The sequence below is a fragment of the Manacus vitellinus genome, unplaced genomic scaffold, assembly GCF_001715985.3.
Source record: "Manacus vitellinus isolate BGI_N305 unplaced genomic scaffold, ASM171598v3 scaffold_17_pilon, whole genome shotgun sequence".
In the NCBI taxonomy this organism is placed as follows: Eukaryota; Metazoa; Chordata; class Aves; order Passeriformes; family Pipridae; genus Manacus; species Manacus vitellinus.
Window position 1 is genome coordinate 2,763,941 of NW_021939256.1, and position 72,089 is coordinate 2,836,029.

The following is a 72,089-nucleotide window of genomic DNA, read 5'->3' on the forward strand; positions in this document are numbered from 1 at the left end:
CAGAGGATTCTATGAGGCCCTGAAAACAGCATACGGGCCTACATACCAGGTCCAAAGCCCTCTACTCAGCACAGATGGTCAAACGCTTCTGACAGATAAAACCTCCATTCTGAATCGTTGGTCTGAACACTTTCACACTCTCTTCAGTACCAACCGTGTAGTCCAAGACTCAGCAATTCAGTCCATCTCACAACAACCGGTGAAGAATGAATTGGATACTGCCCCCACTTTGGGAGAAATTCTTAAAGCCATATAGCAGGTGAAAATTGGCAAGGCAGCTGGGGTTGATGGAATTCCACCTGAAATATGGAAACATGGGGGCCAAGCACTCCATGCTAAATTTCACGAGTTTGTGGTGCGCTGTTGGGAACTAGGTGAACTACCATCAGACCTTCACGATGCAGTCATCATCACTTTGTATAAGAAGAAAGGATTTTGATACTATAATCACCCATCAAACCAATGTATGGCAGGTAACAAACCAGGTCATGGTCTTCTGTATGATTTTACATTGAATTTCAATCATTTCCATCTTTTTATACCCAGGAACAAAGCATTCCTTTTCTCAGCTGTTCCATGCACACACCACATACTGTGAACAAGATGCTTCCTCCACTCACTACAGGCCACACTGCAGAGCATCACACCAGCTACCCCTTATGTCAGGGCTCAGAACATACAGCACATTCCTCTCAACAGGCTGTAATTTCACTTACTGCCATCCCTGACAGTGGCCAATACTGACTAGTTTGGGAAAAGCATAGCACCATCTCTCTTTAGTCAGGGTCAGTTCAAGGTCTTTCTGAACCAGAAGTGACACTACTACCTTTTTGGGTTTGTGTTTGTTTTTTTTTTCCTTTAGAAGTACCTTCTCTTGCTTGTTTTTAAGCTTGCAGCCTGAAGACTTAATTTTCCTTTATTATTTATTAGTAAGATATGAATTTTTGCTCTGTATCTTCCCATCCACTATTTATCTCTCTGCAAAGAGCTATCATATGCAATCCCTCTTCCTTGAAACCTATTATTTAAGGGGAAAAACTTTTCTGTCCTTATGTGAAAGCTATTCCAATGATCCTTGTTCCTTTGCTGAGTTTTTTCCAAATTGTACTTTGCTTTCTTTTTGACAAGGTGGTCCAAAATGCATGCAGTTTTCAAGATCTCCATTAATTCAGATACCACTATGATGGGGTTTTCTTTTTTTTTTTTTTTTTAATCTTTTGCTCTTTCTACCCCTTCCTAACATTGTTCTACTTGCCTTTTTGACCCTATTGAGTACCGAGTTGACATTTTCACAGGACTATTCAAAATGAGTCCAAGATCCTTCCTGAGTGATAACAGGTAATATAGAGCACATCGTTGTGCATGTATGATTAGTGCATGTGCATTATTTTGCATTTATCAATTCTGAATTCCCTCTGCCATTTTCTCTCACTAAGTCATGCTGAACTGCAAGATCTTCTGCATTGCTTTACAGCCAGCTTTAGATGCGATGTCTCCATAAGCTTTGTCGTTCCTCTCATTCTCCTCAGACTGCTTTTAAACATAAAAACACAGACAGCTTCACTGTGTCAGGTCAGTGATCCCCCTAATCAAGCATTCTGTGCAATATTGACCAAATAAAAAGATGCTCAGGCAACAGCATCAGAACACAACCCTTGAATACCTTCCACTCTCAACCACTCCCGAGTTTGCATGCTGTCTTTATAGCATTGGCTTGCTTTTCTGCCCTGCTGCCTCCTTGGACACAGGCAAACCCCTAGTATTTGTCATGTCCTGTGCGGAATTTCAGAGCTTAGTGACACAATGTGCAAAGAACCACCTCCTCTTGTTCTGAACCTGACACCCACCAGCTTCCTTTGGCACCACAGACACTTGGGCTCTAGTCACCCTCATAGACACCCATGATTTGGTGGACTTCTGTTTTTGAAGACTGAGCCATTTGTTAGCTATTTCAGAACAAATTCACAGTTTCTTTAGGCTCAGGCTCAAAACTGAACTATTGAGCAAAAGGACTACAACATCAACATTGTTCAATGCTTTTCTGCAGAAAATTGTAGTGGGTATTTTGTCCCTGATATTTGATCTCCTTACTCTCATTCAAATGCAACTTACAACAGATCAGTGACTTTCTTGTCCCAAGGGCAGTTGCGACAATCCTGCGTCAGTTAATAAATTTGACTTTGCATTTCAACAATCAATAACACATCTGTAAATTAAAAGTATAGTAAGAATAATTGTGCAAAGTGGGAAACTGAAAAAATTAAACTAAAATTTTTAGAAACGGTCTTCTGTGTTGCTTTTCCACTTGGCTTTCTATTGTCTTCTCTTTGATTGGGAATTTTCCTCACCCAAAAAAACAAGCCTAAGTAACATTTTTACTGCTGGCCAGCAAAGTGAAAGTATCAAGAGCAGGAGTCATGAGGTAGACTACCAAAAACTGCACAGGAAGAGTGGATAAAACTTACACTATTTTTTCTATACTTTTGTATACATCATTATTTGGACCTTTGAAAAAGAAACCGAGATCATCCTTGTCTACACCCTAGAGATTACTTTTTTCCTGGTCATTGTGGAAAGTCGTGGTTGAAGCAAGTGAATTTTACGCTTAATTCCGAGGACAGGGAGGTTTATAGTCACTCTGATGTGTTCCAGGAATCAATCTCTCAGTTGTGGGCTAGCTGCAGAAGCAGTTTGTCTCTCCCATTCATTGCCCATTTCGCCAACAATGCCATTGTTCCAGTGGAATGCAGCTGTCATGAGCGGCCGTGACTGCAGAAGGTGCTCCCTCGGGCAGCCTGGGCCACTGCCATCAAGCATTGTAAAGTCTAAGACCAATACCAAAACCTTGAACTTGCCTTGGTACTCAGCAGGGTTACAGTGAAATGAGCAGAGCTTCAGGGAGATATGCTTTCAGCAGCCTGTATTAGGGAGGAGATGAATTGCTCCATTTTGCGTCAGCTTTGTAAATCTATACCATATGACTGGCTACTAAAAGTCAGTAGCCAACCAGAGCACAAGGATTTGTAGCTTCAAAAGTTATTGTGAAATTATGGGGGGAGGGAGTGGTTCAGTATTTATACAAGTGAGAGGTACAATCTGAATTCAGGAAATTGTTTAAATATAAATAAATCTGTACAATTATGCATCTATGACTCTACTGAATCCCACACACTGTTCAGCCAAGAATTTACTTTAGCTTAGTGCTTAACTCCTTTCTTCAGTTTAAAAAACCAATTAGGACAGTTTTCAAAAGGAAAACATCTACTGTTCATGTGAAAGTATACATCCAAGCACAAATCTTTACATCTATACAATTATTATACCAGGATGCACAAACTGATTTTAGGAGGGCAATTCAAGCATCATTCAGAAGTAATGGTTAACCATCAGGTTTTGTAAAATTTCACAAAAAACAAGCCTTAAATCAAACAAAGTCTTTATTCAAGTTGTAGAACTTCGGCATGATGTTTCCCATATTTTTCTCCTGGTTCTTAGAAAAAAAAATAATCTCCCAATGCACTTACTCCAGCCTTTACAACCTGTAAGATATCTTACTCAATATTACCAAGAGATCTTACCTGCTATTCCTCTTGTTTTATCACTCCTACCAAGTTCTAAAAACAATGATTTCCAAATAATTTCTGTTGTTCATCCACCCTTCCCCTACCCAACCATCTCTACCAGTAATCAGCAGAATGTCTGAATGATCACAGCCAAGAACAATCACTTAAATCATCAATCACCCATTTTCTAGCTTTTCCCCCACCGCTGGTTGAAGAAATTCAAGTGAAACTAAAACATACTGCAGGCGGTTCACTGGTTATTTCTACCTTCCTTTATTTTTGTAGAACTTCTTCCATAACTAAGAGTAAGCAGCTAATTAAGCACATCATGCACTTTTGCCATATCAAATTAACTGTAAGAGACCAACAAACTTACCCAAGAACATTTCTGTAAACAAATTACTGAGAATACATACAATATCAAAGCACTTTGACACACAGAAATAAAAAGGCCAGCGTGATAGTAACCAGTGCCCCTCACACAAAGAAAGACCACATTGCTTCTCCTCACATAGAGGGGATTAGTCTTTCTCCAAATCAGCCTGGGGGAATGGGAAACGGAATGCAGTCACCAGTCCTCCATGACTACTTGCTGCTCTATGGCTCTAACAATACTAAAGAGAAGAAACACAGAGATCACATCTCACACTTGCATCTTCTTCCCAGTGCAAAAGTCTTTGCTTTGCTATGGAAGACTGAGCAAGTTGCAGACCAAATAAGTGGAGGAGAGAAGATCTAGTCAGTAGTAGGAAAGGCGATCATAAGTACAGACACACACAAATCTGACGATATATACGCAGTTCTGTCTCCATTACATGCCAGATCCCAGAGCAGAACTCCTTTCTAGTTTTGATTCATGACTGAATTCAGTTCTCAAGAACCAAGTCAGTAGAAGAGTATGTAACGAAGGTCAAATGTAAAAAAAAGTTTAGAAAAAGGCCAAATGTAGAAAATAAAAAGCCACACATGCTTTAGACATTAACAGGTTTCATTAGCATTTCTCCCACAAGGAGACCAGTTTAGAAAAAAAAGGTAAATATCAGTGTTATTAAACCCCTAGAAAGCTAACATGAAACCACTTCTTAATTTTAATACATAAATGAACAACATCAGTCAGTTAGGGATATGCGAGCAGGAAAGTCCAGAACTGGCCTACTGTGGAAGGAAGGAGACCCAAAAAAGAGACTGGAAACTCTAGAGGTAGAAGGCAGAAGAGAGATTAGACTGAAAAGAAGAACAGAAAGCAGAGAAACTGAGAAGGGCATTTTAAAGTGTGACCACAGACATAAGCTGAAGGCTGACATTAATAAACCACATTATCTTGTGCTCGTCTGCTTACAACATCCCACTCTATCCCACTTTTACTTCTCATTAAATGAAAAAACAAGGGAACAAGGAAAACAATGTCAATTAAAGCTTTTTTAGAACATGGAACCCTTGCACACTGTATTGTTACAATCATACTCAAGAACCGTACCAAGCCACACTTTTTAGTAATTCAAACACTAAACTGGATTTTAACACAATCATGCGTATTGTTCTATTCCATCCCAACATGTTTTTCTAACTTAATTTTCTTCACTTCATGAAATGAAACATTTCTGGAAAGGGAGCAACAAGCACTTGCTCAAGATAAAAGTCAGCAAATCTGCTCCTAGACATATATCACAGAAGGAATAAAATGCTTTTCTTTTTCATTTTAAAAAATGTATCTGACACATTGAATTCTGTAAAACAGACTGGAGTGACTTCACTGACAGAAGTATCCCAGTCTACCTGAAGTTAGAGAGCGAACCTTTGGAAAGAACAGATATTTAAAAAGAAAACAACAAACCATACTTCTTTTGAAGAACTCAAAGAATGTTGTCACACTAATACCCATTTTTCTTGTGACCAAGTGTTGCCGCAAATATATTTTTATTCTTTACCATTTGCAATGACAGAAACACTATCAATTAGCCTGATCACAGACAGCATCACTGTAGAGGACATTTACCCTCACCACTGAAAATTAAGAGGAATACAAGCCAGAGGAGACAGCTATAGAGGAGACTAGTTTTTTTGCTTTATTACCATACTCTACAAAGCCATCATGACTTTGTGTCATACTCATCTTTCTCTGCTTTCACCCGAGCTCTGCCTTCGTTCTGGTTTAATTTGTCTTCTATTCAAACAAGTCACCACACCAATAGAATTACTGTCTATGAACGTGAACTGAAAGAGTCGCTACTTTTATGGTTTGGGTTGAGGCCCATCAAGATCACCTCTAACTTCTCACCTCTTTCACACTCCTTAATTCAAGGCCTGGGACCCAGCATCTAGAAATGGCATGGTTTTAGAGTCAGCTTTTCTTGGCCCACTGTCAAGTGTTCCAACTCTAGACTTTCTGCAGGAAGAGAGTTCACTGCACACCGAAGTGCTTTTGCTACCAAGAACCTTAAAAATGGTCAACTAGTAAAACACTTGAACCTCGCAGGAGACCTTAAGGCATCAAACGGCCCAAAGCCCATTAACAAAAAGCTTAAGATGAGTTTAATGGAAGCTTGCTAACTGTTTTTAGTCAAATACGTCTAAAAATCTCATTTCGCCCACCAGTGGCGCTGTACGACAGTTTTCACCAAAGTTCTCTTTGAAATATCCCAGAACAGAGATACCAAGTCAGCTTCTCCTGGAAAGACAGTGCTGTGACTCAACTCCACCATTTTCAGAAAGGTAGGTTAGTTTGTGGGCTTGTTCATAACTAGATCCTTTCATCCTTTTCACTTGCTTCTAGACAGCTGCCAATGGCTTGGAATTTATACTCTGGGGATGACTAGGTACAGGGAAAGACATCATCTATCCCACTGATGATGTCACAGGGAACATATATTGCAACACCAGAGGAAATCTGTCACAGATAACTGAGCTGTTCCTAGTTCTAGCTAACCTGCACAGCCATGTGTCCAGTCTAGGAAAATTCTCCTCCTTACAAATTAAGCAACTGCAGAACCACCAAGTTTCTCTCAATGAATGCAATTACTGAAGTAAACCATTTTATTTGAGAACTGAAGCTGACATTACCATCAAAGATGATGGCAGAAGGTTGACATAGTCTCTGCACGATGTTCCAACAGCCCATGTGCCTCAGGGAAGGGTATACATCTAAAAAAATGTGAGATTTGAAAATGTTCCAACTTCTCCAAGAAATGACTATGTCCAATATGCCCTAGAAAGCTGACTAGCAATTAGAAATTACAAGTATCATTATTCAACACACTGCTAGTTGTAAAATTTTGACTTTATCTACAGACAGAAATTAATTTGTTTACTCTATTAGGGTTAGAAAACACATACAAAACTCCCCAGGTGAACAGAACTCAGTGGCTGAAGTGGTTAATCACTGAAGTGGCTAATTCTCCTAGTAGAAGTCGCTTTTCTAAACTCCATTGATATAAAAGCATAAGACAAGAAAAATGTAACATCAAGTACTTTGTAATGTATAATTTCAGCAAACCAATCAAGTTTTAGATGTTGACCTACAAAATGAAGAACAAAAAGACTATGCAATAGAAAACTATTAAAATGGTTTGATTTCCTGAAGCCCCAAGCACCAGAAGAGTCATATAAAGTAAATCTACTATTTACATTTTCTTTGTTAGCACTTTGCAAAGACTCTCTGGAAGAAACACACACTGTGGTGCAAGCAATAAGGGGCGTGAGATAATCGCTGTGATGCTTGGTACCCAGAAAACTTACAGTCAAAACTAGGTAATGATTTAATTATCATGCTATATAGTAACAGTTTGGGTATTAGAATTGGATTTTTTTTCCAGAATTGTTTTTCAATAGGTTGCTCAGACATGCTTGTCTTTGAACCTAGCCCTACAGACTTAGGACGCAAGTGAGATGCCCAGACAGGAAAGCCAAACATGCTGCCCATGCCCACGTTCTCACCCAAAGAGGTTCCCTGGTATATAGCCCTGCTGTGAACAGACACAGAGGTGCTACCAACCAAACCGACCTCAGGATTTGTCTGCCCACCCTGAATCCCAGGCATCCTACATACTCACAGGTAAGTTGTCCCAATGCCTAAAGCAACAGGCAGGTATCTTCTTTCAGATATCACTGCAATAGGTGAATGTATCATTGCCATATAATGCTGCCACAACAGACAGCCATAGACAACCAAGTCCAAACCTCTGCCAGCAAAAGAAAGTGCAGAAATCCTCCCTAGGGTGCCTCATGCAATATTAGTACAGTTCATCCAGCTGCTTGCTTATCCAACATCAGCTCAAGAGCTGTGGGGGCGGTAACTCTGGCAAAGGAAAGGCAGCAAATCGCTGAGGAAAAGTTGCATCTTCAGCCAACACAGCTGCTTGCAAAATGAGCTAGCTATCTTGCTACACTCCTAGCCCCGAGGGGCCCAGTGCACGCTGACACACAGAGACCAGGCACCACAGCCACTTCTGTACAGCAGACCACCAGCTAGAGCACTTGCCTAGGCTGTGGGAAGACAACATCCAGTTCCCTCCTCAACCAAAAGGGATCCAAAAAAACACATTGCCTACCTCCTGGGAGACAGCCAGAGCTAAGCCTATGAGACACCCATTGTATGGCAGGGAATATATTACCTACCTTTATAACAACTAGCTAAAATATACATGGATTCCGTGTAACCCTACCTGGGATCTGAGACTAGAGGGAGTGCAGCAACATCATCAAAGTTACCACTTCTGCTACACACTCCCATCTCCGCTGCACGTGGACTTGGGCCTACTGCAGAGCAACTGCTGAATTCCTAATTCACAGCAAACACTTGAACTCACAATGATTTGTGTGTCTACAAAGACATGCTGAGAAAATTGGGGCTGTTCAGCCTGGAGAAAATATTGCATGGAGATCTCATAGCAGCCTTCCAGTATCCAAAAGGGGCCTACAGAGAAGCCGGAGAGGAGCTCATCGAGAGCTGTAGCAATAAGACAAGGAGTAATGAGTACAAACTGGAAAAGAGGAAATCTAGGTCAGATATAGGAAAGAAGTTCTTTACTGTGAGGGTAGTGAGGCACTGGAGCAGGTTGCCCAGCAAAGCTGTGGATGCCCCATCCCTGGCAGTGTTCAAAGCCGGGTTGGATGGGGCTTTGATCATCCTGGTCTGGTGGGAGATGTCCCTTCCCACGGCAGGCGTTTTGGGACTAGTGGATCTTTAAGGTCCCTTCCAACCCGTTAACATTCCATGAATCTGTGATTCAGAACACATGGTTGCAAGCTGCCGCCGCTCAGGACCAGCTGTGCCACCGGGCAAAGGCAGGGACAGCATCACCTGCTGCCCGAAAGCAGATCGCCCCTCCTAAGAGGGGTGAACTGCCTGGGGGAGGGAGGGGGGCTGCTCTGCACCGAGCCCGGAGCGCCCCGAGGGAGCGAGGTCGCCAGCACCGGTTGTTCCCGATGGAAGAGACCCCACGATCAGTAACGTCCACACGCACCCGCGGCTGGCACAGGCCTCCGGAAGGTTATTTATAGCTTGGCCCGGATACGCGCTGACGTCACGGAGCGCACCGCCCCCGTGCGTCAGCGTAAGGCGTACGTAATGGGAACGTGACACACGCACGGCGCGCGGGAGCTATTTATAGCCGGGAGAGGGCGGAGAAGGGAAAGGAAAAAAAACTTTAAAAAAAGAGAAAAAAAAAAACTTTAAAAAAAAAAAAAAAGGAAAAGGAAAGGGCCGTTTGTTCGCCATCCGCACGCGCTGAGGGAGGCGGGAGGCGCGGGGGGAGCCGCGAGTGAACGGGGGCGGGGAAGCGGCGGTCGCTAGCTGGCGGCGCCCGCGGGGGGATTCCCCCTCCTCCTCCTCCCTCCTCCCTCTACCCTGACCCCCGGGAAACCCCACCCCACCCCCCGCGAAAATAAACGGCGTAAAAGAGCCGGTCCCGGGTTTCGGGAAGCGGAGCTGCTCCCGCCCGGCTCTGGCGGGGCCGCTCCGCCGCCGAGCCGCCGTGCTCCGCCGCCTGCGTGGGACGAGCGGCGGGGCCCGGCAGTCCCACAGCAGCTCCAGAACGCCTCCCACCGCCACATCCCGGCGTGGGGGGAGCGGGACTCCGCCGCGGGGCCGGTGAGCCCCCCGTGGGAACGGTGCCGAGGAGGTGCCGTGCTGGGGGCGCGCCGTGCCCCGGAGCGGGGGCTTCTCCATCCCCGTCTCCTTCCCAGCTTCCCAAAGTTGCAAAGAGGCTTCTCGGAGTTTTTCCCCGCTCCGAGAACAGACACGAGGGCTCTGGAATATCTCTCTTATGAGGAGAAATTGAGGGAGCTGGGCCTGCTTAGTCTGGAGAAGGGTAGACTTAGAGGGGATCTCAATGCATTTAAGTATCTCCGAGGCGAGTGCCAGGCTTTTTCCGGTGGTGCCCTGCAACATGACGAGAAGCAATGGCCATAAACTAAAACACAGAAAGCTCCACCTCAACATGAAGAAGGACTTCTTTATGCTGAGGGTGGTAGAGCACTCGAACAGGCTGCCCAGGGAGGTCATGGAGTCTCCGAGCTCTCTGGAGATATTCCAAGCCCACCTGGGCGCCTCCCTGTGCGACCTCCCCGAGGTGACCCTGCCTTGGCAGGGATCTCCAGCGGTCCCTTCCAAGCCGGGAGGGCCCCGGTGTCCCGGGAAGCGGCGCGGGGACACCTGTTGGCGCCGCCGCCGCCCGTCACGGCGCTCAGCCGGGCCGCCGCGTCACGGGACCGGGCGCGCGTGCCGCCGCCGCCGCCGTCACCTGCCGCGCCCGCGGGGGACACGGCGGGGCAAGGGGGAGAGCCCCTGGGAAAGAAAGTGGGAAACGTTCCTCCCCGAGGCGGCCCCCGGTGAACGGTGGGAAGAAGGGGTGAAAGCAAACAGTCCCAGCTGGCGCGCCCTGCGGCTGCTCTGCCTGGGAACCACCGCTTAACTTAGCCCAGACGGGGCTGCACCGCTCGCCACGCACGGCACGGATTTCGCCGGGTAGGTGGGGAAGCGGCGGCGGCTCCGCCGGTGAAGTTTAAAAACAGAAAAAATAAATCCGAAAGCAGCGCGTGAGCAGAAATGAGAGAGAAACGGAGCTTAATGGGGTGTGCTGGGGCGACAGTGACCCTGCAGGTAACGTGGAGCCCTCGAGAAAAGTTTGTACCACGGCGAAGCGATTGAAGAGCCAACCGGACAGCTAAAAAAGGAATGGATCGTGAAATGTCACCATTTTTAATAAAAGCCTATTTATGATAGTGTTTCAGGTTCTTGGCATTATTAAATACCGTGCTAGGAACAAGTATAATGAACGATAAGAAGGAGAAGCTCAGTGGTGTTACCTGTCTGTTGAAACACAATAGTACAGCTTAATTTGAGGGCAGCAGCGTGGAAAATAAAGGGAATTGCCTAAACTCTTAAGGGTAGAAATACTGAAAACTTAGCTTTCACTACTTCATCAGCAACAAAAAACAATAAAGCAGGGAAATATAATAAGAAAATATATTTAATTTAGAACAGATGGAAGGAAGCTTTTTTTTCCCCCTAGCATGGAACCACAACTGTGCAGAATGATCAGTGGGGAATTTTGGTAGGGTGAAAACACCAGAGTTATTCTAGGACTCAGCACATGAAAGATTTGGTGAAGGAAAGAGAAAATTAGAATGAAATTTGCTTTTTAAATTGCCCAGAACTTCTAAATAGTTTCTCTTGCTAATTTTAACTGCAACGTGACAAAGCTTTTGCCTCATCATCCCCAACAAATTTATTACAAAAATACAAAACATATCCTAGTAGAAAATAGGGAACTGTTCAAACATTAATTCTCTTGCTGTGCGACGTTCCATTCCCTTCACGTAAGGCAGAGAATTGAGACTGGCCAAAACTATACAGGATGATGATGACTTTAAGTAGTCTTTGCAAAGACCTTTGCTGGTGTTCTTTGTCAGAATCACAGGAATTAAAGAGAATCTATTACAACTTTGTTCCTTTGAAAACAGGGAGGTCCTTTTACTAGATAAACACATAGAATCGTAAAACCATAGAGTGGTTTGAGTTGAAAGGGACCTTAAAGATTATCCAGTTCCAACCCCCTTGCCATGGGCAGGGAGAGCTTCCACTAGACGAGGTTGCTCAGAGCCCCTCCAAGCTGGCCTTGGACACTGCCAGAGTTGGGGCATCTGTGCAGTGGTGAGCAACTCCAATGATTTTCAGTTCCACTGTAGTGCTTCCTGTTTGCCTTTGCGATGCTCAAGCACTCAGAGGGTAACTTAAACAAGCAGAAGAGGAGGCATGGAATCTCTCTTCTCTGCCATTCTCCCCCTTATGTCCATCATTGAGACACATATCCTTTCAGTAATTTTGGATCTCTGCTCCAGGTGCCCCAGAAGCAGTGATGGTTGTTTTCTAAAACTGCATTTAGAGGGGTTTGACTTTCACTGCTTGGTATTTCAAACTTTTTGCTATTCAAAGCACATCACTGTCTCATACAGTACTCCACCTGTAAGTTTTTGCGTAGCGTGCAATTATAATGTGAGACTGTCAAGTTCCTTGCCTCCTTGAAATGGGAGGGAACAGTCAATTTTCAAGATTGACTTTCCAAGACATTTCCAAGCTCAAATGCTTTCCTGAAGAGTCTGAGGCAATAGCATCCCCTTATGCCTTCCTCACAGCTTTTTCTGCAGAAATGGCAGCAGGCTCCTGCTCTTTGGTAGAAGAGTTAAGCTTCCCTAATGACCTGGTTTTGGCTGGCAAGAAGTTAATTTTCTTCCCAGTATCTGTAATAGTGCTGTGTTTTGGATTTAGGGTGAGAATAATGTTGATAACACACTGATGTTTTGGTTGTTGCTGAGCAGTGCATACACTAAGTTAAGGACTTTTCAGTTTCTCGCACAAACCCACCAGTGAGTGGACTGAGGGTGCACAAGAAGTTGGGAGGAGACACAGCATGTACAGCTGACCCTAACTGACCAAAGAGACATTCCATACCATATGGCGTCATGCTCAGCATATAGAGCTGGGGGAAAGCTGGCTGGGGTGCGCTGCTCGGGAACGGGCTGAGCATCGGTCAGCAGGTGGTGAGCAATTGCACTGTGCATTGCTTGGTTTGTATATTCTAATTAGTGGTGGTGGTAGTAGTAGTAGTAGTAGTAGTAGTAGTAGTAGTAGTAGTAGTACTTTCCCTTCCGTTTCTCTCATATTAAACTGTCTTTATCTCAACCCATTAATTTTACTTTTTTCCCCCCAGTTCTCTCCCCCATCCTGCTGGGGGAGGGGAGGGCGATGGGAAGTGTGAGCCAGCGGCTGTGTGGTGTTTAGCTACCTGCCAGGTTAAACCACAACACCTAAGCAGCACACCTGTGCTCAGTGCACTTTGCTCCTTGTGTTTGTAAGTTTGTTTTGGCACTCCTCACTCCCACCATCTCCAGAGGGCTGCACAGAGCAGCCTGTGTAACACAGCTCCAGGGATGACATTTCCAGCCCGCAATGGGCTGCGGCAGCCATGACTTGCCAGTTTCATTCAAGTTTGGATTTCAAAATGATTTTCACAACCCCAAATACTAGACTCTGAGCTCATCACCCTGTTCCTGGAGCCAGGGCTGTAAGTTCAGGCCTAGAGTGCATACACCACGATTTGTTCTTTTGTATAAGGGCAGGGGGGAGGAAATGGAACTGATTTCATCAGCTCACTCTAACAGCGTATCTCAGCTGATTCAGAGACGCCAGAAGGTTTAGACATGATTGAAGAAAGCTGATGCTTAAACTCTCTTAACCTGTGACGTGATACTAGTGCCCACTTCTGATCTTTAAGATATGATAAGCCTGAAAGAAATAGTCCAGATCCTCTCAGGTAAATGATTCATTTCTTTATATAAGAGGAAAAAAAAGGAATCATTGCTATTGAGGGGTCTGAGGCCTGTGCATTAGTAAGACATAAACAATAATAATAATTAGCTTTCATTTCTATACGTTTATTTCCTAAATTCCCTGTTGTAATTTTACAGATGGGGAAACAGAGCAGAGGTAAATGGAGTTCTACAAAGGCACAAGCCAGGACAGAGACAAAGCAAAACCCAAACCCGGACAGTCAGTTGCTTTGGCAGCTGAGATTTCCCACTCCTCTCCTCAAACCCCTCATCCTACCACAGCTGAAGAAGTGCTACCCCTTGGTTCTTGGAAATGGGCAGTTCGGATAGCACAGGAGTGAGAAGGCAAAGAACAAACAGGGAAATAGTAGGAAAGAGAGAAAATGTAGTCCAAGAAGAGGTGAGAGAGACAGTAAATGAAACGCAATGCTTGGTGACATAGGTAAATGATTTGGAGATCATTAGGAGCAAAACAAACAGGGTAACCAGAAAGACAAAGTAATAAAAAGAAGATGAAATTGAAAAGGTTCTGCTCACAGAAAGATATTAGGAAAAGTAAATAAATAACAAGTTGATGTTTTTGAGGAGCTGTCCTTTGTCAACACAAACAGAAAGTCTGCCAAAAAGGCAGTGCCTGCAGAACAAGCCTAAATTATTATCTGATGTAACTTGTTATTTTCTTTACAGTTGTGTTTGTGTAGTACTCCATGTGGTAAGTAAAGAGACTCCTTCTTAGGAATAAAGATTCTCAATCCAGTCAAGAATTAAATTTAGAAATGAAGGGCTCAAAAGGAAGCCATAAAAATAATAATGATAATTGCTATTATTTTATTAATTGCCATTATTTTACTACTTACAAGATGGAGGAGGAAATGTTAGTTTTTATTAAAAATATTAACTAATTATTAACTTATATAATTTTATGATATTTTTAAAATATTATAAACCATCCCCATGGCCTTGATCCTTTTTTAAAATCCATCTCTCTGTAATAAACGTTACAGTCTTTGAGATATTTGCCTAGGGTAAGATGAGCTTGAGCTTTTTTTATTTTCTTCCCCTCTCTAATTTTTCTTTAAGTGAGCACAATCAAGTAGGATTGTCCCTTTGAAAGTATCAAGGCCAATGCAAAATGCAGTTCTTTTGTATCCATTATAAATCCAGTTTAAAGATGCTTCATTATTACATAATTAATGTACTTAATTTAAGATCCCTCTGAATGCTCCTTCATCTCCTTGTTTAATAATCTGCTATGCTTGCATGTCTGACCCTTGTCTGGTCCTGGCTTCTCCCATTCCTAATCAGCTCTTACGTGGTCAGCAGGAATTATGCTCTCAACAGCTCCTCTTGCTTAATATGATCACAGTTCAGTCTATGGGTTTCTCTAACAGGCGATTGTTCTATTTGTTCATATGTGACCTCCTTTACTTTTAATTTTGGATCTCCACGAGCAAGAAAGAATCGTCTATTGTCTTACAAGCCAGGCAAAGTGAACAGGCTGAGTCAGTCCAGGAATATTCAAGCCTCCCCATCTGTGGTATTGCAGAATTCCAGGGCAATTCCACCAGTTGGTGGAGCTTCTGTCTGGGAAAACAGAGCTATTGTGAACAAAGCATACTGTGCATATTTCTAACATTCATAAAAGACTGGGTTTGAATCATTTGAATCTTTCTCAAAATTTCTTCCTTTGGGGCAAAAATTTCCAATGCATGGCCTCAATCCAGTTATAGTCATTTGGAAAATCTGAGCATAAACCACACGACCATTTCTTCAACTAGTTGTGAAAAGAAAAGATAAACTTTTTGACTGTAAAAGTGTGACAGCAGGCTAGATTAGATTGAGACTTAATTTAGTCAAGACTATGACTCAGTTTTGGCAGGGGGTAGGCTAAGATATACCTTCTCCTCTTCCCCATCATGACCTCTATTTGACAAGGACAACTTTCAAGCAAAGGAGGTGGAATAAGTTCCTCTTTCAGTTTGGAAATACAGCAGTGATAAACTGGGTGTCCTGACAACCTGTTGTAGCACGCTACCTCACATCTAGAAACTTGTTGGCCTAACCATGTAAGGCAGCTGAGGCAGAGCTGCTGTTCTGGGCTATCAAACTCAGCTAAGTGTCATTTTGACCAGGATCACATCCTGTTTTCAAGACTTTAATTGCCCTGATCAGCACCAGAAACTGTTACGTTTATTTTCTGAATTTTCCTCTGAAGGGCAGGATTCTGACTCAGACCTAAATCCAATGATGTTTTAGGATGATCAGCTTAAAAACTGCAGTGTCCCATCCCCACAAATTCAGAAATCCAAATTAATCATCTAACTCTTCACATGCTTCCAGGGTGAGAAAAGGATACGAAACAGACTTACTGCAACAAGTTGGTATGGGCTATATCTCAAATCCCACCCCTCTGGAGCAAGGATACATAGGTTAGGACTGCAGGAAATCTCAGGGTATTAGAACCCTACCTTGAAGATGCTCACCTGTGAGCTTTTTCAAAGACAGACCTGGAAGGAGGTGGGTACTATCTTCTGTTGGCTCTGTAGCTTTTTCAGTTACACCACTTCCTAGAAAACAGAAGAACTGTGATTCAGCTCCTTTCTCCCCTTTAGGAGACTCATATCCACGTTGACCTTTATGTGAGAGAATGGCCTTATCACCAGGTTATTGGTTGCCTAGGAAGGTATGGAGGGGAAAAGGAGCTTTTACATAGAAATTGTGCTCAGTCAGGCAAGAAAGTTCGCTTAAGGCCCATGATAGTATTTTTATACTATAGCTGTGTAATATAAAATAACACAAGCCAAACTTGGAGCAGGAATGGATAGGCAGATCTCCTCCATCCCAGCAGACAGCCTGAAGCACTAGACTACAGCGCTTGCACACAAACCTGAAAGTGGCTTCACCACTTCAAACAGGTGGGTGAGATACCACCCAGAACGATGCAGGGATTACAGCAATCTCCTGGGAGGTGGGGAATGTAGGTTGAGTTTCCCCATCCCCACCCTCGCCCCCTGCCCCAGACAAACTATGTGAATGGATGTTCTGTTTTCTGTGCAAGTGCTGAAACTACTGAGCTATTGTGTAATTTGGATGCACCAACTGACTCCTCTTTTGGGTTTTTCCTAGAAGGTGGCATTTAGGCAGAGGAACAGTTGGTTTCTACACCCTGGAGGAAGATAGGAAATTTTATAAAGAAAACCCCCAGGGGATACTCTTTGCATAGGAGGTTAGACTAGGTGTCATTTTTGTGGCACTACTGAATCTATCATAGAATGATTTGAGTTGGAAGGGACCCTAAAGATCATCTAGTTCCAACTCCTGTGTCATAGGCAAGGAAACCTTCCACTACACCAGGTTGCTCAAAGCCCCATCCAGCCTAGTCTCAAATATCTTCAGGGATGGGGAGTTCACAACCTCTCTGGGCAACCTATTCCAGTGCCTTGGCATCTTCACAGTAAAGAATTTCTTCTAATCTCAACCCGCCCTTCTGCAGCTTAAGGCCATTCCCCCATGTCCTATCACTCTCCAATTTAGGTGCCTTCAGATAGATGGCAGCTGATCAGGATTTCTGGATTGCGTTTTTGACTTGGGTATCCTGTGGTAAAAGCCTAAAACCAGTGATATTTTCATTGCCTTGACCCCAGAAATTTGCAGCCTAACGACTGGCCTGGACTGTACAAGTTCTGGTCTTGGGGAAGCCAACTGCAAATTCTGATAAGGAGTTGTCATCAAGTTAGTTGGCCATAAATGCAAATGCATGGGTGGGCACTGAAACCCCTCAGCCTCTCCACACTGTCTGCTCCCAGTGCCCCTGTGTAACCATCAGTCTCCCCAACTCTGGCAGCACCCACCAAATGTCACTTGACAATCTTCCACACTTCCCGGAGCTTTATTTCTCCCAAGGCCTCCTTCACACTGCAGCAGGCTTCCCCCCCCCCCCTTGTTGCAGTGCTCGGTTTTATTATCCTGAGTTAAGCAGTAAGCCCCGGGAGCGACATCCGCTGGCCCTCACTCCTGCACCATCGCCTCCAGCGAATCAGCGAATCAAGCTGCGTACGCATCAGTTAGACAATTTGCCTTGTGTTGTTCCTGGCCCCTTATCTCTCCCTCCGCTTCGGTGTTTATGCTTAATAATTGGGAGTTCCTTGCATGAAGAACTTCCTTTTCGCCGCTTGGGAAGCACACGGCATATAGTGAGTGACCTCTTGCGTCACAAACAACTGCAGGACAGCAGACCGTGCTCTCCCCAGAGGGAACTGCTGCCTGGCTGAGCGCCGCTGCCGCTGAGCGCCCGGCTCCCTGCGCAACACCCGCATCTCCCCGAAGCGCGTAGCGCTCTCAACGCCACTTTCTAATCATTTTCTCCAAATATCCCGTTTCCTGTGTAGCAGTTCTTTAAATAGCGCCTCGAAGATTATTTTAAAGGCTTTCAAAACACTCTTGCCACCGGTTTTGGGTTTGGAGTGGGTTTTGTTGGCTGGGGTTTTTTTTTTTAGCCTTCTCGCATGACGATATTTTCACGTCGTGGGAGACAGGAACAGCTCGAGGAAGCTGCGAAGTTGAACGGAGTACTCGGGGGAGGAAAAGCAGGAGGGGGGAGGCAATACTGTTTCTAGGACCGTCGACCTGGCACCGACGTTTTGTTCTCGCACGCGCTCTCAGTGAGGAGCTGCGAGTTTCAGGATGACGGTGGGGCTTTAATCCCCCTGGGGGTAGCCCGCTTGGAGGGGGGGGTGAGTGGCCCCGGAGGGCAGAGGCGCTCCGCGGAGTCCCTTTCCCAGCAGAGAGGCCGAGATGCAAAGGAGAAATGACAGCATGGAAAGCGGAGTATTTTTATCAGGGCCGGTGCCCGGGGTGAGCGGTGGGCGGAAAGTGCCACCCTCTCTCTCTCCCTTCCCTTGCCCTCAGCCGCCCACGCCGGCAGCGGCATCAAAGGGAATCTCCCTTGTCGCGGCATGTCAGCACCGAGGATGAGCGCACCGGCCCGTCATGGCATTTTCGCTTCTCCCGGCGCTTACTCAACAAGCGGGAGGGGAGGGAGGGCTGGTTTGGCAGGGGGGGGCGGGGGGAGGACTCCCAACCAGCGCCGCTCCTTGCCATGAGGTCACCGCGGCGCTTATGCGCCGTGCCCGCCGCCGCCCCTGCTCCGCTCGTTGCGTCAGGAGGGGGTATCCCGCCACGGCCGCGGAGCGGGGCATCCCGCGCGGAAACAACCGCGCGTCCACTCGCCGCCGGGGCAGGGGGGTGATCCAGCCTCCAGCTCCTCCGCCACCCTCCACCCCTCACTCCCCAGCCTCCCGCTGCTTCACCGCAGCAGGCCCTTGGCCGCGGGTCGGGAATGTCAACAGTGGTTCGCCGGGTGGGGCAGGCAGGGATGGGATGGGGATGGGATGCGATGGGATAACAGCACGCTGCACCGAGGTAATCGTCCCGAGCAGGCCATGCGGAGGGGAAGCCCCGCCGCCAAACGCGGTCCGACACGCCTTTTTTAGGGGGGAGGGGGGAGAGTGGGAGAAGAGAGTCGGGTCAGACGGCCTCCGACAGCGTCCAACAGCGGCTTTTCCTCTCTGGAAGGGTTGCCAGAGAGGTGTTCGGGTGATTGTCGGGATCCCCCCCGTCCTCTGCCCGGCACTCCACCCCCTGCGCAGAGGAAGCCGGGCGGGGGCGTGGCCCCACGACAATGGGACTCGCCGGCGCTATAAATACCCGCCCGCATCTATATTTGGTTTGGCCGGATCACAACCCGGAAGGAGGGGGGGAGTTGGGGGGGGGGGATGTGCCAAAAATAGCCCGCGCGCGCCCGCCCGCCGCCGCCACGCAATGGGCCGCGGCCCGCCCCTCCCCGCGCCGATCCACGAGCGCCCCGCGCGGGGCCCGCGGCGCTAAATTTAGCAGCGCGCTTGCGTCAATGACGCGGCCGCCGTGCGTCAGTCCCGCCGCGCCCCGCCCCCGCCGTGCGGGGCCCGTCGGTCCTGTGCGTGGATTGGCCGCGGCGGCGGCACGAGGTGGTGACGTGGGCGCGCGGGCCGGGGCCCCGCCGGGGGCCGGCGGCGGCTGCAGGGGGAGCGCGGCCGCGCGGGGAGCCGGCGGGATCCCCCGCGGGGGGAGCGGGGCTGGCAGCGCCGCCGGCATAGGCCGGCAGGCAGGGAGGGAAGGGAGGGAGGGAGGGACGCCCCGGCACCCGCGAGGGGGACGGCGAGCACCGCCTCGGGAAGAGGATCCCGGTCTCGGACGCGACCGCGGGTCCGCGGCGTCCGCCGAGTGCTGTGCCAGCCCCAGCTTCGCCTCCCGGGTTCCGCGGCTGTGCCGGTGGCGGGCTGGTGCATCGAGAGGCAAAGCGAAAGTGCCCGCCACCGCCGCCGGTCGCTCCTCCTCGGGCGGCGGGCGCCCTCGCCCGCCCCGGTCCCCGTCCGTCGAGACAGCTCGCCTGGCGGAGCCCCTCCGTGCGAGGCACAGCCGCGGCACTGGCCGGCACGGCCGCGGCCATCCCGGCTGCCGGCAGCGGATGTAAACACGGCACCGGGCAAGGCGGCGGGGGGCCCATCCGCCCCAAGCCCGGTGCCCCGGACAGGCACACGGACACAGGCAGACACCCACAGACACAGGTACACAGACTGACAGACACAGGCACACACGGGCGGGAGCCAGGACGCTCTCACGGCCGCTCGCACGAGTGCCCGCTCTGTGAGCGGCGCCTCCCCGCAACCTGCTCCTTGCTCCTGCGCACTGGAAAGTTTCGAAAGAAAAGAAAAGAAGGGGGGAGAAAAGAAAAAAAGATGGTAGAAGAGGGAAAAATAGGCGGAAAGAAAGTAAGGAAAAAAAAGTAAAAATGAAAAAAAAAACAAACGGAAAAAGGTAAAAAGTGAAAAAAAGTGAAAGAAACCTTTAATAATTCATACTGAAACTGCAACTAAGTAACTAAGCCAAGCTCTTCTCATTTGAGCCACTTCAGTAAAGATATATTAACGTTGTTATAATAATAACTAATAATATAATAATAATAATAATAATAATTAATATAAATTTGACTTGGGAGCGACTCGCCAGGCTGTGGCAGGCTGCCGGCCCGAGGCGGCCGGCCGGCCGGCACCCGTCCGCTGCCGCAGCTCTGCGGCGGCTCCGCACCTCGGCGCGGCTCGTGCGCGGCTGTGCAGGCTCGGCGCGGGTGCGGCGGGGAGCGCGGCGCACACTGGGGCGGGGGGGTCAGTAGCGTCAGGCTCCCATGGCGTCACTATTGACGTTTCGCATTCCAGCCGCTCTATGGAGAGGCCGCTAGGGCTCCTCTCACATAAATGACGTTCAGAGAGAGGGAGCGGGAGAGCAGCGCAGAGAGGCGCCTCCGTCCCCTCTCTCCGGCGCAGGCACACGCGCACCTCGGGGCACTCGCACCGGGACACGGGCACAGGTCCCGGCCCGGCTCCCGCCGCACACACACACAAAGGCACATCGCGGTGGCGGCGGCGGCGGCCGCTCGGCATCCCTCGCCCGCCCGCCTGTTCACTCCCTCCCTCCGCCCGGGGACGGGCTCCTGGCTCCTCAGGCTTTTGCAATCCTTTTCCATGCCTCGGGATAACGCACCCTCCGGACCTGCAGCTACCGGGAGTCTGAGGGATTTTGTGTCTCGGGTCCTGCCGCTGGACAGCGCCTACACGCGCCTTTAAGGAAGCGGGCACCTACAAACTAGATGTAAAGACGGAACCTCCACAGCAACCGAGTACGTATGCGAGTGAGCGGGAGCGGCTACGGGAGAGGGACAACGCGGCGTGTCCCCACTCCGTGAAAGTTGTGCCGCCGGGGTAGATAGATGCTGGGGAGATGCCGGCGGCGGCGATGTGGCTCAAGCCGACGCGCTGCCGTGCCGGGCTCTCGCTGAAACTTTTCCCTCACCTTCCCCCCCCACCTCCCCCATCCTCCCCGTGGATGCTCATTTGTCGCTCGACTTCCGAGACTCCCTGCCGGCTCGGCAACTCCCGTCGTGCCCGGGGCACCGCTGCCCCTCGCAAACGGGAGGGCTGTGGTTGAGAGGAGCGGGAGCCGGAGCCGGTGATACTAAGGTATTTCTGCTAGTTGTTGTCATGGAAATGATGCTGCCGGCGGCGGCGGGGAGTTTACAGCGCCGGTGATGAATGGCAGCAATTTGTCTCTTTCCTTTAGCCGCGCTTGGGAAATAGGTGGTTCTGTTTGCACAAGTTCAACTGTCTAATGGGGACGGCGGGGCAGGTTGAGCATATCTCACTTTGGGAGTCAGCAGCCCCCCTCGGCAGCCCGAAGAGCTCGCCCAAGAGGTAATTGCTGGAATGTGACATATTTTATTGAAATGAGTTGGGATGTTTGCTCGGCACGTCTGCCGGGCATCTGCTCCTAGGAAATGTACATTTTTCCCTTCGGAGGTCAGGAGCGTTAACGAGGGGCCGCGGTGCCCCAGCACGGGCGGTACCGTGCGGAGAGGCTGGGCTCCGCCGCCGCTGCCCCGCTCCCTGCCCCGGCGGCGCTTCTCGCCTTTGCCTTCTCGCCTTAATAGCTGCGAAAGAAGTTTCAATCTTGGAAAGAGGCGACAAAGCGCGGGCGCTGGGTTGTGATATTATGTCGGGGGACGGTTATCAGGGCAGCATTATCGCGATACTCTGTCCCGGGCGGAGATGCGGCTCACCTTAGCGCGGCTACTTAAAAACGCTGTTACTTAACTCTCAATTTTTGGATACGATGGATTCCGTGCGAGGATATTTCCCAGGGAAAGGGCGGAAAACGCTGTTTTATATAGGGAGGCTGGTGTGTTGGGATAGGATTTTTTTCTCCAGGAAAAAAAGTTTGGGAATGAATCGCTAACTTTTATCCAAGCCGCTTCACTCGATTACATTCTTCGTCCTATTTTTCTCTCCTCCGTGGAGACCGTTGTATGCTGGAGTCAAGCCCCGATAAAAAACAATGGACTAAACCAGACCAGACGGTTTCTTCGGAGGTGAATCTCACCCGATCTCGTGGATATTTGCTGGAGTGACCGTGCGGCTCGGGGCGATCCCTCCCCCCTCCAAAAAAAAAAAAAAAAATCGCCAGCTTACCGGCGGTGGAAATCGAGCTCGAAACTTTTTAATTGAATGGAGCTTCCCCCTCCGCAGTCCCTCCCGGGTAAATGAAGGTTTCGAAACTCGCCTGAAGAAGTCACAATCACAATGGAGTATTTCACGGTTTCCTCCTCGTATTACAGGGTGGGGAGGGGTGTCACTCGGGGCTGAATGTAAAGTGCATGGAGGAAGAAAAGAGCTTTGACAAGGGTAGTTATTTCCTCGTAATTTACAGCCCTTACGGCCCTGCGCTCCTGGCTCGAGCGGCGGCAGCCCGGAGGGGTGCTGCGTGGTTAAAAGCGCAGCGAGTGTCTCTAGGTAACCGGCGGCTCAGGGGGGGCAGAGGAGCCCTAGGGCGCTCCGCGCCGAGCGGGAAGCCGCCTCGCAGGAGCTCGGGAGGGAACAAAACCCTCGGGAGAAAAAGGGATGAGCTGACAGGCACTTAACATCCCGGGAGCTGGCGGGGGTTCAAAGGCGAGGGGCGCGGGGAAGGCAAGAGAAAGACAAGGAGAGAGAGTCGCCGGGGAGCGGCTCCCATAGGCAGGGGCCGGCGCGGCCGCGCATCTCTCGTGGCTGCCGCGGAGCCCCGGCCGAGCTCGCAGGATCCAGAGGGTCGGGGGTAGGCGGCGGGGCTGCGCTCCCAGCCCCGCGCCCGCGATGGAGGAGCGGAGCCCGGAGACACCGCGGGCTAGCCGGGATGTCAGGGTAACCACGTCTGGCCGGTACCTTGAATAGAAACTTCCAGCCTGCTTCCACACCCGGTCCCTGCCCCCCAACAAGAGAAAGTTCTCGCGGGAAAGTGGACGCTCGGGGATGATGCCCCGCTTGTTGTAGTCACTCCGCCCCGGGTTGTCCTCTTGCCTTCCCCAGGCTCCTCGCTCGGAGAACAAACTGTCGACTCCGTTGTCCCAGCCCGGTGCTCTCTGCCTTTTGTGTGATGAGGGAGCGGGAGCCGGCAGGAATGCGCTCACCGTCCAGCTCCCCCTTCCCACCCGCGGGGCGAGGTGGGGGGTTGCCGTGCGAGCGCGGGGGAAGTCCCCCCATGTCCCCCCGGAGCGCCTCGCCGGGGGGGAGGTGGGGGGGCGCCCCTCTAACCCCCTGGGCTCCGCCACCCTCTGACTGTGCCTTGTCTCCCCGCCACCGGCGGACAGAGCCCGGGTCGGAAGAGCGCCCCCCCGCCCAGGCCAGGCCCGGGCCCGCCCCCGCAGAGAGGTCCCAGCCGGCACCCACCCCCGGCCGCCGCCGCCGCCGCCCGCCGCCGCCCTCCGTCCGCACCTCCAGCCCCACCATTCAGCGCGCAAGATACCCGCCAGGTAAGCTGCCGCCCCGGGGAAGGAGAGGGAGGATGGGGAGAAGGGAGGGGTTGCGAGAGCTCCTGCCGCGGCCCCTACCCTTCCCGCGTCCCTCTGGCATCATAGGACCCCGACGTCGCGGGGCGTTTAAATCCCGAAAGGATGAAGGAAGAGGCTGCCTTTTGGCGCAGCGCTTTTGGCGATGCCGTGCCTGGGCACGCGGGGGTTGCGAGCCCCCCGCCAAAGACGTGCCAGATTTAAGGAGAAGATGGGTGGGAGTGTCCTTTTGAGGAGCCCAGCTTGCCTGGCGTTAAACTGGGCACCCCTTACCTCAAGTTCTCGAAAAGATAGCAGAATAGTATGTTAATAGCTCTCAGTGTCCCTATCCCGATTCTTTTACCCTTTCATTGGGCTTTGATGACAGGTTGCTGTTCAGTGCACCTCTCGTGGGGCTTTTTTTCTCTTTTTTTAATATTATTGGATAAAGAAGATAAAAACCCCAGGTTATTTGCTTTGCAGGGGAATTAATACTGCTGCCCTAAGTGGAAAAGTAAGGGTTAGAATTAGTCAAGTGCACTGGCAAAGAGCGAGGTAGGAGGAGTCCCACAGAGCCAGGAGAGACCAGACCTTTAGGTTAGGAATATTTTTTCAGTCTTCAGATCAGACTTATTTTAGACTTCTGTTTTTTCACTCCACTTTGCACAGAATTCAGTGACATAACCCTGTTATGCTCAGAAAAATGCAGGGAAAAAAGGCATAATAATCTGTTTCCCTGAACTCCTGCTCACTTTGTGAGCTAGCAAAAAACCCTTATTCCTTCATAAAGCCATGAATCCACATGTCCACTTGTCACATTATCTGTCCACTCACTCAGTTGTGTTCCTCAGTCAGTTTTTAGTGGAGAGGTGTGGAAAGAATTTCTTTCCCTTTTTATTTGATTAAACACTAATCGCTATGTTTTAACAGACGGTCCTTAAACTAACAAATGATAGTGATAGGACTTGCCAGGAAATGTGTGTGCGTGGAATGGCATGGACAGAAATTGATAGGGAAAAAAAGAGAACAGTAGAATAATATATAAATAACGTTGGGAGGCAAGGCTTGGGAAAGGGTTGTCCGGCTTTTTTCTTCAAGCTTTTGGATTTATGAGCAGGAAGGTCTTAATTCAGGAAACAGCAACATTTTTTTTCTCATTTTTTAATGTTTTCTTGAGAAGAAGAAAGATCTAAATGGTTTGTGACAGCATGATAATTGAAATCTGGTACTTAGTTTAAATATGTTTATCTGCAAAGTGGGCAGGAAAGAATTAAAAGTTGATTTAACACAAATTATTTGGATTCCTGCATGCCAGACTCAAATGAATATTTTAAAATTGTAAGTGAAAGGAGTTCTTAAAATAATGAGGAAAACCTCATTATTTTCGAGGCAGGTTTGTTGTTTTTTTTTTAGCATGAATTACTTCTCAAGTACTTTTGGAATATAAATTACCATGATTAAGAAGAGATGAACTGCACTTAATTTTGATATACATTTTATCCATATTTACTTTTCTCTTTGTGAGAAAATTTATACTAATTGATGCATTTCATTCCTCTGTTTTGGAACCAAAATACACAACACACTTTTAATTTGGGTTGAAAATATTGAATCTCACAGTGTTTAGTCAGGCAAACCTCAATGAATTGCAGAACTGGGTCCATTATTTCCTGTGACCAGCAAATGAAATAGCAGACCAGTAGGAAATGTAAAAGAAAAAAACAATCAGATCTTTATAGCCAGGCACTGTGCTGCTTCAACCATCCCAGCTATCAGTGAACCACATTAACTTTTATGACTAATGGATAAAAACAACTCTATTAGTGGCCTCAACCTTGCTTTCCCATAAAAACAGAAATACCACATTCTTTTTATTTTTGCAAATTTAAGGATATGGTGTACCTCCCGCTTTTTTAAGGATAACATTCTACTACAGATAAGCCTTAAAACTACTAATTAGACAGCAACCTTCAATTATTAACTGATCAGAAATATTCTTCAAAGGCCCAGAGTTGAGTAAGCAAAATTGATCCTTGCAAGTCGGGAGTAGCAAACCCTGTGATTTGAGTAATTCCTCTGATATGCGATACAGATGCTTCTTCTTTTAAAATAAATATATTTTTTAATATTATGCATTTGATAATCTCATTTACCCTTCATGAAAATTTTACAGCATGATTGCACACATACTGAGATAGATTTAGAGTCATAAACTCTTCATTCTGCTTATCTAATTCTCATTGACACCTATGTATATTAAGCAGCAGATGTAGGGCAGCTTGAGATGGATTCTTCTCTCACTGACTCTGGTATAAAATTGAGTTTCTCCTGTGACTGGATGAGAGCAGGCTCCCTAATACCTAATGCTTAGTCGATCCCTGATACATATTTCTTGTTGAAATGCAAAGGCTCGAGGCTAATTTAAATGCCCTCTGTCCAGGTGAAAACGGGAGCTGGATGTCTTAACTGAGCTCTGAATTGTGGGAGAACTTCTAGGAAAGAAGTTTGTGAGGGCCCAGGCCATGGCTTTGGTGCACTGGGCTTGTTGTTAACGTCCCCCTTTGCCCTTGCAGATATGCCCTGTGTGCAAGCGCAGTATAGTCCTTCACCACCCGGTTCAAATTATGCATCTCAGACCTACGCGTATGGCTCGGAGTACAGCTCAGACATCATGAACCCTGACTATGCCAAGCTGACCATGGACCTGAGCAGTACCGAAATCACTGCCACTGCCACCACCTCCCTTCCCAGCTTCAGCACCTTTATGGAGGGTTATTCTGGCAGCTATGAGCTCAAGCCTTCCTGCCTCTACCAAATGCAATCTGCCTCCTCTGGCCAGAGGCCCCTCATAAAGATGGAAGACACCCGGCTGTCCCCATACCAGCCCTCACTGCCCCCATCCACAGATGAGGGGATGCCCAGCACTTCCATGTACTTCAAGCAATCTCCACCCTCCACTCCCACCACACCCGGCTTCCCCGCTCACCAGAGCCTGTGGGACGAACCTCCGCTGCAGCCCACGCAGACCTGCCTGCCTCCTGGCCACCTGATGGACGCCACTCCCATGAAGACCGTGCCTCCACGCTTCCCTCTGTTCCACTTCAAGCACTCGCCTCCGCACACTCCGTCCGCGGCAGCCCACATGTGCTATGACCCTGCCTCCCTGAGCCTGCCCCTGGGCTCTGACAGACCCACCGCCAGCCAGGCTCCCATGGAGGGCCATTCCTACGGGCTCCACCTGGCCAAAAGACCAGCCTCCTTAGCCTTCTCACCGCTCGGCCTCAACGCAGCCACCTCCAGCCTGATGGGTGAGAGCAGCGGAAGTGGCAGCAGTGGCCTCCCGTCTCCACCCAGCAGGAGCTCTTCGTCTGGGGAAGGCACCTGCGCCGTCTGTGGAGATAATGCCGCCTGCCAGCACTACGGGGTGCGGACATGCGAGGGCTGCAAGGGCTTTTTCAAGGTGAGAGCTCTGCCGTTCCCTCCCCTCCCACTTCCTCCCAACTCACTTCCCTCCCCACCTGCCCCTGCATGCTCCTGGTCCTGACCTGGGGGTTCAGGGGCACTGTGTGTTAAAACTCAGGCCCCCCAGCAGGGTGGAATGGTCACCCACCCAAAGTTTTTGAAAAAGGCCAAAGCAAGCCCTCCGTAGGATAAAAGGATCAGCCAGTTTTAGCCGAGAAAAGGACATGGCAGTGAGCTGGGCAAACCATATCTCTGGTCTGCCAGCATCCTTCAACAGAGCACGGGTTACCCCTGTCTGAGCTATAAACTGCTTATATTCTGTAATGAAACCACCTGGAGTACATTCAACGTGGGTTTTACTCACTCACCCAGTCCAATTAAACATTGTTTTTCAGTGAGAAAAGAAACCCTGAAAGCGCAGAGTCCACTGGATGTTTTAGGCGATGGCAGCAGTGCCGTTTGTTGCCCTGGGGCAGTTGGGGTGAGGAGGGCTGCAGGGTGGGTCAGCACCAGGAAAAAACTGGTTTTACATATGGGACAAACCCAAGCACTTCTAGTTGCATTTGGTTGCTGCCTCGTTGTTACCCTTCAGTTCAGGAGCCCAGTGAGCCCTCACCAGTGGAAAGCTGATTGCAGAGCAGTGACTAAGCACCATGCAGAGTCCTGGTGCCTGCTCTGCAACGAAGGCAGCTTTGCAGCTGAATAGCAACACAAATAACTTAAAGCAGTTTCTCAGTGGAAACTTTGTGCTTACATTTTTAGGAGTTGAATACGCCCTTTTGCTCCTAGATTTGGGTACTTTGTAATTTCCATTCAGCAGTCTGAGCTCAGATTCCACCATTATTTTCAAAAATGGCTTAAGTGAAGAGCTTGGGATAGACTTTTGGTAGAATGGTTCTGGGCAGCAGGTTTAAGATTTGATACATTTGGGTTTGATTTGGTACATTCCTTACTGCTAAGATATCAGTCATGCCCCTGTTGTGGTAAAAGATACAACGGGGAAAAAAACCAGTCCCAAAATATTTGTGGGGAGGGTTTACAATATTTGTTTTATTATTGTAGGTGGAGCTGGCCATGTTACTTAATAATAATCCTTTGACAACATGGTAACATACACATCTGCTATAAAACTGATTTGTTATTTAAATATAACTAGAAGAGGGAACACAAATAACCTGGAAATAGCAACTCTTATGAGCCCAAACCTGCCACTGTGGCAATTAATAGCATATCCTTGATTTGTAACAGTATCTAGAGCTTATTCTGCAAAATTAAACTGTTTTCAGCTCCAAATCACAATGAACAATATTTGCTGGGTCTCTTATATTTAGTACATTGAAGCTGTTATTTGATAATGAACACAAATTATGAAATTTATGTATTATGCATTAATTTAATATTGAATGAAAATTTAATATTGAACATTGAGTTGATAAATTTGTTCCTGTTGTCTTTCTTGTTAATGTCTTTTTTGATGTTATTTATTGATTATTGTTATTTATTATATCTGATTTTAAGTGTGGAAACACAATACATTTTTACATCAACATTTGTTATATTCTTCCAAAGCTTACCAGGTTTTTACATATTTTAAATTTATTCTATATTTTTCAAGATCATTTTAGAGTTAATTAAATGTACATAACTACACTATAATTCTGTCTGGTTTTTTTTCCCCCAGGTCAGGCTAGCTTTCCCAGAATATTTAGCTAAACATATTTTGTAGGGGTTTCTGGTATTTTTATTTTTCTCCCTGATGATTTTAATGGCTAACCAAACCAGTTATTGTGGTATTTGACTAACAATAGTGATAGCAAGAGAAGTACATTGCAGATCATTTTGATTTTATTTTAATAAGGTCAGCAATAATCAAGGGAATGAACCAAGTAGAAAATTGTTCCCAAAGGGATATTAAAAGCGGAGATAATCTAATCCCCAAAGGTAGATGTGATGACCTGGTAATTTCAGATATGATTTTATCATTCAAAGTTGCCTGTCTCCAGAGACTTGCTTCAGAACAATCCTAGATGATTTTCATTGTCAGCAGCTAACACTAATAAAATTGTTTTTCCTGCAGGCTAGTGTGTTAGGAAATTAATTTTATCTAATTATATGAATTGCACTGTCACTTTTCATGTTGTAATTAAAACACATTTTGTCAGGTTCTAAGTTGCTCAAGAAACAATCAGTTTACTATACTTGTGTTGCATTTTCACAGAGAACAGTTCAGAAAAATGCAAAATATGTTTGTCTGGCAAATAAAAACTGTCCAGTGGACAAGAGACGTCGTAACAGATGCCAATACTGCCGATTTCAGAAGTGTCTCAGTGTCGGCATGGTTAAAGAAGGTAAGGACTATGGCTAGTATCATCCCAGAAACTGAAATATTATGTTTAATGAATCTGTGTGTGTGTGTGTGTGCGCACACATGCCAACATGGATGTCTTTACAATGAATTCAACAGTACTGGGATTCATAACTTACCCCAAATATGCCTATATGTAATAATGTATTGATTTTCTGCTTTTCACCCTTATTATCATATTTAGACTATAGACCCCAGAGTTCAAGAACAACAAGGTCACAAGAGGATAATTTGACACTGGTCAAAATGTCTCCTTTATTAACTTTGGATGGTGCTCGATAATGCTATTGGCTTCCCCCTGTTATCTCACCGGGGGCTGCACTGGATTGTGTGCATTTTGACATAGGATCTTGTTTCATTCTCATAAGCTGATTGTAAATTTGCAATTAATTTAAATGGAAACAGGATCAACTCATTAGTCCAAATTCTGCAAATATTTAAGTATGTGAGTAATATTGTGTGAGCAGTCCCATTGCAAATACTGACATGGATAATATGAGCTGTATAGCGTGACTGTATTCAAATGCTTCAAGAAAACTAAAATTACTTTGAATGAACGACTCTGCCATTTAAAAAGGACACTGGTAGTAGGAACACTAAAATTTATGTTTCACATTCAGGTTTCTTTCAGCAGTGGAATGTCATGGGCACACATATACGGGCACACAGACGTGCTGCAAGCAAAGCACGGACACCAGGAACACAGCTGGGCTTTCAGTAAGCAGCTACATTGCTGCTTATGGTCATAGGTCTGACACAGTTTTGGTGTCATTTGTGTTCCTTTGCAATTGAAGGCATCAAGAGCATGTGCTGAAACTGGAGAACACCCTTATTTTTGCTGTGCTGGCTACCATAAAAAAAGCAGGGTGTTCATTCTGATCCATTGTTTGCTGGTATTTTCACAACTGATTCTCTTGGGGTTTTCTCCCCCTAGTTGTCCGTACTGACAGCCTGAAAGGGAGAAGAGGTCGGCTGCCTTCCAAACCAAAGAGCCCCTTACAGCAAGAACCCTCCCAGCCCTCCCCACCTTCTCCTCCCATCAGCATGATGAATGCCCTCGTACGAGCTTTAACCGACTCCACGCCCAGGGAGCTTGACTATTCAAGAGTACGTCTCACTTTTCCTTCACTGTTTGCTTTCCGCTTACAAATGATTTGTGAACTGCGTTTCTACTTGCCGGCTGTTTTTTGCTAAAATTAACTTAAGTGTGAAATTTGGATGAGGGTAGAAATTGGTCCAGCCAGTCGTTGTCTTTTTGTGACAGGTGGACAATGAGAGGAATGGAAGTGCAGTAGAAATTAGTGTTAGTAACTGTTCACTGTGAGGATCTCAATCACAAAATCATATGCAGTATATTTGATGGGTGAGTGAAAGCAAAAATATGTGGATAAATAGAGCATTCTTGTTGCAAAAAGCCTGTGCCAAAACACTGGCAATGAGATTGATTAACCTACCAAACTCAGGAGCAGTACTCATATGTCCAATATCCTAACTTCCAGGTTCTGAAGCATAAAATTTAATAGTATTTCCCTAGTATGCAGATATAAGGGCTGCACAATGGATTGGACCTGGATGGATAAGACCATTTCCATTGAAATCAGTATGAATTTTGCTGTTATTTAAATGGGACCAGGATTGGCTTTGGATACCCCAGCATGAATATTTCTTCAGTTAAATTCACATTTTTAAAAAAATACCTTTTAAAATCAAAATTCTGAAAAAGTATCTCAGCAAAGCTTTACCAGAGTTTGTATATTTATTTACCCTTGTTCTTTAATGTATCACAGTTGCCATTTAAATATTCATGGAATATTTTGAAAGCTGATAAAAATGTTCTATGGTTATTAAAATACAGGGCATTGAAGTGGCTTGTTAAATAAATTGTTTAGGCACATTGATATAAGAAAAGAAAAAAACAGAGCTAAGGAAAAATAAGATCAGATTCTTTCCCCTTAATGAAATATGATTACATCTGAGACTGTAAAAAATAGCAGCTATACTCAGACAATATATACATTGACCATTTATCACTTGTTGCTAAGTAATATTTAATCCTAAAACATATTTGATTGCAATATATAAAAATTGCATTATTCTGTTTTAGACTATACTTAAATATATAATTTAGTAATTTTAAGCATGCTGTAATATATTTCCTTCAAGCTAATATGTAAGTATTAAATCATATAATTTTCCAAGTTATTATTAAGAATCTAGCTGTTCAACATCTGACAGCCTTCTAGGGGTAGAATGCATTAGCCAAATTTCCATGTACCTTAACTGACCCAGAATATCTCGGGGGTCATTCTGCTAATACTAAGATGTGTGACAAGCTGTGCTCTTTGACAGAAATCTGCTGGGTTCCACAGAATTGCAGACATATATTAGCCCAAGCCATGAAAGCAGTATCTAACCATAGGTTTTTATTTAGTTATTGATATAAAGTTCTTTTGCATTTACAAAAAACTGAAAAGAAAACTATGTATTTCTATATGACTTTTTTCTTTATCCTGCAGTAATTATTCCTCTTTTAATGAAAACAGCCCATAGATTTAATTGCTGAACAATTCTGTTGGACATTACAGGAAGCATATGATTGACAGTATATTAATTTAGTCTTGGTATCTAAAAGGTTAAGTATGATTGTCTGTTAGAACATATTAATATCTAAGTTTTTCTTTACAATAAAATATATAATAGTCTGTTATGTCCAGTGATACTGAAAACACCAAAATATTCTACAAGAAATTAATAGATTCTTACATTTTTCATAAACCCTTATATACTTATTTTGAAAAGTTAGGGGAAATCTTAACAAATGCTGTGTAAAAAACAAGATTAATTAAATAAGACATGCCATAAACACACTGCAATGCTAAAAAATTCCTTTGAAGAGTAATTGTGTACCTGTAAAGACTAACTTATGGCATGTTCAGTTAGGTTGTGACCCTGCTGAGTGCTGCAAATAGGCAGATCTGGAAACCTGGCTTTGGAATCAGTCCTGACACTTCTGCAGATATGACCTTAATGTTTAGCATGGTCTTCATGTTTACAAGCTGTAGTGTGTTGACTCTCTTAAAAATATTGATAAATGTTTCGGAGGGAAATGTCTATCCCTTCCCTCCCAAAAAACCCACACACACACAGACACAGACACACACAAAAAACCAAAAAAAAAACCAACCCAAAAACTAAATTACATAAGCTACAAAATTTCACCAAAACATATTGGAAGCAATTCTGTTCAGAACATGGCTGCTTTTCATCTCAGCACTGGTTTTAACTTACCAGTCCAGAGCAGTAGTATATTTAGGTACTTGGTTTCAAAAGGCAATTGCCAAGGGCTGTAGTCTGGTCTCACGCCTGTTTACTAGTACAATTCCCTGAGTTCACACTTTTAAGTAAGTGAGATGAGAAACTGACCCTATATTTTGCCACCCTTATTCATGGAGAATAGACACCAGCTTAAGTAGAAATGGTTGCCTTTTCAGAGGGGGGTGAAGCATTCAGGCAACAATCCCCCCTTCCCCAGCCACAAAATTAAGCACGTATCTTGGCTTTTGGAAAAATAAGCAGAGCTTCTCCTCTGTGCAGAGAAGTTATTGTTAGGCTTTTGCAGCTGTAGCCATCGATGAAGGACTGATGAAAGCAGGCAACGGGTAGAGCTAGGTTGTGCTACCGGGCTTCCCAACACTGGGCTTTTCAAATTTCTTTAGATATAACATACAAGTTAATGTTGCTTGCTACACATGCAACCCCCTCCTCAAGAAACAGTCGGATTTCATTTAATTCCCAGAGGAGCTCTGGGGAAGGGAGTGAGGCAGAGCTTTGTCTTCTGACTTTCTCCCGGTTTGCCTCCAATTTGCACAGGGCAGGTTTAGAAATGCAGATAGTAGCCCTTCCGTACTTTCGCCTCCTGACCAAGGGCAGGCTTACCAGCTGTCTTGGTCACAAGTTAGGTCAAATATCACCTCTTCTCAGTGAAATAATCATTCAAAAACCCCACAGATTTTGGTGCATAAAACTGAACCATACATATTGTTCATGGTTATTTATATCTTCATAAGCCTGTTACAAGTAAATAATATTTTATTTTAACTATTCTTTATAAGTGCTAACTCTTTGTAGTGAGTGGTGACATATTGCAGCAGCTAAAAATTATGCAATTCCATATCTTTTTTTACCTTTCTTCTAAAATCGCTCTCATGGGCTAGACTATAATAACAAATACAGTTTATAATTTTTTTAGATGAATTTCATTTAATTCAGAGCCCTATGTGGGGCATACCATACTGTAGCATTCACAGTTAAGCGACATAATGCAGCATTCAGCTTCACTAGAAAATGTTAAAACTTTGCCTTACTTTTGCTAAAGGAATTTTTTATAACTACTGGGCACAAATTAACACCTGGCATAATTGTGCTGAGTTGTGATGAGTTATATTTAGAATGAACCCGTTCACAATGGGCAGTACTTTTTTTCTTTTCCTTTCCTTTCCCTTCCTCTTTACTGCTCAAAGGATCAAGAATGTGTGTTGCCTTAGCAGTACATGAGGTGTACTGCTAAGGTGAGGCGGGAGTTTCCATCAGCCTGTTTGGTTTCCCTGTGTAGAAAGAAGGAGTCATAGGTCAGTCCTGCACAGCAAAGTGTATCTCTCAGAGTCAAAATGAACACTGTCGAGGCTTGCTCTGCAACTTCACTTTAAGAGGGCCCAGAACATGCATAGTCTCTGAAAAATCAAATTATCTTTTTCTACCCCCTAATTATCTCAGTGCATCTTGCTGCAGTCCAGTGCCAGGAGTAGTTGGTTCATGCTGCTTGAGCACCCACAAATGCTCCAATCAGGCGGGACACTGAACATATAAAAGATGCAGCATACAGATTTTTCTACCACTGCTCCCCATATTCTCTGTATTGTGCCCTCTACCTGCCTCACTGTCACAGAATCCTTTGGAGTAGCTGGGGCAGAATTTATCTCCACATGTACTTTAGAAGAAGGATTGCACGTGTTTCACTAGCTGACTAGGCATGTGAGCTGGAGCTTACCATGAGAAACTCATGCTGTTAGTGCTGGGTAAGCAAAACAGAGTCATTAAGGACTTGTACTGGTGCCCCAGATACGGTGAGAGGTCTCTGGGATTGCTGTGGTTCTCCCATCAGTCAGCAACTTTGACACTGTGTCCTTCATCCCTCACCTGCCAACAGCAACCAGCTCCAGCTTGGAGAGGCAGAGAACAGGACAGCTACCCAAGACGTGCTTGCTGCCCCCCACTCTCTGTCCTGCACAGAGGTGACTTTTGGGTTGCAGTTAGCAACTTGGGTGATATCTGCAGCCCAAGTGGCATGGCTATAATAATGTCCTCCCAGGCTGCCAGCCCACTGTTACTGATTGGGAAAGGGTTGTGCATCTTTCTGCGTCTACTCTGGCTTGGGGAGTTGCTAGAGTGACCTTAAGGCTGATGGATTCAAGACCTAACTGCATTGTTTCCAAAGGGTGTGCACACTTTTAGCCATGGAGACTACCCTAACCTTTATTTGGCTGAGTCCTTGTGAGAGAGTGGGTATGAAATCTCTCCCAGAAATAACCCACCAGATGTCTGATGGTGAGGATGTTGTTAGAATAAATGCCACACTATTCAGCACCTGCTCAGAAAACCAGCAGTGCTTTCCAAGCACAGAATCAGACTAAGCCACGGAAACTCCCATTGTATTTTCTGCCAAGAGAGAGGAGAGCAGTGTCACAGGGGTGACAGGAATCCACTGATGACGAAGTAGGAGATAGTGGGGAGGGAACTGTCAGAGTGTCACAGGGAAGTTGAACAAGCTGAGACTGTCAAATGGTAGCCTGGAAGAGTTATGGCCACATAAGCAGGATAATAGGTTCTGCTAAACCTCAAATGCTTCAATTTGAAGGAAAAGAGGTGATATGGGGCAGCTGGTTTACTTTGAACCAATTCTGTATTCAAATGAAGCAATGCTGCATGTGTCAGATAAAACATGATTTATCCTATGTGTCTCTATCACTGTCAGATAAAATGCACTTTGAGAGGTTTTGGAAGAAATCTGCATTTTTGACATACTGAGACAAATTCATCAATGGGAAAACTGTTTAAATTGTAGTAAGCCAAATAGTGTTCCTCTTCTACTGTGACGCAAATTATCCTACCCACCAGGTTTTTATTTCTGTTTACTAATAGCATGTAGGTACTTTTAAAACGTGATACTATATTTTAGTTATAAATTTGAAAATACTTCTATACACATGGAAATATTTTTGCAATATATATTTGAATAGCAAAATGCCTGAAGGTAGCCAAATAAGTAGATAGATGTAGACCTACTTTTTATGTCTTTGTTAATAATACCAGCTTTGCCACAGAAGGAAATGTTGTCGGGCAAATAATGCTGTATGTTTCACAGAATGCCCTTAAATGCATATAACGTTGCTTTCTGTGGCTTTCATTTTAGTACTGTTCCACTGATCAGGCTGCTGCAGGCACAGATGCAGAACATGTACAACAATTCTATAATCTTCTGACTGCCTCCATTGACATAACTAGAGGCTGGGCAGAAAAAATCCCAGGATTTACTGACCTCCCAAAAGAAGATCAGACATTACTCATAGAATCAGCTTTTTTGGAGCTGTTTGTACTAAGACTCTCCATCAGGTAACTATTTATTTCATTTCCTCTTAAGATGATGTGAAAAATCATCCATCTAAATATTTTTAAGGAATAAATATGGCACTATCTTTGAACATGGTCAATTGTACCAAAAAAGCACAAAAAATCAGCGTGTTGCCTCCAAAGTGTGTTTAAGTTGTTTTACACTGCAGAAAAACCCAAGAAGGTGATTTAAAAAGAAAGCATAGGTCTCGCTAATGTGCTTCATTTTATTTGATCTCCCCCATATTCTTTTTACATAGTAATCAAAATTGATCCTCAGATACTATTTGAACAAGTCTGCTTCATACTCATAAGCATGAACTATAGAAAAGCACCTTCAGTGTGAAAGCTTTTTTCTTTTCCCCATTCTTTTACACATGCACATCTTTGTCCCTTTTGAAAGAGCTGAAGATGATTTAAAATCTTGTTCAGATTGTTTTAATTCTTAATGCCAAGTCATTTAGTAGAGCGAGAAGCTATTTGTCAGTGTAGCACTAGTTCAGACACTTTGCCCGAAAACACTCTCGGGGACTGGCAAAATTGCAAACTGGTGATTTGAATTATGCCCTTGTTTCTTTAGGTTGAAAATGACCTTTGCATGTGTTCTTTAACGGGGATATTGGCAATGGGGAGGGGAAGGAGAGGAGAGCTTGGCTGTAATTTCTCTCTTACGCACAGGTTTTCATACAAAAGAGTTTAAGCTGTTATGTGTATTGTGGTGCATTATTGCATGCATTTTCCATTGTTTTTTCCTTATCAATTTTTACAATCTGAAAAATGCAGATGATACTACGTAAATGCTGAGAGTTGCAGAATCTCTCCTTTTATTAGTTTTGTATTTCAAAATGCACTCACTTAGTATTCCTTTGGTTCAAACATACAGTATTTAATGTAAAATGTCTTCTCTGTTTATGCCTTTGGGCAGGACCAAAATCTTAACTAATTAGACAGTCTACACCACATGCTACAGCTAACCTCAGGCTTATAACTCTACGAAGTAAGCAATCATAGAAGCTTGCTTGTTGTACTTTGGCCCCAAGGGAGAAGCACATTGTCAAACGTGAATGCCCACATATGTCTCAGGATAATATGCCTTGGATTTTAAATGACAGACGCTTCAATACTGGTTATGCACTTTGCTGTAAAGTAGAAGACGCATTTATAATTTTTTCAATTGTTTTTATTTGAGGTCTGATACTGCTGAGGATAAGTTTGTATTCTGCAATGGACTTGTGCTTCATAGACTTCAGTGCCTTCGTGGATTTGGGGAGTGGCTCGACTCTATTAAAGACTTTTCCTTAAACTTAAAGAGCCTTAACCTTGATATCCCAGCCTTAGCAAGTCTATCAGCTCTAACTATGATTACAGGTAAGTGCTCCTTTGTTAATAGAAAGCTTCAGGCTCCAGTGCTTTGCTTTAATGGAGATTCAAGCAATTTCAGTTAATTTAGCTATATTCAGGGTAAAGTGAGTATGATTTTTAAGTATTGGAATGACCACACTGAAAATATGGATTAACATTAGGCTGTCAGACACCTCTATTAAAATGCAATCTAACTATTTCTTTTCAGTTTCATTGTTTTCTGGGAATAGCCTCTAAAAAACAAACTGTTTCCAAGCAAATTGTGTAGTTTGTACAAAAATATTCAGAATACTTGCTGAATTCCCAGAAAAGCCTAATGAAATGCCCAGAGCTAGGTCTTCTGTGTAGGAATACTAATATCAAGGCAGCTCGAGAGCTAGAAGCCATACAGCTAGTATAGCTCATCCCTCAGCAAGGTAGCTAGATCAGAAAAACTGCTCCATGTGGCAGGCAGGCTCCTTTTGGTAGCCAGGATACCCTAGATATTTCACACACTGCTTTTCTGAGAGAGAAAAATCAGAGAATAGTGAGAAAAAAGTCGCATTCCACAGCTGTACTAAAGATTTTGGGTGTGCATGTGACCATATCACCCCTTCTGCCTCCTGGGATGAACAGCAGGAAGCTAATGTCATAATCTGCCAAATCTGACCAGTAAGTACAAAACAGGGGAGCATAACCTTTTAAAGTGTAATTTTCTCATTCCTGAAACAACAAAGCCTCTTGAAGTACATACTGCATACCTTGGGCTTCTTGCAGTAGAAGAGGCATAGTGATGGCAGCAGGAGTAGCTGGGAGTAAGGGTGTCTGACAACCACACAGTGAAAGTTGGAGCAGCAGTTGTCTCTACACAGAGCCTCACACTCATTTCAGAAAAGCTGGTAGCATAATGGTGCAACTGTGTCATCACTGTGAGACAGGGCTTCAGTGTGCCCTGAGCTGGATCTTCCCAGGGATAGATATAAGCTCCACTGGGATAGATATTGATTTCCTTCTGCATTTCAGGCATCCACGACTTTTCAGGCAGTGGGCTCAGCAATACCACATGCAGTCTTCATTTTACCCGGGGCGAGATAATGTTGGGGAAACACTGAGATAAAATGCTCAGTGAGAAATATAAACCCTAAAATTGACCAATTTCTGATGACATTTGTGGGACCAAGATTTTGGCTTCGGAGTTTGCACAGTATGCTTCCTTCCTGCATTTTGGGGAAGGGTTAGTGTATGTGTGTAACTCTTTGCTTCTTAAGAAAAGCATTTTCAATTTTTTGATTAATTTCTGTTCATTTCTTCTGCAGTTGGAAAGGGTACTTTAAGGTCCAGATTCTAGTTTCTTTGATAACACATGTAAGACCAGAATAACTCTTTGGAGTTGGCTTTACTCTGTATAAAAAGTTTCCGAAATGAGTAGCACGTTAACGTGAGAAAGAACATTCCCAATAATATTTTTACTCCTGTGTATATAAACGTCCACTGACATATGTTCACACCTATTTACGTATATGTATTATAAATACATACATATATGTGTATACATACTTATATACATATCTAATGTATTTGTGTATGTGTGTGTATTTAGGTATCTAAATCAAGGACAGGTTCTGTCTCTCTCCATGTATATTTACATACATGCATATGTTCATACAGGCACATATATATAGCACATATCAATGATTTAGATCATTTACTATATATTAGATATGTCCTTTTTAGATAGACATAGGTAACGTGTTCTTGGTTATCTTCCTGGAGACAGAGAATATGCAGGTCAATGAACAGAATTCCTAGCAAGCCAAGTGAATGTAGAAAAAACAAATGTGTTGGACAAAAACTTAACTTTCCTTACAAAATCATGCCCTGTTTTAACACGGTAATTTGTTCAGTTAGACACTGCTTGCTTGCCAAAAGTTGTCCAGTGGTTGGCTCAGGTCACCCTGAGATAATTAGAAATAGGTTTTAATTGGTAACAGCCCACATTTCTTCCTTTCTTTGATCATAAGCCTTCCAGGAGTTTGCTATATTTTGCTGGTATTCCCGAAGTTTCTAAACAAATGCAAGCAACTGTTGCCTTTAAAAGGAGACTGTTTCTGTACATAAAAGTTTTAGAATTTTACGTGTTTGTCAATCTTCTCTTGATTTTCTCACCTGTATGAGATGGTGTTTAAAATGAATATACTTTTCTGCTTATTCTTTTATTTCATGAGGCTGGTATATCTCTACTGATTTGCTCTTAAGGACAGCGTATACTTTCATGTGATCTAAATTAGACCAAAGCTCTAGTGACATATTCAGAGGTTTCAGATGTCCAAGGGCAGTTAGCTAACTTATGGACTCAGCCAGAAATTTGGTCACCTGAAAATGGATGGTATTGTATAATGATGAACGATATTAAAAAAAAAAACTGTAAGAGAAAATCAGGTGATTATGGCTGAGAGAACACTACACCACAAAGTGCTGGTGGGCAGGGTTCTTTTGAGACTTTCTCATTAATAGTGTATTGAAATTTCTTATTCAGGAAAGCCTTGAGGTTTGCCTCTGGTGTGGCATCCCAGAATGAGAAATGGCTTCCTGCCTCCTCCCTACAGTTTGAACATGACAAGCCATGTACTGGTTTTCAGCTAGTCCTACCAAAAGAGAAAAAATAATAAAGAGAAAATTTGGAAATCTGAAACCTGAAAAATTCTAAAATGTTTAACATTTTTAAGCACTGTTTTGAGGTTTGGCTTAGATTTACGTGGGTGTTTCAGATGCCATTCTTTAGCTCTGGGGAAGGTACTCTTTTCTCCTGTAGTGAACTGTTGGAGGCAACGGGTAGTTAGCAAACCCTAGTTCAAGTCTTTTTTGTGAGTCAGACCAAGAGAGTGACCTTTTCGAGGAACATGGGATATCTGACTATTGACTATCACTATCTTTTGTCTTAAGACAGCTTGATATGTTTCATGGGCTGCAGAATGGCTGTTGTGCCTGATGATATGGGGACAAGCTGGTGCTCAGAGGGACACCCAAGGCCCAATCTCTGGTCTGATTCCAACAGGAAGGGAATCTGACCATGGATCTTCCATGTTTCATATGGATATCCATGTAATTAGGCTGCAAGATAGGAAGGAGCAGGAGGGCTCTGTTTTGTCAATCTAGCTGTTTGCCTTTAGTAACAACATGGCAAAACAAAAATCCTGACTTGAGCAAAATTTTCTTGATTATTACATAGACTGCTCCAGTTCTTATTTTGCATTAGACAACTGTTCATGACTTGATGGTTTAACCAAAAAAAGGAACAGACAATAACCCTGTGATCTATAATAGTTATAGCCTATTTTAATACTGTATGGTATCTTAGATGGCATCAAATTCAAAAATTGTCTCTCCAGATAAAGAGAAATTGCTTCTGGGGATAATGACCTGTTTGTTCTTCTTGATTTCATGAATGCTGTCCATAGCCCAAACAAAGACAACAAACCCTCTTGTATACTAGCCATTGGCAGTTTCGCTGAGGGAGAAAAGTGAGAGGAGTCACCACTCTCTTTGGCATATTCTCTCTCCATTCTGCAAGAGTGACAGGGAGGACTAACATCTGTTTCCCAGTGAAGGAAGAGAGAATAAATCTGAAATTCAATTTTGGAGGCTAAAAGACATTCCACTGTTCCCAGTGTCCCAAGATATACTGAAGGCTGTTCTCTCATTTTGGGATGTCAAATCGTCTCCCCAGTAACAACTCCAGTAGTTCCAGGGACCTTTAATTAACCCTGCTGACTTGTTTGGAGCTGCAAAGCTCTATGTCTTGTCTCAACCACAGCTGCAGATGACAGCATAGGATGCATGGTTATAGGCATATATGGTAATTTGTTCTCTTTAGTGATTTTGAAGAGAGCGACAAGAGACTCAGTGAGTATCACAGGACTCACTAGTTCACCACACTGCTTGCTTTGAGTAAAACTAAAGGAATGCATATTATTTTGCATTATATAATCCATTAGAGTGTATATTTGTACTTTTTCTATTTATTTTTTTGTTTTTGGAAATTTGTAGTATGTTGCCTAAAAGAAAAGGCGTTATGTCAGATTGCTGCTGAATTTTCGAGTCCTTTCAGATAAGACACCATCTTGAAAGAGCACCCAGAATGAAAGAAGTGACATCAGGTTTATTGTGTCTTGTAAACAGTTAACTTAAAACACCGTAGTGCCAAAACACATCTTTTTACTTTAAGGTACTCCTCTAGTATCTTCCTCTCTCTGTCTCTCTTCTCTTTTTTTACTTCCTTTAGCTGGTTAAGAAAGGCTGGACACAACTTCCTCCAGAGCACATCGGTGTCACTCTAAGTATCACCCAGAAGAATGTAGTTAGGAAACAACACATGACGCTCACCCACACATCCCCATGAAAGCAAAAAAATTAGTTCTGTCATGTTCTTTTTCTTTGGATCACTTATTCTGTTGGTAGGTAGGATCTAATGAGCTAAAGAAGAGTGCCAACATGAAAAGGAAGTGCTGGTCATCTTGGGACGAGTTCTGTCATTAGTTCCACATGGACGTTTTCTATCAGTTTAGCCTGTTTATGGATCACAAGTGTTCCTGCACAACTACTCCATGCTGGACTGGTTAGTGTTGAAGATGACCAGATATTAGCTCAGCCTGAACTTGAAAATGCTTCCTTAACTTTCCAAATCACCATTTATAATGCTGTTTTACAGGTTTTTTCTAACATTGTGAAAATATAGACTGAGAGTCCAGTGCAGATCATCTCAAGGCCACACTCTAATTTCTGCCTGCTCTAGAACTTCTAGTGGTTTTTTTCTCAGTGTCTCTCTCTCGTTGATTCGCTTTTCCTCTCTGCCCCTTCCTTTCTCTATCCACATCAAACTATTATTGTTTTGCCCACTTGACGCTCTCAGTGGGATGCTGCCGAGTACAGAGCATTCTAGCCCTCATGCAGCCAAGCTCTTTCAGCATATGTTTTATTTTAAGTGTGTTACAGACCAGCCCAGAACCACTGTATATATTGGGCTTATTCACACTCTTAATGCTTTGTTAGACTGGCACCAGACCATTGAAGAATATTGTGAGGTTTCAATTAATTATGAGTTTGTGTTTGTCTTCCTGCTGTTGGGCTTTCTGTTCCAGTTTACAAACACAATTTTTAGCACCATCAGTCATACCAAGAAACAGTAATGAGTCCAGTCTGGCTAAAAAGAGTCTGGCTGCTGCAGTTCCTTCTGAACATGAATTTGTCCAACCTGTTTCTGGAAGAGGGGCTTACCTATTCTTCAGCAGCAAATATCCTTCAGTCCTCTTGCCAGGATATCCTCTGCTGTGGGTGCTTCATGTGCTGGGTCTACATAGCAGGTGGCAGACTGGAGGAGTGTAGGAGAGCTAGTTATAAAAAAACCCCTCCAGATTGCATTGTCTGCCTTCCCCCTGCCACTTAGCTGAGGGAAATACTGTCAGCGTCAAAGTAAAGTACTCACTCCTCCTTTTTCACTCCCACCTTTTGCTGAGGCAAGAACTCTTTCTTTCTACAGCAACCAGCAGTCTCTGTGTTACGTTGGGGTTTTCTCAAAGGAGGGAGCAAACTATGGTGTTCTGTGTGGTCACTCTGACTTGAGGTACCTTGCAGACCTGATGCAGGATACAGGGCACCTCCAGAAGATGATTCATCCACTAAAATTGTAATAATCTAAAAATGCCTATCTTTCCACTGATGTTAGGGGGAGCTTGAGAAGTCTGTACGTCTAGGTTGGGGATCCTTACAAAGTGCCTGAGAATTAGGCAGGATAAATCTGGGCCAGATTTCTACAGGAAAGGAGACTCTTGTATGTACTGAGTTGCAGTCCTGTGTAACAGTGTGTACACGAGACAACCAGAAAGCTGTAGGCAACTGAGCCTTGTGTTTATTTGAGTTATAGAAGGGGAAGAGGATTGTGAAGGGGGAAGAGAAAATCCTGTAACTACATTGAAACCGAGACAATCAAGAGGCCTATTTTAAGTCTGCAGAGTTAATCAGTTGCGTTTCTGATCAGACTGACACCTCAGAATAAATTAGGGCTAAAAGTGACCCACCCTGACACAGAGTGCAAAGCCCAGGGGTCTTTGAGGTACTCAAGCTCTTTGAGGTACTTACACTCTTTGAGAGGCATTTTCTATAAAGGTAGTGCTCAGTTTGCCTAACCCTGCCATGATCTACCTCGTGTCAGAAGTTAGGGAAAGAGGGATTAGCACAGCTGGTGATAAATTTTTCTGCTTTTTTGCTTTCTTCCTATCGAGTTTTTGCTGATCAGCGTAATGATAGCAAAGAATCGCATTGAGCTTCCCGGGAAAAGGAGAAAGTGTAAAAAACTTGCTGTGTTCAGTTTGCTGGGATGAGCTAAGTTTGCAGAGCTTTAGGGGCAAAACTTTTGATGAGTCATTTTGACAGCATTTTTGCCATAAATCACCATTTTTTCTTGCAAAAATCAATGGTATCCTAAAACACGAGGCTGAGAAATCCTATGTTCACTTTACGTGTGCCTTTTTAATTGTCATTATAAGAAAGTCTGAATACAATAATATTTACACACCTCCTCAGTCAGTTAGAGAAAATCTATCCATTTTGACCAGCTGTCCTTCTGGGGATAAATCTTGACCTTATCATTCCCATGTGGATAAAAACATCCCATGGATGACGGCAAATGATTAGAGGCCATCGGCTTCAGTGCCACTGCACACATTTAAAACAGGTGCCTGGTGCTGCTCCCTCTAGGTTGTGTAAGAAAGACTGGGAGTCTTTCTTTGTGCAAACAAGACAAGGTGGAAAAGGCAAGCAAGTGTGATATTTGAACCCTATTAAATTTAAATCTCTGAGTAAATTAGGACCAAGACTCCTCAAGTCTACCAAGGAGAGGAGCTATTTCTTAGATAAGTATGTTCTTCAGGAACTAGTTGGATGCTAACACCAGAGACTGCAATGGCAGCAGAAAGGCTTCTACATAGATGACTTTGGCTTTCTGTAGATCCACAAGGGATGCCTTAGGGACAGAAAACTGAAAACCCCTGAGGCAGTTCCAGTCATGAGAAATTAACCTTTGTAGAGATTTGCAAGTAGCAAAAGCCATTGTATGGCAACTCACGCAGGAGAGAGGACAGTTTGGTTTGTCTGTGGCTGCTTTAGTATTATGGCAGTGGAGAGAAGTGTAAGGACAGAGTATCTGTTAATTCTGACTTTCCATGCTTAAGGACAGAGTATCTGTTAATTCTGAATTTCCATGATTTTTTTATGTAAGGCAAGGCTACTAACACAATAATCTTTGCACGCATAGTGTTTTGCATCAGTCTATTTCATGGCTATTCACCAAAGACATGATTTGTTATGAAACCTTCTGAACTTGTCAGTGGAAGACAGGCTGTTTAGTTCTGGCTGTAAATGTTAATAAAGTTGCTGCATGCTCCAGAGCCAGAGATAATTTTCCATACTCAGCAGCAACGTACACACCTACTGAGGCAGTGGTTTAAAAATGTGCTCTGCTAATTCATAGTCAGGTTTGGGATCCATTCTAGTATTTCTGCTCCCTGGATCTATAAAAATATCTTCACTTACACAGCTAGGACACAAAACAGATTAAAAGATGGGAACTCTTCAAAGACTGCAAGATTAATTTAATGTCCTGCAGATTCTCTCTGTAGGCTAGTGGTAAAAAAAAAAAAAAAAAAAGGCCCTACAGCTTTTCCAACCTGTATAAAATATTTATCTGCCAAGATTTTTAATGGCAGAATCTGCCTAAGTATTTACTCTCAGTGACCTGTATAGTTAAGGCTTACATAATTACACTATACACCATTTACTGGAAAGGCTTTAAATATTCATTGACTTCTCATGTTTTAATGTAAACAAGGCACTTAGAATACCTAGGGTTTTTAATTCCTGCAAGGTGAAAAAGATGTCTGAAGCAGATGCCACTGTTTGGACAAGTGTTGCTCTGAAACAGCAGGGCAGATTGATGGTACTTAAATGATAGAGTGCAGTAGCTTCTGGGCGGAGACATACATGTCTGCACATCTCTGATTCTGATCCCAGACCAGTATTTTTCAGAAGCCAACTCTGCCTAAGTAAGTACAGTTGAAAAAAAGTGTAAAATGGGTGAATATCAGTGGAAAACCAGACCTTTACATATTATGACTGCCTTCATTGAATCCTGTCTGTTTTATTGGTTTGTAAAGAGCACCTAGCCAAAACAGGTGGTGAGGGGAGGCAGCGAGGAGTTTATATGCACAGGCCTGGGCAAGGCACCACTACGTCTGGTGCAGGCATTACTCCTACTTCTAGAAGTAAAGAAAACTGTACTCTTTTCACTGTTCATTAGGGGACAGGCAGAGAACATACCAATAGCTTGCTCCTCCTGGCATAGAGGAACAAGACTTGGGGACAATGGGCACAATGTGGCTGGTGGCTGCCAGGGATGCAAGAGAGGGCCAGGGAAGGAGACGACTTCAAATGCATCAAACATGAGAACTGCCACAATTACTCCTCATCCACTGCTGCCATTGTTTTATATGTCTGATTGATTTACAATTAATATAACCTGCATTTTCTTAGATTACCCTATCTGGCACAGTTCTATTTCATGTGTGAATTATTACGACTTTGCTGTGAAGCCAGTTCTTACCTGTGAATTTCAAAGTCAAAGGCAAATCAAAACAACACAAATTTGAGATTTTTGTTCTGAATATTTTTGTTCTGCTATTTCAATATGTCCATTAAACTTTGATAGCAAACAACACAGAATTCTTTCCCCAGTAAAGAGCCTGCTTTTAATGAATCACAAATCTGATTCATTATACTTATGCTTAAAGAACTGGGAATGCATTTAACATCACTGAAGTATTTTAAAAAGGTATTTGAAGGGAGACAACCCCAGCTCCCCTTCATTTTAGGAGTGATGAGTTTTTTGCAATGGATGACATAGTAACCATTCACTTTTGCTCACTCAAAGCAAAATAGTTAACTTCCAGGCTTCTTTTATCTTAAGCTTTTAAAGATGAATAAACTAAAAAGCAGCAGCTGATCAAAATAACAAAGGCTAGTAAGGTGCCTTTACTTTCTTATAAGAGTGTCTGCAAATTCCTGGTGGAATTCTAGGCTGGGCACTGATGGAGCTGGCTAAGGATATCGATCGCCACTTGAATTCACTGAATAAATAATGGTTGCCATAGTTATTGAGCATTCACAACTGGTGGGGAAGCACGGAAATCTCCAAAACACCTCCTGTGATAGTTTTGCTGGAAAATCACCCAATTAATTCTGTCTCATATCATAAAAATTATGTCAGATATGCAGCATGCTTGGATTCCTTGTACCAGTATTGCAATCATAACTGAGCATCTCTGTTGCTTATTTTAGCAGCTAAAGAGAAAAGGGAACTTGCTGTCTCTTATATTGCATGGCAGAAAGGTTCATTGACATTGTATAGCCTCATCTGTTCTGAAAAATCTTACACTTTCAAAGCACTTTTTGCTTTGAGTTTCAGAGTATGGCTCTGGGTTATGCTGAAGAAAGTGAGTTGTCTCCATTTGTGCTAAGGATGCTGATGTGTTTTTTTTCTCTCACTTTGCAGAACGACATGGATTAAAAGAACCAAAGAAAGTGGAAGAGCTATGCAACAAGATCACAAGCAGTTTGAAAGATCACTTAACTTTCAGTTGCCAAAACAAAGGACAACCACTTGAGTCTGCAGAGAAGGTACTGGGTGTTCTGGCTGACTTGCGTTCTCTCTGCACACTGGGACTGCAGCGCATCTTTTACCTGAAACTGGAAGATTTGGTGCCAGCCCCTTCCATTGTCGACAGGCTGTTTCTGGACACCTTACCCTTCTGAGTCAAACCACCCTCCTGAAAGGCAAACGCCCACCAGAGCAGGCAAATGGATCGTGACTTACAGCTAACATTTCTGCCCTCACTTAACAGAAAAGCAGCTCCGAGTCTAAAATGAGGTCTTTTCTGGCGCTTTGTCCTTACAACCTGAGGCCTGAAACTTACTGGCTTACTGGTTTGGGGTTGTGTTCTTTGTTTTCTTTTGTGTGATTTGGGTTTTTTAAATAGCTAATAAGGCACTTTTGGACAATGCTATCCCAGCAGCAGTAAGAGGTTAACATGACTGTTTTAAATCTGTTGTTTAACACCTCATGGTCTATGAGGAATAAAATTGTAGAAGTTGTGTTTGAAAACAAGAACAGCAAATAGTTGTTTGCCAGGGTAGTATGTGTTTTGTGAGGATACCTTTAGCATACTTCCTGCATCAAGGGCACATACATCAGCACAATCTAAACAAAAATTCACTTTTTTAGCAAAGTACATTCAATTAAACATTTCATACAAATCAAATATAGCAAAATGACAATGGCTGTTAGCTCCCATGTTCAAGTGCAATTTTTTAAAGTGCTGTCTTACTAAGTCTCATTTATTAACTAATTTATTTTACTAGGAAAACAAATGGAAGAAATCAAGTGAGAAAATTACATGCACTAACTTACCTGACAGAGTTTTCCAAACTTGATTCCATGTAGCGTGACTTATTGACAAATGTAAGTGGAAGACACGGGAGCAATTGTGGCTCAGTTGTTCCTTAGCTAAGGAAATCCGAGTAAGTAGTGATTGGAGCATACAGGGTCAGCATCAGGGATAGTTCCGTTTTAGACTTCTAACGTAAGTGACTAGTTAGTAAACAGACAGAAGATCGTTTTCAAGAACAAGCAAGTCTTGTAAAATAGTATGAATGTAAGTGCTAGGAAGGATATAGTGGGCTGCGTTTAAACATTCCGTGTTCGTACTCCTTTTTGTATGTTTATACTGTTGATGCCATATTAATATGAGATAATTTGTTGCATAGTGTCTTTATTTGTATAAATGTTTGTATGCATGGTATATTGTAATGGCTTTGCCTGTATTTATTGCAATGACTGCCAGCTCATGGGAGCCCTGTTACACATGATAACTAAATGGGGTGTTCACACTGACTCAGATACACCAGTTGGAAAACTATATACATATATATAATGTGTATATATATATATGTATATAACTATATTTGTGTGCGTGTGTGTGTGCGTGTGTCTTTTTATTAACCATTTGTATATAAAATATCTGTCAAATCACAAGCAGAGTTATTTTACAGTTTATTTGCAGTGACTTCTAAGGCAGTACTGTTTAGCACTTTGATATTAAAATCTTGCTCATGTTTTGCTAAATTCAAATAATATTTAAAAATTTAGTTCTAAAAAACTTTATATGCACTGTATTGAGTCAAAATTTTGTTGGTCATTTTGCTAAGGAAAATTTTGAATGTCAACCTGATGTCACTGTATCTTTTGTCAGCTTTAAACATTCTAGCTTTTGTCTTTTTTTAAACTATGCTGTTTATATGGAAATTAAATTATACAATCAAACAGATGCCAAATGAATTGCCTAATTGCTGCAAAGGATAACCCAGATATCGAGTCACTGTATGGTTTTCAAATAGTAATCTGGTATTTTATCACTTACTATGTTTGGATGTGCTTTTATGAAAAAATTATTCTTATATCAAGATTTATAGTAGTGTCAATAGGGAAACAGACTTCTAATCACTATAGTTAATATTTCTGGTTTACCTGCAGATAATATTTGGAAAAGTATTGCTTTTTGTATTGACTTTTAAGCTTATGTGCAAACATAATAGCATAATTAAATATCAGAGAAGCTAATGTTTCTTGTAGGTTGCTGTAACAAGCCTGACCAGCAAGATAAATATATTTTGACTGAATTTGCTTTTGTATATACTTAATATATATATATACATATATATATATATATACACACTCACACACATGTGCGCATACAAAAACATACAGACACAAAATCCGAAGAAAGTATGTTTGCTTTTGTCTCCTTGTGTAAGACACAAAGTCCCTTGAGAAACTACTTTTATCTAGGGACAAGTCCTGCCAGGTGCTGAGCACCAGCCAGATGAGGGCTTGCAGGAGCTTTTTGCGAGTGGGCCCTTACCAAGGATTTTCAGGCAAATCAGCATAGTACAGTAAAATTCCTTTTTTGTTGAGCAAGGTTTATTTATTAAGTGGAATGTTAGTGGGAGGTAGCAGGTTCGGAGCCCCATGTGAAATTTCACGTCGTCTGTGTCCTCCAGTCTTCCATAGATAGTCTTAGCTGTGATACTCTCCCAAATCCCATCATCTGTGGAATTGTCCTTCATGTCAACGTCAATACACTGATTCATCCTTAGAGTGCAACCAGTGACAGGTCACAGTGGTAAAAGAAAGAGTTAATGCAGAATAAATCTACTACTATTCTTAGAGCTCTCTCAGTGTGAACATGCCTTTGTCTAGGCAGAATTCAGGAATATATCAGGTGTTAAGGGAGAGTGCCTTGCTTTTATTTCAGACAACAGTGTCTCAAGAGTTTCTTCACTCCGCTAACCAGAGTACTTTTTTTCTTTCTTCTTTCTTTTTCTTTTTTTTTTTTTGTGGTGTTAACCTGTGGGTTGAAAGAAATGCTCATGTACATATACAATGTAAATTAAAATTATTAAATTGAATAACATTTTTTCAGAGGCCCCATGTGTGTTGAATAAGTATGCTTAATTCTGTTAAAATCTGATGTGAATTTTTTATCATTTATAAAACATTAAAAAATTGTCTACTTGAGTCTTAAAAGTGGAAAAATTGGTGAAGCATGCTTAAGAACACTGGCAATTTAATGGCTAGTCTTTTGATTAAAATAGCTTTTATATAAATATGTGCCTGCAGTATCTGGTTATGCAATCTGAATTAGATATTGAGAGTTGGACCATGGTTGTCCCAGAGGTTGAACTACATACGGACCAGAACAGAGACACTATTCTCCCCTCACTGTATTTCTCCTCCATGACATAAAGGGATTGTAATTAAATCACAGCTGATGAGGCCACAAGGAAGAGAGGGGATGGGTATAGGGCTCATAGCACCTGTGTCTGGCTAGAAAGAGGACAGAGCTCCAATCCCATCTTCTGCTCCTTTGTGTCAGTAAATCCTGGGAAGACATCACTCCAGCAGGCACCTGCATCCTTTTCTTTAAGTGTGCATCCAATTCCTTTCCTTACTGTGCCTTGGCTTTGCAGGAGGGCTCACTTATCTCCTGCCAGACAAAACTGTTTGGCTACAAATGCATTTTCAACAAATGCAGTTTTGGGAGGCATCTGCCACTATTCTGGGTATTGCCATAAGTACTGGTGGCTCTGGCACACCTCTGTGAGGGGGTTACATCAAGTGATGTGCTGTGGTGGGCTGCAGGATTGGCAGCTGCAGGATTGGCAACTCCTTCCTTGGAAACTTGACAAAACAAGACACTGGGCAAACTCTTCCAAATTATTTTCTGTTTTGTTTTTTTTTTTTAATGACTTATTTTTAAAATTAAACTATGGAGTTTATCCTTACTAAACTCACAATTATCTCAATTCATAATTATTTCAGGGCCTTAAGTCGTGTCTTTACACATGAGAAAACTCTACGTTCTGATCTAATTCACCTGCACTTGTGTCCTTATGTGTGCCTTGTGTGCTTATACTCCTAAACCACATCAGTGGCAGATCCCTTGCAAAGGGATGTGATGCCCAGTGGTGACTCTGGCAGTGGAAGGTTGGGCTGAGTAAGGAATATAATAGCAGGTTCCTCTGGTAGACACCAACCTTGGATAAGAGACTGGCACCAAGGCACCCAAAAATGAGAAACTGTGACTAGAGGTGAGTCAAAGCTCTTTCTACAGCTTCCCTACTTTTACTTTTCACATTTGAGTTCATTTTTCCAATCTTCAAAGCTAAAATTTCAATTATGCTGAGGAGGGGGAGAGAGGGATTTAACTGTATAAAATTAAGCATGTTTCTGGGAAAAATTGGCAACTCTATGAAACGTCTTTTGATTAATTATTTGTATTACAGCAACACCTAGAGGCCACAGCAGAGATCAGGACCCTCATTTTGCTAGCTACCCTAATTGGCACCACCAGTACCCAACCAGGAGAAACTCCAGTCCAAATAGACAAAATAAAAAGAAAGAGCAGAATGCCATGCCCAAGGACATACAGCATCTCAGTCACAGAGCTGGGAATAAAAACTTCTGTTTGCTGAGCTGGTGTCCAGTGAATGCTCTTATTTTTTTTCCTTTTCTTTCCTTTTTGCTGCCACTGTATTGAATTATATGTAAACATGATAAAAGCATTGAAAAATTCAAAATAACTTGGGTATTCAAACCGACCTCATTTACCCTGCTTATAAAAGTCATTCATGAGACTATTCAAAATCGTGGTTAATCACATGTTTTGTGATACAAACTAGATAGTATTTAGAAAATAAATATTTAGCTGTTCTTTATTAAATTAATGAAACCAACCATTAGGCATATTGCAAGATATGGATTAAACAATAATTACTAATGGACAAAAGAGATTAACTTTCAAAAATGCCAAACTACTGCTGTAGTAATTGAATAAATGGGGTATCAATCAAATTCTTAGCAGCAAATTACGTATTTGAGAATTGTATTCCAGACCTATGTTTGTGAGAATTATTAATGCAGTAATTTGTCAAATAAAAGTAAAAGAATCTAGTTTACCATATGGAAACATTTATAGCAAATTTTATTCTGTTTTCTTTTTTAATCAGACACCCTTATGTTTATATTTGTAATATAGAATGTTCTAGCTGCATTTGATTACAGAAGAAGTTTGAATACTTGAAACTGTGACATAACTGTGAATGTCAAATGACATCAAGATTCTGACCTAAACCCACAAACTCAAGAATTTTCTTTAAAGAAAAGGCTGGAATTCTAGCTTGTGCTGTTTTTGGCTGTGGTAGAGTTCATTTTCTTCACAGTAGCTAGTACAGGATTGTGTTTTGGATTCGTGCTGGAAACAGTGTTGGTAGTACAGGGATGTTTTCATTACTGCTGAGCAGTGCTTACAATGAGCCAAGGCTTTTTCTGCTCCTCAACCCCACCCTGCCAGTGAGGAAGCTGGGGATGCACAAGAAGTTGGGAGGGGACGCAGCCAAGGCACTTGACTATAAATGACCCAAGGGATTTGCCATGCCACACGAAATCGTGCTCAGCAATAAAAGCTAGGGGGAGAAGAAAGGTGGGGACATTCAGATAACGGCCTTTGTCTTCCCAAGTTACCCTTAGGTGTGATAGACCCCTGCTTTCCTGGGGATGGCTGAACACCTGCCTGCCCATGGGAGATGGTGAATGAATTCATGCTTTTGCTTTGCTTCTGTGCACGGCTTTTGCTTTCCCCGTTAACCTTCCTTTATCTCAACTCACAAGTTCTCTCCCTTTTACTCTTCTGATTCTCTCTCCCATCACAACAGCAGGAAGTGAGCACATGGCTGTGGCGCTGAGTTGCCAGCTGGGGTTATGACACAGGTGTAAATAGATGCTCTGTATATGGCAAGATATATACGTGTGTGTAATGAAACTACTCAAGTGGTGCAAGGTTCTGAAGTCATGTAAGAGACAAGACCACGGGGGGGGGGAAAAGAAATTTTTTTCACATTGCTTAATATTTTCACAGAATCATTGAATCATTTAGGTTGTAAAAGACCTTTAAGATCAATCAGTCTGACTGTTAATCCAGCACTGCCAAGTACATGACTAAACCATGTCCCCAGGTGCCACATCTACACATCTTTTAAACACCCCCAAAGATGGTGACTCCAGTACTACTCTGGGCAACCTGTTCCAGTGTTTGACAACCTTTTCAGTGAATAAATTTTTCCTAATAACTGATCTAAACTGGCGCAACTTGAGGCCATTTCCTCCTGTCCTATTGTTTGTTAACTGAAAGAATAGACCAACACCACCCCTGTCTACAACCTTCTTTCAGGTAGTTGAAGAGAGCAATAAATTCCCCCCTGAGCCTCCTTTTCTCTAGGCTAAACAATCCCAGCTCCCTCAGCCGCTCTTCATAGGATTTTCACTCTAAACCATTCGCCAGCTCCATTGTCCTTCTCTGGACAAGCTTCAGCACCTCAATGTCTTTCCTGTCATGAGGGGCCCAAAACTGAACACGGGACTTGAGGTGTGACCTCACCAGTGCTGACCTCACCAGTGCTGAGTTAGGGAGACAATCACTGCCCTGATCCTACTGGACACATTATTGCTGATACAGACCAGGATGCCATTGGCCTTCTCAGCCACACTTGGGCACACTGCTGGATCATGTTCAGCCAGTTGTCAACCAGCACCTCCAGGTCCTTTTCTGCTGGGCAGCTTTCCAGCCACTCTGTTCCGAGCCTGTAGCACTGCATGGGGTTGTTGTGACCCAAGTGCAGGACCTGGCACTTCAACTTCTTGAACCTCATACAGCTGGACTCAGCCCATCGATCCAGCCTGTCCAGATCCCTCTGCAAAGCCTTCCTGCCCTCCGGCAGAACAACACACCCATACGATTTGATGGGAGTCTCTGAACTCAATGAGGATGCACTCGGTCCTCTTGGGGAGGCTGTTGATCAAGATACTAAAGAGGACCAGTCCAACACTGAGCCCTGGGGAACACCCATGTGACCGGCTGCCAACTGGATGTAACTCCATTCACCACTGCTCTCTGGGCCCGGCCAGCCAGCCAGCTTTTTATCCAGTGAAGAGTACACCCATCCAAGTCATGGGAAGCCAGTTTCTCCAGAATAGTGCTATGGCTGTCAAAGGTTAGGGAGACAACATCCACATTAGCCTTTCTCTCATCCACTGAGTGGGTAACCTTGCCAGAGAAGGCGATCAGGTTGGTCAAGCAGGACCTGCCTTTCATAAATCCATGCTGGCTGTGCCTGATCCCCTGGCTGTCCTGAACATGCCGTGTGATCGCACTCAACTTGATCTGCTCCATTTTAGATTATCAATTCTTCTTAAAAGAACAAAGAACTTTGGGCTTGGTTAGGTGCAATTTTATCTCAAATAAATAAATAAACAAGCTAAGTGACATTTAAAGAAAGAAATGTGTTTAGGTAGCTGAAACAGCTCAAATAACCCACAGTCTTTAACCTGCTAAGTAATGCATTAAAAAACTCTCTCCACGATAAATTCCACTGTGGTCTGTGATAAAACATTACTGTAGAATGAAAGTGAATTACAGACATGCTTGATACTGGGGAAATTTTCAAATATAGCAGACAGAAAACAGAAATTATTTTACCTTTCATGGGGTCTTATTATTTATCTTGCTGTGTTTCCTAATTAATTGACGATATTGATGTTTACACAGGGATTTGCTCCCTTCCAACTTTGCTTGATCCTGTGAAGAAGTCGGAATGCTGCATTTGTAGTATCACATTTATTGCCATGGCAACAGTCAGGGATTTCACAAACACTAATTAGGGTTGGCAGCTTGGAATGTTTTCAGTACGGTCCCATATAATTTTCCCTCTTTTATCCATTTCTCATTATACCTTACTTCAACGATTGACTTCTTCAGTATGTATACAGGTTTTTTCCCCTGTGACCTCAGGATTCAGTTAATACCTTCTCTGATTTACAGCCACCTTTCTTACACCTCCACACACACACAGTTAAGAAGTAACTTCAGTTCTACCTGCATTTGTGTTAAGCTCCATTTCTTACACTTTAAATTAATCCAAGTTTCAGTACAACCAGCTGGCTTCTACGCCAGCATGTGCAAAAGTAGTAAGGAAAGGTATGGAGACTTAGCTGCATCTTCCAAGCTACTTTTAAAGGTAGATGCTAAATCTTGCTCAAGGCGGAGTACAAGCCTTCTGTTCACAAAAGCTTAAGTTCTGTGAACATCCAAATATCCTATTAAATATTTTAATTCAAGCATATCAAAAGCATTTATAGACATTTAATTTACTATGTAATAATATGAAGAGTTGGGTCAGCGTGAGCCTCATGAAGTTCAACAGGGCCAAGTGCAAAGTCTTGCACCTGGGTCAATCCCAAACAGGGATACAGGCTGAGTGATAAGTTGATTGGAAGCAGCCCTGTGAAGAAGGACCTAGCAGTATTGGTGGATGGAAAACTGCATATGAGCCTACAGTGTGTGCTTACAGCCCAGAAAGACAACTGTATCCTGGGATGAATCAAAAGAAGTGTGGCCAGCAGGTTAAGGGGGGTGATCCTTCCACTCCACTCTTGTCAGACCCCACCAGGAGTATTGCGCTCAGGTGAGGGCCCCCAGCATAGGAAGGACGTGGAACTGCTTGAGTGGGTCCAGAAGAGGCCCAGAAAGATGACCAGGGGCTGGAGCAGCTCTCCTATGAGTGCAGGCTGAGGTAGCTGGGGTTGTTCAGCCTGGAGGAGAGAAGGCCTTGGGGAGACCTTGTTGTGGCCTTCCAGTACTTTAAGGAGGCCTAAGAAGAAAAGATGGAGAGGGATTCTTTATCAGGGAGTGTAGTGATAGGACAAGAGATAATGGTTTTACATTGATAAAGAGTAAATTTATATTAGCTATTAGGAAGAAATTCCTTACTCTGAGGGTGATGAGACACTGGAACAGGCTGCCCAGAGAAGTTGTGGATGCTGCATCCCTGGAAGTACTCAAGGTCAGGTTAGATGGGGCTTTGAGCAATTTGATCTAGTGGAAGGTGTCCTTGCTCATGGAAGGGGTGATGGAACTAGATGATCTTTAAGGCCCCTTCCAAGTCAAACCATTCTGTGATTCTATGACTAATCATGTATTACAGTTATCCAATTGAGTTAGTGTCCTCATTTACTCAAAAGTCTTATCAAACCCTGTGATGGTAGTGAACTTCTGATCATTTCAAAAAGCAAAATGTATTCATTTGTTAACAAAGAAAGAAGGCAAATTTATGATGACATCACCAGCAAGAGGAGAGGTTTTACTTCATCGTGCATGGTCAGGGTAAGAAAGAGATGTGTCTACCGTGCAAAGTAAGAGTCCCATTCTGCAGCTCATTTTAGAACAAGTCCCAGACTGTTATCAAACTGGCTCCCCAATTACAATGATATCCAAACAAATCCAAAAAAAAAGGAGAGAAAATATGCCAGTATTGCCCTAATTTGGAAAGGAATATGATAAATCACATTGGTTATTTATAACCCAAGCCACTGAAAATGACTAGAAAGCAAGAGAAAAATAATGGAACTACCTTAACCATCTTCATTAGTTTACAGATGAAATCATATAACTTGTTTCTAATACAAAAATGATTTTGTACATCATTAACAGAAAATGAGTATTCAAAGAATAGGTTCTGAGTCTGATCATCATCTTCTTTCCCTATGTGATGGGGAGGTAAAAAATATTACATGATGGAAAAATATCTCATAAGGTATAAAGGAACTGAGAGTTGGTCTTGATGGTAAATTACTGAATCTTTTTAAATTATAATTGAAAACCAGAGAAGAATTACTATACTGGATAAGGAGTTCTTAATGAAATAAATGTTAAAAACCAAAATACTTAGCTCGGACATTCAAGTCAAAAGTGAACCATTGGAAGAAGCCCTGTATTCCAATAGACACTGAAACAAACTAACAGTAACATCTAAAGAAAGCCTTTAACTGAAAAAAAAAGCCTATTGCCTCAGAAGTTTATGTTTTGCCTCCCTGTTTTTGAGGAAAGACTGGACTGTGCCAGCTTGCCCAGTTTTTGATGACACCTCCTGCTGCAGTTCACTGCAAGGATTGGTTTTAAAACCTAGTCCTAATGCTTTTGAGAAACTTGAACCCAGAGCCCTCCAGCCTTTGGGACTTTATTTTCATGACTTAATTTTGTTCCCCCTACCCTTAATTTCAAAGGGAATGATCAAACTCATGGCAGGGCTCTTTGTAAGCTTTGTGAACTGGGCCACAGTCAAGAATTTCCACCCTGAGTAATTTTATTACATGAAGTTTCCCGCCTGGTGTACAGAGCTGTGCAATATTCAGCATGGACATCTGCTTTTCATCTGATTGCTAAAGCTAAGCCTGGTGGACCACTGCCCCTCTGAAATTAAGGAGCTGAGGAAAAAAATTTAGTCGTGAAAATAAAATGCCAAAGCTGGAGGGCTCTGGGTTCAAATTTTAGAGAAGTACCAGTCCCTGTTTTAAACTGATCTCTTGAGGGAAGCACAGTGGAAAGTATTTCCATTGACTGGGCAAGCTGACACAGTTCAGTCTTTTGGAAAGAGAATCAGGATCTATTGCTCGTTCAGATGCAGAACTACACCCACCTAAGTGGTAGCTTCCAGTGAAAGACTTCTCCAGATAAGTTATCAAGGATGGCTAAACTTGAGAAACTAAAAATATAGACATCATGAAGTTAACTGAAATCTTCAAATTCTCTTAGAAAACATGAGATTTTTTTTAAAAAAGCTTGTTTTACTCCATGCCTCCAAATAAGCCTCTCTTCCCACGAGATGGAGTTGTTAACGCAACACAGAAAGGCTTCAGAATTGTGCTGCCAGCCCCTCAGGAGCAGAAAAAAAATCTCAGAAATCTAATAAGTTTGGTGGAAAATGCTATTTGGTGTTGGCATTTTCCACTTTTCCACACTGAGTTATTCTCACAGCTCAAGCAGGGGCCTGGTTCAGCCTGGGCTGTCATGTCGTTTGGGCAGCAGCTTCGCAGATGAATAGCTGGCACATGGCAGAACTTCCATCAGCAGCAGACACACCGTGCCCGCCCACTTCTTCCTCTGTGGTGCCTTCCCTTCCTTGGGTCAGTGGCAGGGATCGTATTAATGGGATGATGTAGCGGTTAAACCCTTGTATAACAAGGAATGAATGATGCTCCTCGTGCGGTGGTGAGACAAAGAGGATTTATTCAAACTCGCGCGCTCTTTTATCCTTACACATCATGTGACTTTCTTAACCAACCAGTTCACCAACTCTGGGGCATGCTCCTTGGGCTCTGTACCTGGGCACATCCTCTGTGCCACCTTAGCCACGCCTCCTACATATCCCCTCTTCTAATTATATTAAGAAGTCACAAAAACAGTATGAACAAAATGCAAACAACAATTTTAACAATCAGAACATTATAAAACTACCAAGCTTTGCAGTGATCCAGCACAGTGCTTTGCTCAGTGTCTTAACTCTAATGTAAACCTTTTTAAAACCTTCTTATATTCCTATAGGGTAGTGCAACTTGGATAATTACTTTATTAACTTGGGGCTTAACTTAACTGTGTATAAACTTATAACTTTATTAATCTGAGGGTTTTTATTACTGGGGAATTCAACTTTATTTAAGAACAGGGTAATCTTAGCAAACTATAATTTCTTAAAAGCGACCTGTGGCTGAGGTAGTGTTATTTTGTGGGGTGTTTGTCTTTTATTATTTGACTAGTCAAACAACTTTTTTTCACTCACACACTCATACATACGTCGGTGGCCACCGCACTCTAAACATACACATGAACACACACATACACACGCACATTCCAGAGATTGCTTTTCACCACGTTGGTCATTTTCTAATGTAAACTTGAAAACATAACATAACTCTTTTCCAAACTTCTGCGTTGCTCTGGTTCCTGCTGCAGTGGTTACATATTAGAATAGGGTTTTTCACACCTGGAAGAAACCTGCTTGAGTTTTTTCTTACAACTTTTAGGCATAGCTTTCTCTCCATGTCACAAACCTAGGAATTTCATCCATCGTCCTGAAATTAAATCTTACTATGATTAGCAACTTGGGAGAAACAAACGCCTGAGGTGTGTGCTGCTTTTCAGACCTGCTTCTTTCAGCACTGTCACAACTCAAAAATTGATAACATACATAGCTTTTTACAGATGTTCTTGCAGGTTACACCAGTTCTCCCCCCTTTTGTTTAAACTTAGCACGTGTTTCAATATGTGCCTTTACTGTTTTATGGATTAGTGTGAGATGCTTGACGTGAGAATTTTCCTATTTCATAGGGAGTAACTGCTTAATTTTAATGTTAATCTATTTTAGTGTACCAAAGGCTTGCTAAGCAACTAACTCATGTGTTTTACACTTTTGTGATTTGTCTAGTGAATGTAGTAGCAGTTATGTTTTGTGAATGTATATCTATTTGCATGCACAATTTCAATATGTCCAATTCAAAAATGTATATCTCTGATCGCCAGGCCTCATCTACTATTAACTCTCTAGGGTGGTTTCCTGACAGTGTGGCATACTTTGATGATGTAGCTTTATTAATTGTTATTTTGAATGGTCTCTTAGAGAACCTGTATTCTGATGGAGAATGAATGAGGCAATTGTTTGCCTTAAAACTCTGGGTATAATGTTAAACATTGCTGCTTTAGCAGCTTTTCAGTTTCTGTCAGTCATTGGCTGTGGCGTCTCAGGATGTGATTTTGTGTGCATTTGTATACAAATCATACCTTTTGTAACTCACAGGAACTAACCAGAACGCATTTCAAACAACAGGTAAGGGTTAACAACATCTCAAGAAAATTCACTTTCAAAACAGGCCACGTCTCCTACAGGATGAGAAACAGGAAGAAACTCATCTGAAATAAAACTAACATGGTTTTCCAGGTGAGAGTCTTGTCTGTGCCCCTGTGAGACCTCACCTGGAGTATTACATCCAGCTGCGGGGTCCTTGGTATAAGAAGGACATGGACCTGTTGGAGAGGGTTTAGGGGAAAGCCATGAAAATGATCAGAGGGATGGAGCACCTCTCCTGCGAGGACAGGTTGACAGAGCTGGGGTTGTTCAGCCTGCAGAAGAGAAAGCTCTGGGGAGACCTGATTGCAGCCTTTCAATATAGAAAGAAGGTTTAGAAGAAAGACAGAGAGGAACTTTTTGCTAAGGCCTGTAGTGACAGGACAAAGGGCAGTGCTTTTAAACTGAAAGAGGGTAAGTTTAGATCTTATAAAGAGGGTAAGTTTAGATCACTCTTTATAATGAGCATGGTAAGACACTGGAACAGGTTGCCCAGAGAAGTTGTGCGTGCTCCATCCCTGGAAGTGTTCAAGGCCAGGTTGGATGGGACTTCGAGCAATCTGGTCTAGTGGAAGGTGTCCCTGCCTATGGCAGGGGTGTTGGACTAGATGATCTTTAAAGGTCCCATTCAATTCCAAATCATTCTGTGGTTCTTTGATTCCTGCCCTTTCCTTACAGGTCTGCAATACTATTTATAGACACCTATTTAACCACCTGCTGTCAGGATACTTTGGCCTAATTTTTAGATCTACTAGATACCCATAGTGTCAAATAGAAGCAAGAATATCCATGGATACTTTTTCGGAATCTTACTGCCATATATTATTTGCATGGGAGCAGCCTGCAGAACTCCCAGTTGAAATAAGGGGCCCATTGTGTGGAAACATTCACAGACACCTCCTGTTCCAAAGACATATATAATAAATGAAACAAGACAGAAGAAAAAAATATTATAGTTGCTGTATGGATAGAACTTTTATGGACAGAGGCATTTAGAAACTTGTTCTGTAATATGACAACTTTGGAGAAGTTAAGAAGTTAATCCAGATCCTACCATACTAGCTTATTGCTTCAAAAAATAAATCCTTCCTCTCTCATGCCATGAGTCAGCATGCTTTTCCAAAAGAGTGCTTTCAGACTAACAATTGTCAAATTGCTTGGGAAGACTCTAACTTGACATATTTAGTACGTTCTTCCCACATCCCTCACAGAAGCCCACAGATGTCAGCTTTGATCAGAATCATGCAGGACTGCAAAACCCATCAGGTTTGCAGGGCTAGGAGACATGTTAAGATGGTCTAAACAGTAAATCCTCCAAATAAGTGATTCTGCACTTAAAGAGAGACACATGAAGCTGAAAAGGACAGCATTTCTAACAGGATGCCCTAAAATAACAGCCTAGTTATTGGTCCAATATTGGTTTTAAAACTAGACATTTCTAGATCACAGGAGCTCTTTTGGAAGTTGACTACTGATTTGAATCTCAAATTGTAGACCAAACCCCCACTGTGAAAAGCTGTTACCATCGAGTCAGTGGAGTCCAAACCAGTCATGCAAACTTGCATGGCATAACATATAAAGCAAAGGATGTTACTGTAACTGTCTCTGTATTTATTACAGTCAGAGTAGGTGGTTAAAAAAAGAAAATATCATGTAAGAGATTTGTTTTCAACACTACAAGAAGAGTGATTTATGACACTGGACATCTAAAAGATGGTAATTTAGTAGGGAGAGAAGAGGGAGAAAAAAAAGTTTAAATCAAAACCTATATATTGTTAGAAAGCTGAAGACCATCAACAATTGCAGAAGATTTTAATTTTGTGGATTCCAAGCTCGTGTGATAGTTTTAAGTGAAGGTCCATCTAGGCCAGCATCCTGACAATGGCCAGGACAAACCAGAAACTGGCTGTGCAGGCTGACCATGACTTTAGGATAACAGAGGCCTAAAGTGGTCTCCAAACTTTTTTCTTTGTGAGCCCCTATCACTAAAAAATTTTTGAGCATGCACCCACAATATACATATATTTATTTATTTATAAACAACATACCTGTACTAGTAAAGTTCTGTATTTTTTTCATGCATCCCAATGGACTGTTGCCTTCACAGGCATTTTGCAGCCAATACAGACCCATTAGATACTGGAGCTCATTCAGATGGTAAAGATCTGCCTATTTGACTACCTGTAATCACAACCCTCTTACATTTACTTCATGCACATTGGATGTGATACCAGTTAGAAACATAAAGGGACAATTTGTCCAAGCTTAAGAAACCCTGTTGCTTTAACATGCTAGGAACATCAATTTAACGTGGGAAATGTTAATAGGAACTGGAAATTGTTCAAGAACAATCTACTGGGATATAAAAAAAAACCCACAAGTTTGGAAGCAGAAGAGAATTCACGCTGGGGAAGAAAGAATTTGTGAAATATAGAAGATGCAGAAATCCTCATCAAACATTAGCACAGAGAATGCAAAAAAAAAGATAACAGTGGCAAACTGCAAATTTAAAAACATTTAGTCTGCCGAAAACAGCTATATCAGAAAAGATCAATGGGCAACATAGTTAGAAAGAACATGTGAGAAACAGAGTAAAAAAATTCTGCCCCAAATATTGGTCCATTGCTAGAAACAGGTATTATAACTTTGAACAAAGGCTCAGAAAAAATAGATATGTTCATCACTATTTCCTTCTGATTTCAGAAGGAATCAAGAGAATAAATCTGCCTGATAAAACATTGTAGAAGGACCAGGAAACCTGGCATCTAGAATGAAGAAAAATATGATGCAGTCAGCTGCAATTACAGATGTACAACTCAAGCAGCCTAGAGGGAAACACACAGCATGGAAAACAGGAAAAATCTCAAAGATCTTTCATTTGCCAACGTATTCCAAATATTTCAAAAGAGCAGAGAGGTGACCAATGAAAATACAGATGTGTTATTCAGATGCTGAACCTGGACATGCAATGAGAATTTTCATTTAGAAACCCACAACACAGAACTGAACATTTAAGGTGCAATTAACAATAATCAATATGATTTCATAGAATGCAGGTCTTGTCAAACAAACCTTCTTCATATTCTACAACTTTATTTTGGTTCACAGCTATTTCTCTGATTGACAATGATAGCTATGCTGATAGAGTATATTCACAGGCCTGTGCCTTCAAATGATTTGACCATGGAGTTTGAACATCACATTACATGGAAATAAAATGATGTAACTAGGGAATTGGTTCCTATCAGTCTATTAGTGAATTATTTTGTCATTGCCACAGTTTCCACTCATTAAATTTGCACAGGATACGAAAACAAGTGGGATGGTAAGCAAAGAGAAAGGACAATTTGCAGAGAGTGACCCAAACTGTCTGATTAAAAAAAAGCATATTAAAAAATTCCATGGAGGACATGTATTCCGGAGTAAGAAATACAATCTCATGACACTGAAAACTCGTTTCAGAGTAGGGACTCAGAGAAGCACATCATTAAGAAGACCATCATAAATTAATCTGAAACTTGTGTAGCTCATTACTTCCCAATGATGGAAGGGATGCAGGCCTTGGTGGAACCAAACAACCGAATGCTCCAGTGTGTCTAAAATTGTAGGGCTCAGTTTAGGGATAAGCTTTCATGATCTTCATGCACAAGGTCAGACTAAGTTGCCTGATGGGATTTTTTTTCTGCTTCTGAATGAGAGGAAGCAATATTTTCCTGACGACTTTTTTTAGAACATGACAAGTGGTGAAAAAAGTTTATGAAATTGTATTCAAATTCTGAATGTAACTTTCCTTTCCAACTTCATTCTCCTAATTTATTCCTTATTCTGATTTTTATTGGCATAAATGTGCTGGGAATATCTGCTTTCAGCTGAATTCTCAGATACAAACATGACTATTCCTTCATAATTAAGAGTATGCCCTATTCACTAATCATTAGTAATCATGCATTCATGTGTCCAAACTCCAATAATTCATCACAGAGCAGAAAAACTGCAATGCAATTGAAATGACCAACACATCACAAGCAGCAAATAGTCAAAGTTAAAAACTCATAGGCGTAGACAATATTTTCCTTCTAAATCTCCAGGTCAGGTCTTTGAAAAATGAATCTATTATAAGGAATCAAAATCATTTCATGAATGATTTTTGAACAACAGCAAAAAGGCTAAATGGTTCATCAAGTCCTGGTAACACCCATGCTAATACTGCATCGCTGATCCAGCCAGGTACTCTACTTTTAAGTAGCAGCAGAGGTATCTCTTCACACACCACCCTGACAGATGTTCTGTGCCAACAGACAAGATCCAATTCTCCTGCTGGTGCAAACTGCTGTCTCCATTAGTTTTGACAGACCTATTCCAATTTCAGCAACTCAAATCTAGAGTTCAGCAATAATGTTGATAGCCACAGTAATAATAAAATATCATGGATTGCTCCTTTTCTGAAGGACACAGGTATATTAGTTTCTAATAGGTTTAATAGGCTTTGTGTACAGCTTTTATATACAGTTATACAGCTTACTGTACATATTTGTATTCTGGTGGCTGCGCTTCTGCTACTTCATCTTTCCAGCAGTCTCCTGTCTAGTTGAGCACTCAGTGTTTTGCTCTATTTAATTGCCAGTGGTCTGCATCAGTTTGTACACACTGACATTTCTCTTTCCTAGGGTTATCTCATGATGTGTCTGTGCCTGGTGTCATGACAAGTTTCTCGTCATGTCTGACACCTGCATCTCATTCAAATGTAACTTTTTAACTCATTGATGTTTCTAATCCATCCTGTATCCAACTGTGGGCAATCCAACCGTGAGCAATCAATCTAGTTTTCCTTCGTATTCTGGTGGAGGTCCATGGATCAGCTATGGCTTCCGTGAGGACCAGTACCTCTGTGCTTCAGAAGCACTTGGTAAAAACTGCATTATCTACACTCCATTTTGAGCCCATGAAGACCCAGCTGTCCAGTCTCCACGTAAGCCTTGCTATTTTTAGTTTGGTGCCTCCTACATTTTACCTCTTGCAGATTTTCTGACATTTTATTTCATTTCCTTGGTGAAAACATATGGCAAACAGATGCCTAAGCAGGGCCTCAGGCACCCATCTCTTTTTCCAGACTTTTCAGAATATCTGGGAAAATTCTGAAGTTTATCCTGATATGCATCACACTTGCAATTTATTTCAAGTGCTACCTTTTCAGTGACAGACAACCTAAACACCACCAATTTTGGAGGTATGTAATTTCAAAATCAAATTTCTATCTCTTTCTTTTTTTCCATAGGCAACCTTGGAAACATAAATAAACTAATCACCAGGTTTCAAAGTGGTAGCAGCTGGGTATCAGTCAGAGGAAGCAAGGATGATCTAAAGATCTTCTTTCTCCTTCTCACATGCACGTCTCAAAATTTTAAAATAATTCATCTACAAACATCAGTCTACCAGTCCCTCCCTAAACTTAATGTTTTCCACACAATGGCATGACCACAGCTCTGTCCAAGATAAAAGGGAAATGATCTGAAGACTTGAAAATGCTAAATCTAGCTCTGCTTAGAAATTGCTAGTATCCTCTGAGACTGGGATTTAGCTATTTTGCATACATTATGAGTGTGTTGAGCTTGGGCAGCAGCCCCTCAATTGCTGTGGCCAAGGCAACTATTCCATGAGAGAGAGTGTCTTCCAAACCAATAGGAAAATGGGAAAGTCTTCAGTAGAACAATCCATTTCTGTCATATACCTTTTCCCCTGGTACTTCCCTTCCCTTTCCCATGCCTCACCCTTTGTGGTACTATCCTAGGGCAATGGATTTAAAATTAATATTTCAATATGTTGAAATTATTTCTGAATTTCAATAGTGTATGTGCATTCTGGAGAAAGTTTATTTTTGTAAGGGGATTATATGTGGCTATTGGCATTCTTTCTTAAGGCTGCTTTGTAATTAATAGCTCACATGGGACCTGAAAGCCAAGAAATAGCATATCTGTTTTCCCTCTGCTCTGTCTCCTTCCCAGGATTCACTCATTCCAGAAACATGAAATATTGAGCACAAAATTTAAGATGCAATCATGTGTTGAGAAGAGAGCGCTGAGAGCCAAATGTGTGGAAGGTGGCAGATTTACCCTTATAACTGGATCTATCTCCCAAGCATGAAGATACCCAAGGTATGTCACGATTTGCTCCAGATATCAGACATTGGGATGTAGATTTATTCACAAAGTGTTTTTCCTTTAGAAGCTATCTAAATTAACAGACTCTTGAGTTTATTGTCATATTTTTTTTTTCCTTTCTCATTAAAAATGTTGCCTTTTTTTGTGCAAAGGATGAGAATGTTGCAATGCACTGTTTTCTGTACTGATATGCAGCAATCAAATAAGGCTGAATTAGATGATTTTACCATTTCTAGGACATTCAGTGGAAGCCGATGTACAGGCTGAATGAAATTGCTCTGAAGGGCAGAGCATGTGGCCAGGAAAGACTATCAGCTCAGAGGCCACAGTCTTTCAGAAGTGGTTTACTGGAATCTTGTTTCATATTTTATATCAGAATTACTTGGGGGGGGGGGGAAGTAAAGCAACTAAATCAATGGCAAGGCAATTGTTGTATGCGAATTTCTTTTTCTCCCAGATAACCTATGTCAACATAAAATGTTCCTGATGAAAGAAGGATCCCTTTTTGTTGCCGAAGGAAGGAAGGGCTAGAAAAAATAATGACACAGCAGTCACCATGGGTAATTCCCAAAGGGTGCTTACTTTTTCTATATCAACACATAATGTTCCTTAAAGACAAAGGAACAGTTTTTACTATTTTTATCAAGGAAGTGCTAGAAAACACAGAAAATTTCATCACACCAGGACATGATTATGACTGCTGGAAAGACATAAAGCTCTGTAGTCCTCCTGAAAGTTGACTTTTTAATATCTATGGAGCATCTTCTTCCCCAAACTCCAGCTGGTTAGCTGCTTAGTTACAGTTGCTGATTAGCTGGGCAACAGGGACAGCAGCTGCCAGACCAACAGTGACAGACCTGATGGAGCTGCTACCTCCAGCTGAGACCTCCCAGGCACACTCCTGCCGGCAGGACTGACAGATGCTTTTGGACCAGCCATCTTTTTGCAGGGGAATGGGGCAGAAGACTCACTTCACTCTCTTCTCTGTAACCTCAGATGTCTCTGCAGGTGTCCTTCCTTTCTGTGCCTGAGGCTCCCTGATGCAGGCTGTTGGATCATTTCCACAGTAGTCTCTTCATAATGCTCTTCCTAATTTGCCTCAGTGTTCCTAGTCATCATTTTACTATTAATTACCAAATGTGTGCGAGCAAAGCATTTGGTAGCTTGTCTTTCGTAACCACATGGGGCAGCTGCAGAGCAAAGGTGTCAGACTCCACTGGGTGCGGAAGAAATCGTGTGTCGCCCTGTTAGCGAGTGCCCGCTCTGCTGGCAGTCCTTTCAGGCTGTGCCAGCTTCTATTTCATCGCTGCCTACAGCACCACAGGGGCCATAGGAGAAATGTGACTGGAAAATAATGTGATTTCTGCTTTAATTAAATAAAACACTTGTATTCGTTTTTAAACTGTACAGACATTTCCCCCCGCCCCCGAATCACAGTTTTCAAAGAAAACTGATTGCCATCACATGCATTAAAAATGGTATTTAACAATGACTTTATCAAATGCATTGAAATATCTATGTTACATGCATAAATGTAACATGTTATACCTTCTCTATCTAATCCAAAAGCTTCTTATTTTCCATCCACTCACTTGGGTACACAGTTATTCATTAGGTACAAAAATGAACTGCACACCTTAAATGTATTCAGATTATTGTAAAACTGCTTCCACCTTGCTACCAGAATTGCCAAGGTAAAAATATCCATCTCTTTCTCAAAAGATAGATTGTGATAATATAGAAATGTTTCCACTTCCATAGCGCCTATATTAATACAGGGAGTCAATTCTATTTAAAAATAAATTCACACTTGAACAGTTGCTGTAGTCTATACATGTATTTCACACACACAGAAAAAGTTGTTTAAAAAGTTATGTAGCTGTAGTCAAGCATTTAGAAGTTAGGAAACATAAGAGTGAAGAAGAATCTTCTGTGCCTGAAGAAATTTTTTTCTCCCCCTTCCTGTGTAAGGATTATGATATAGTCTGTAATTATGTGAAAATATGTGGGGTTTTTACCACAGGAGTACATCTTTTTTAATCCTTTAAGAAGAACACCTTTTTCTCTTCAAATTGTTCTACCTCAGCCACCTGTGCCACAGACATCTATAATATTAATTACTATTCCCTCTGGCCTAGTTTTTTAGACAAACAAATCTTATGTTAAGCTATGACTTGTCCCCCAGACCCCACTGGGAAGTTCTGAACCCACTGGGTGGTTTCAGCCAAATATAATGGAAAAGTAGAGGTTTTAAGCACCTGTCCTGCTGCACCAGGGCCAGCCACATACCTGCTGCAGCCCTCACTTGACCTCTCTTTTCTGAGCATGTGCTTTTTTTTGAAAATCATTCCAACCCTAAAAATGCTCCCAGTGTGTTTGTTACCTTATAGCCTGGGATGATGGAGATTACACTCTAAGACCTACATTCAAAAATCTAGTTTTGCTCTTTTCCTCATGGTACTCCCATTGCCCCCAGTCTCTTGCTTTTGTCTGGCTGATCTTGTTTGAACTCTATAGTTCTCCCTCACATTGCACACTCAATTTGTCATTCAAACTCCCCCTCTCAAGCTGAACATTTGGGCTGTGCTATTTAGGCTTGCAGCCCGGAAATCTGTGGTAAAAACTATATACACAAGGCATGTCAGGGCAATTTCAGTATTAGGTTATAAATTTCCCCTTCTTTCTGCGCACACAAGTCACCCTTCAGTCAATGTTTCCAACTGCCCAGTCTCTAATATCATTCAGTGTAGCTAAGATGGAACTGGGTCACAGATCACAGCAATAACACCTATGTCAGGAAAAAAAAAAGACATAAAAAAATCAGCACACTACCTGAAGGTTCATCAGCCATCTCTGCCAAACATGGATATTGGACAACATATTTTAATTTTGCTAAAGGTTGTCAATACAGATGTTTGCACATTGGCAGGAAATTGATTAAATCCCACTGTTCTTTTTATTCACTCTGCTTCCATTTTCTCTCATAAGACAGAAGTGTAACAGTAGATGGTGGATAACCCCTAGTGTATTCATAGTTGCCATGCAATACATATATACACATTATCACATTGATTTTCCTGTATGTGCCTTCACTGTCACTCCTCGTTGCTGCAAGTGATTAAATGAAGTAGCAGGCAATGAAAACCTATGAAATCTTTTAGTTTGGCTCTATTTGTAACACGTTGCAGCTAATCTGCTTGTGTCCATGAATATCTAACCCATCTACTAAGAATTACCATGTCCCCGTTTTGTAAAGGTCCCAGTGTTAATCGTCTCATACAGAGCAATCATCTTTATTCTCCCTCTCTCTCTTGTTTTTTCAAGTCCTGATTTGATGACTTGTTTTGTATCCACATGCACTTGGTGACAGCACTCTGCCTTAGCAGAAAATGACTAATAAAGGACTGCTGCAAGACTGGATGTCAATCTAGGGAAGAAACTTCATAGAAACTGCAGTACCAACCTGAAGTGTACAGCAAAAAAACTCACCAACTTAAACTCTGAAGTACAACTCTATGCCTTATAATCATGCTAAGATATTTTGCTTGGGTTCCAATACGCCAACATTGAAATAGAACATTTTTTTATCTTAAGTAAGTCGAATACTGGTGACACTGAAATCAATGGCAATCAATCAACCTCACTTAATCTGATAAAATGTGAACATTACCTAAGAAATTTACATTAGAAAGTATGAGTTTTAAACCATTTAAACCATTTAAATCATAACATCTGCATTCTTCATGCCTTATGCTAATGAAATGATACAATAAATTGTTAAAAATGAAAATAGCTTTATATGGTTTGTCATTCTATGACTTCAGATTTATTTTATAACATCAAAGCAATAAAATAATAAATAAAAATATTTTCTATAATGACGTAGACATAAGGAAAATCTTACATTTGACAAAATTTTAACTTTTCATACAATTTTTTTCTGAAATGTTATTATTTGTTGCAGCACAGAGTCTATTGCCTGGGCTTTGGAAGTTGCTTCAACAGCAACTGGGTGGATAGAACAAAACTGTTGAAGACTAAACCCTGCTAAGAGTGGCTGTGAAAGTGTATCTTTGACATCTCTTCCTTTCCTTACAGTACTGGCACCACTGCTATGTATTGTTATGAATACTTTTAGCACTGCTGTAGTGCTTCTCGGTCTGCAGTAGTGGAGGATAGTCCCAGGGCATTGGGACAGTGGAAAAGATACAGAGCTTTTGGGATGAGTCATATGTAGGGGAACAGACCTGGGGAAGGAACAACGAGGACATAAAGAAAAGACTAGTGGCAGAGTACTCTGAGGGTGGCAATGCAAAGAACAAGGCTATTAATAACAAGAAACACATGTAGAGTGTGGGCTGGAAGACGGCAGATCCCAGCATCCCAATCAGCAAGCTCATCCTACTGCTCCCTCAAAGCCTCCTTCCTTATCCAAAGGATGCAGCGCCAAACTACCATCCCACTTATGTTCTTTCTTTGCAGAACTACCTGTAAAGACAGACTTTCACAGGAAACACAAATCACTTTATTGCTTCTCCACTTGTATGTGCATGGAGCCTTTTTTCCTAGGACCCAGAACTGGTAGAGAGCTTCTACAGCTGGAAATGGGTGTTGCAGGAAGAGCATCAATTGGTGGGATAGCTCTTCGTGCTCAGTGCTTGCACTCCTGTCACCTGAAAGAGAAGTCATAAAGGACAGAGGGCTGCAGTGAGGAAGTTCAGGAAGGACTAACTTGCTCTCCTGAAATATATTTTGAAGGTGTTTCTGAAATGGCAGAAATGTATGTGTTAACAGAAGTTTTCCAGAGCAATTGGAACCTAAAGTAGATAACAGGAATCTTGTTTATCGCATTTGAACATCAAGTTCTACTGTGAGTCCATTAACCTGAACAGTTAGACTGAGGTTCAACTAGTCTCAGGAAATTTCTTCAGTCATCCTCTCTGAAACAGTCCTGAGAAACAAGGGGCACTTTTAAATTCCAGGCAAATTTTCATCTGATTCACTTAAGTGCTAAGAATCATCTTTAGGAGGGCCAAACTATTTTGACAAACCCCTGAGTCACATCCCCAAAACCAGAAGTTTAACCGCACAGTATTAGATTAAAAACACACCCATGTAAAATTTTAATGCTCACTCTGTCTTGGTTTTTGAGGTTCCTTCCTCCCACGTCTGCTAGGATTCCCAGACAAACAAATTGAATCTGGACTCACTCCTACCTTCACTGTAGTCCTTTCTCCACACTGTTCAGGTGTATTCTGCTCTCATCCACACACTGCATCACTGCTGCCCTGCTTCTTGTCAGCCCCCACATCTAGACACCCTCTACACCAAGTTTGTCCTGGTCTTACCTCTAAATTTTCCAGTACTAGAGGTGAAAGTATTGGCAGATTCCCCATTTCCTCCAAGGCCTGATGTTGAAGAATGAAAGGGAGTAGTGAAAGGAACCTGATTATTTTTCACAAGAGAAATCAAGTAGAATAACAGTGGCGATCTCTTGAGGTGTTGGATTCTCCCTCCCTCCAAATTTTTGGTGTATTCCTTGGGAAAATAATGACAACTATTCCAGTTGAGCAACAGCTCTGTTCCAGACACAGCAAGAGACTGGACAAGTCAGTAATAAGTAGAGTGGTTGAGCAGTAAAACTCATAATAAAACCCTAAGATAATCACAGCCACATTAAAAATTACAATTGAGAGGAACAACTAAGAAACCTAAGAAGCTACTTGAAAAGAAAGATAAGTAGACTTTGTGCTTGGCTCCATAGAACTGTTGTCTTGGTTTATTTTGGGGCCTGGGGCTCATAAAAGCTATTTTGTGTTCACCACCTCTGTCCTGTTCTCTTTAGGACTGCTGTCCAGCTCAGAGATGACCCTCAGCACAAAGCAGTCAGACTGAAAATGAGACACAATCATGTTACTCAA

The 72,089-nt window shown here is 42.8% G+C and overlaps 1 protein-coding gene and 1 long non-coding RNA gene across 3 annotated transcripts; one reads left to right on the forward strand and one right to left on the reverse strand.

Moving 5' to 3' along the window:
* Nucleotides 1-14,813: 14,813 nt before the first annotated feature.
* LOC108639179 lies at nt 14,814-17,573 on the reverse strand. Its single transcript, XR_001920312.3, has 3 exons — nt 17,243-17,573; nt 15,875-15,958; nt 14,814-14,975 (listed from the first exon to the last, which is right to left on the reverse strand). It is a non-coding gene; the product is annotated as an uncharacterized LOC108639179 (long non-coding RNA).
* Nucleotides 17,574-20,769: 3,196 nt separating this feature from the next.
* On the forward strand, nt 20,770-50,386 carry NR4A3 (nuclear receptor subfamily 4 group A member 3). Of its 2 annotated transcripts, XM_029958883.1 has the most exons (8): nt 20,770-21,105; nt 23,605-23,766; nt 26,355-27,241; nt 29,462-29,591; nt 30,543-30,715; nt 36,078-36,277; nt 37,464-37,642; nt 47,217-50,386. In XM_029958883.1, the coding sequence occupies exons 3-8, from the start codon at nt 26,357-26,359 to the stop codon at nt 47,474-47,476; spliced, it is 1,827 nt and encodes a 608-aa protein (XP_029814743.1). In that variant the 5' UTR covers nt 20,770-21,105; nt 23,605-23,766; nt 26,355-26,356; the 3' UTR covers nt 47,477-50,386. The 2 variants fall into 2 exon arrangements, with proteins under 2 accessions (XP_029814743.1, XP_029814744.1); XM_029958884.1 differs by lacking the exons at nt 20,770-21,105; nt 23,605-23,766 and having other exon boundaries at nt 26,095-27,241.
* The last annotated feature ends 21,703 nt before the right edge of the window (nt 50,387-72,089 follow it).

Bases quoted from the DNA above. Each gene is read 5' to 3' on its own strand.
- NR4A3 (XM_029958883.1), top strand. From the start codon at position 26,357: ATGCCCTGTGTGCAAGCGCAGTATAGTCCTTCACCACCCGGTTCAAAT. The intron at 30,716-36,077 runs GTACGTCTCACT...CTTTCATTTTAG, and splicing joins GGGAGCTTGACTATTCAAGA to TACTGTTCCACTGATCAGGC. The intron at 37,643-47,216 runs GTAAGTGCTCCT...CTCACTTTGCAG, and splicing joins AGCTCTAACTATGATTACAG to AACGACATGGATTAAAAGAA.